A 72,089-nucleotide genomic window follows, 5' to 3' on the forward strand; every position below is an offset into this window, starting at 1 on the left:
CAAGACGCAGAATTCTACCGTTTACACGCCACCGGGGGACGCCGACACACACCTGACTGGACTCGAAAACATGGCCAACGGCGAGCGGTGGCCGAGGGTGAAGATGGAGGACGGGGGAGGGGGGGGGGGGGGAGGTTTGGGTGATCAGTGAATGTTGCTCTGATGAGTCGATTATTTGGTGAACGCCACAACGCTGATGATGATGATGATGATGATGATGATGATGATGGTGATGATGATGATGATGATGATGATACCTACATGATTTTTTTTGTTTTTGTTTGATTTTTGTTTTTATTTTTTTTTTTAGCGTGTGTGGCAAAGACACCTGCCGGCGGTCAGGTGGTCAGAAGGACACGCCCCCTCCCGCTCACCACTGTTTGTTTGTTACGAACACGCCAGCCGGCAGCAAACTCCAAACTCACAAACCACGTTCGATCCGTCCGCTCAGGACTTTTGTGCAGAGCATCTTCGGCTATAGAGCTGGTTGCCCCGGCAACCTTACAGCGGCTTAGCGCTGGTTGCCCTGGCAACCTCATAGTAACGGCAAGACTTCTGAAAGTCACTGCCCCCGGCGGTTGTTTGCTAAAAAAAATAAATTGTAGCATAAAACCTGCGGTGACTCCATAGCTGTTGCCATAACAACCTCCGCACTTGTGGGAGGGGCCTGTCAGAATGGGGGGGGCTTGTTAGACCCAATAGGAGCAGAACCGCCTTAAAAAGTTCCTCAAAGAAAGCAGTGTTTTCAGCCTCTGTAGGAGGGAAGAGCTTGTGAGTTGATGGGGGAGGAGCTTATCAGAATGGGAGGGGCCTATAAGTCACAGTAGGAGGAGCTTGTGAGCGATGATGGGAGCAGACGCGCCTTAAAAAAATATCCCAAAGCAAGAGGTCGAGTTTTCAGCCTTCTTTTACTCCACAGCTAGAGGTGTGACGGAGTCTACGCTGGGAGGAGGAGCTTGTGGGTCGTGGTGGGAGGAGCCTATGAGTCAGGGTGGGAGCTACGGGTGGAGCAGAAGCGCCTTAAAAAGTTCCTCAAAACAAAATGTCAACACCGAGTTTTCCTCAAAATACGACTCTGAAAGTAAGTTGAAACTGTCTGCAGGAGGTCACATGACGCTGCTCAGGTGTGACAGTTGAACGGGGTTGAGCGGGAATTTTTTTTTTTTTTTTTTTTTTTTGCTTGTTTTTGTTCGCTAATCTTGTCATTTTAGCAACAAGAACACGGCAAACAGTTTGGAGTTTGCTGCTAGAACACACAAACACACATAAATACACTCAGCGTCAGAGGGGCGGGGCGTCGTGCCAGATGGGCGGGGCTGATGTGGGGGGGGGGGGGTCCGCGTGTTTGTTTAAAGAAATTGGGGGGCGGGGTTTAACAGGAAAGGGGGGGGGTCTTTTTGTTTTCATTTGGGGGGGATGGGAGGGTCATTGTGGGCGGGGTCACAGAGGGGAGGGGCTTAAATGTTACGATTCTATTGTGTATATTGAAACCCCAGCTGTTCACATTGACTGCAATATGATTTATGTTAAATAAAATATGAACTTGAATGATTATAATTATTGTGACGTCCGTTTACCACAAAACACACCAAACTTCATCTGAGATTTAAACATAATAAAACTTTTGTATTCACATCATTTAATGTCGCAGTGACGCCAGTCAAGAAATGTCCTGAAGTCGTCCTCGCGGTGCCTCGTTTAACGTCTGCTGGACGACGACGTGTCAAGGTTAAGTTTAGAAAGTGAGTTTAGTTCAGTTTTAGGATTTTAGGTACAGTAATAAAATCAGTAGTTTACTTTTGTGATGAAGTGAGAACTGGCTAAAATAAATGACAAAACTAGAATTATTTATTAAAATATTAAGAATTAAATTTATAAAGGTTGAAAGGTGAACTTTCAAGGTAAGAAGATCTGGAGAACATCATCATAATTCGACTTCATATTGCGTAAATATGACTTTTTTTTTTTATCTAAATTTTGATTCACTATCTCATGATTTTTACTTAAGACAACATCATTTACTGTCTTATAACTTGACCCAGTCCAAAGGACCAGTGTGCAGGATTTAGTGGCATCTAGTGGTGAGATGCCACTAAATCCCCCCCAAGCATGAAACTCATGAAACTCATGAAAGTTCCTCTCTAGAGCCAGTGTTTGGTTCGTCCGTTCTGGGCTACTGTACAACATGGTGGCTCCGTGGAAGAGGACCTGCTACAGATATAATTCTAAGGTATCAAAAACACAACAATTCTGACTTTCAGGTGATTAAACACTAATTAAAACATACTTAGGAATATTATATTCCATTTCTGCGAAGTCTGTTCCACTAGATGCTGATAAATTCTACACACTGCACCTTTAAGTCATTACTGTTTTTTTTTTTTGTTTTTTTTAATCATTCCCAACAATCTTCCTGATGTTTCCTCCTCAGATATGAGACAGCAAGTCAACATTTTAACTACAAATTTTACAAACAAACTCCTAAATAATTTAAGTCAAATGTTTGACTTCATATCTCATATTTGTCACTTAGGAAGTTCAAATATTTACTCATGATGTCATGATTTGGTTTTTCTTTCTCAAAATTTGGACTGAAAAAGTTATTGTGCTGTTATATGTTTTAATTGTGACCTGCTGAAGGGACTGCAGATGAATATTAGGTATAAGGCAACTCTGGTGCAGTACATCAAATAGTAACATTTATGTTACACAATGTACATGGTCCTAATAAATATAAACTTAGCACAAAAACTAAGGAAATTTGTGTTTGGTAGATTATTTCTTTGTTGTAACGATGCTTCTTGGCAATAAATCTTATACTGTTGGAAAGAATGTTTATTTCCCTTTTAAATGGTGCCACATTTGTAAGGAACATGCATTTGTGGGATGAGCAGCAGAGCTGAGTATGTGGGTTGCGCCCATGAAAAATTTGCCAAATCTTCTCTGCCAATGCCAAACAGCTTATTCTGCCATTGACTCTTGTTTGGTGTTTGGTGGATTGGATGATTGAAGTTTGAAGAAACAAGACATATTGGCAATTTAACAATTGATTCATTTAACAAACAGGAGCCTCAGTAGCGTGTGGAAGAACCATACACAGCCACAACAGCTTGGCACCTCCTCCTCATGCTGGTCACCAGCCTGGTCACACTCTGCTGTGGGATGGCATCCCATTCTTCAACCAGCATTTGTTGCAAGTCAGCCAACGTGGTTGTGTTGGTCACTCTGGCACAAACAGCACGCCCAAGCTGATCCCACAAGTGTTCAATGGGGTTGAGGTCAGGACTGCTGGCAGGCCGTTCCATCCTCTCCACTCTGGAGGTAGTCTCTGATAAACCTGCTCTGTGGGGGCGAGTGTTGTCATCTTGGAGGGTAGAGTTTGGTCCCAGACTGTGGAGATATGAGATTGCCACTGGTTGCAGAATCTCATCTTGATATCTCTCTGCATTGAGATTGCCTCCAATGATGACAAGCCTCGTTTTTCCAGTGAGGGAGATGCCGCCCCACACCATCACACTGCCTCCACCAACAGATGTTACTCTATCGGTGCAGCAATCAGCATAGCGTTCTCTGTGTCCTCTCCACATTGTGACCCTACGATCCAACTGCCGTAGGCAGAATCTGGACTCATCGCCGAACATAACGTTCATCCACATGTTCAGGTTCCAGTGCACGTGTTGCCGACACCAGCGCAGACGGGCCTGACGGTGAAGGGCAGTCATGGCCGGCCTCCTGGCAGCCCTATGAGACCAGAGATTGGCTGCATGCAGTCTGTTCCGGATTGTCTGGGCAGGGAGCCGTCGGCCATATCGTCCTGCAAACCTTGACTGCAAATCTGTGGAAGACAGCCTACGGTACCTCAGTGCTGACAGGGTGAGGAAACGGTCTTCTTGGGGTGTCGTCTTCTTTGGACACCCACTTCGCGGCCTGTCACTGACATCCCGTTATATGGAACTTGGCCTTCACTTTGGAGATGGTACTAGGGCTCACTCCAAATAATGCTGCAACTTTTTTTTGGAACACCAGCTTGAAGTTGCCCTATCGCACGGGCCCTATCCAGATCAGTCAAACATGGCATGCTGATTCTTGGAACAGCCACCTACTGACCACTGTAGCAGGGCCCATGCTCACAGCACCTGGGGGTACCAGAAGCTCAAAACAAGAGTCAATAGCAACAGCAAAATAAACTGATCGGCAGAGAAGATTTGGCAAATTTTTCATGGGCACAACCCACATACTCAGCTCTGCCACTCATCCCACAAATGCATGTTCCTTACAAATGTGGCACCATTTAAAAGGGAAATAAACATTCTTTCCAACAGCATAAGATTTATTGCCAAGAAGCATCATTACAACAAAGAAATAATCTACCAAACACTAATTTCCTTACTTTTTGTGCTAAGTTTATAAATACGAAGCTCTACACTGAACAATCAATAGATTATTAAAGACAATAATGATGGAATAATATGACCTGTCCCTCAGTTTGATGAAACACAACTTTACAACAGATGAGCTAAATAGAAACTAAAACTATTAAACTATTCAAACAGAGTCCTTGTTCAAGATGGAGGATGTTGTCTGACCTGTCAGATGATGTACAGTAAACCTGTGTTCATGTAATATGTTTAAAAATGCTCAATTAACTTTATTCCTCTAATAATTTTGTGCTTTTTATTTATTCCCTCTGTTTTTACCGAGCAGTTACACATTCAACACGCTGGAGGCGCCACATTACAACCAGTAACCCTGAACTGAAGTGGGACAGAGTGACGAAAGCTGCTCTCAATCTCCATCTTTTAACTGTGATGACAGTTTTTACTGAAGTTGTCAGCGGTTCATTAACAGCAGCAGGTTTCACTGTGTGATTTATTTTATTTATTTTATTGTATGGTTTATGATGAGGGATGAGTACATTATCTCAGCCGCTATCAAAACTAAATAGAACTTTCAGAATTAAAACGGCATAAAAATAAAACAAATGTAAGCCAAATGTTTAAGTTTTTATTTAGACCTGTAAAAGGCATAAAGACCGTTTTAATTATAAAGTGTTGTTAGATTAATATAAATCTAATTAAACAGGTACATTAAAGGACGTGTTCACAATTTCAAGTGTGTCTGAAACCATCAGTCAGTCATCAAATGAACATGAAAGCTGTGTTTCTTGCTGTAATCATTCCTCCTGTTCATACTGACCATTAGAAGATCCCTTCATAATGACCTTACAATGGAAGTGATGGAGGACAAAACCCACAGTCCTCCTTCTGTGCAAAAATGTATTTCAAAGTTTATCTGAAGCTAATATGAAGCTTCAGCGTCCAAATGAGTCAAATCAAGTAGATATCTTTCAACGTTACAGTCTTTTTAGTGCCAAAGTTCCTCTTTTTGTTACTATACTTCCACCTGCAGCTCAACAGGGAAACACTGTCCGAGGAAACACAAAGAGGGAATTTGATGCTAAAAAGACTGTAAATGTGTCAGATATCCACTTGATATGACTAACTCAGACTGATGAAGCTGAATAGAAGCTTCACACAGACTTTTAAATGACTGTGTGGACACACTGTGGATTTTATCCTCCATCACTTCCATTGAAAGCACATTTGAAGGATCTTTTAATATCCAGTATGAACAGGAGGAATGATTACAGCGAGGAAAACCTCTTTCACTGTTACTATGGACACCTGACTGCTGGTTTAACTGGAAACACTGACAACCTCCTTTAATGTCTATGCTTTTTACAGTTTGGCGAACTAACTCACAAGTGTTGGAATTTGTGCACTCAAATATCTTTATGATTTTATGGAGGAATTATTATTGTGCACAACTCCAACATGAAATTAGTCATGCAGTGACATAACTCATATTAGAGTAGGTATAATAACAGGGAAATAGTCCTCCTTGTTGGACACACAAGAGAGATCTATTAGAATTATGATTGTTATTAATCTTAATTATAATTTTGCAAGGGTTTAGGTCTTTTAAGGTTAAGTGACTGAGATGCACAAGAAAACACAAACAAGTCCACTTTAGTTACATAAACATTTATTACTAATACTACAGATACAAGTACTAAACACTACAACATTTTTTATGTAAAGCACTTTGAATCTCCTTGTTGTTGGAATGTGCTGTACAAATAAACTTGTCTTATGTATGAAGAAAAAGGTTCTTTGTCTGTGCCGCACTGTAATTTCCTGTTTTTCTGTCGGTAGAATAACAGTAAATACGGTACGAAGTACTCAGATCCTTTACTTCAGTAAGACTAGAAATATCACAATATAAAATTACTCCATTACAAGTAAAAGTCCTGCATTTAAAGTCCTGTTTATGTAAAAGTATATAAGTATAAGCAGGAAAATTAACTTACAGTATTTAAAGTAAAAGTAGTTTTGCAAATCAGGCTGTGACTATATTAAATACATTTAATAAAGTACATTATTAATGATGAATTGGTGCATAAGCAGCAATTTATTGTTGTTATTAGAAGAAGATATTTTGTTATCTTCAGGACTTTATAAGAGTCACCAGATAAATCTGAACCAATGTGAGATGATTATTTGTGAAGGAAAGAAGAAAAAGTTCTGACACAAAAATTTGGATTAGTTTTACAAAACGTTTCTCTCATATTTACGTTTCTGTGAAATATTGGAGTTTTACTTCTTTGGGTTTATTTATTTGAAACAAAGTTTAGAGAAACTAGAGAGACATGATGACACACTGAGTTATGTGACGTTTGGGAACTGCTGGTTTAATCTTAAATAATTCAGTGAAATTTAAAAGTTTTTCTTATTTAATGTCAAATTTTAATCTGAAAAGTAAGTACAGCAGCCACCAAACAAACGGAAAATTTAAATATAAAGTTCAATATTGTACTTAAGTACAGTACTTGAGGAAATGTATCACCGCTGAGTAAATATATGTGTACGTAAATGAAGTGTAGCTATACTTTCACATGTATATGGGCATATATGTATATAATAACAAATCTACCTCTGTTTTCCTATTTAACATGTTTTTTCCTTTACTTTTCTCTTTGTTCATGTCTTTTCTGTTGATATTACAAGTCTTCCACATTATGAGATGTTGAAAACAAAGGCAGTGTTACAAAAAAGAAAATATATTGGGACCCGTTTATGAGGATTAAAACCAGCCTCTTGAGCGCCGCATCTCTCTCATCTTCTTCCTGCAAGAATCAAACAAATTAAGAGAAATGAGTCTTTAGGATTCAGTGATTCAGTGAATCTAGTGAGTGTAACAGACAAAGGAAACATGTTGATGATCATGTTGCTCTGTCTGCCGGCAGCTGGTTGCTAACATGTTAGCCACAGATACTTTATAAAAGAATATGTCAGATGTGTTAACAGCTTGTTGATTTCCTCCAAAAGTGGCCAAAAAGGTAGATTTAGTCACATAAACTCAACTGAAGGTGTTGTCAACCTATAATGGTGTTTTTTTAGGGGACCTGTGTGTTACTGTTAGTATACAAATTAAAAATATAAAGGACCAACAATAGAACCCTGTGGAACCTCACATGTCATTCCTGAAGCTGTTAATGTGATGATCGTGTTGTTGTCTGTTTGCAAGATGAGGAAATAAACAGCTGTTTGTTTTTAGTTATTTATATCTGTTATGATGCAGGATTTTAAAGTCCCCCTCCACTCAAAAATGTGTTTTGCTTCTTGTTCCCTCAGTTGAAGGTTTGAGCTTCTCTGTGCAGAATGATGTTTGTTTTCACATTCATCTGCTGAAAGTGGAAAGTTTCTCTGAGCCAACTGAAAATGCATTTTTAAGGGGTGGACCTACGAGCAGGATTTGTGACATCACAAAAGTTTGGAAGCCAATTCTGGCCCAATATTCAACTTAAACAAGTTGGACGTGTAAACTTGAAGCCTCCAGAGCACAAACACTGAGAATAAACTTTACAGTGAAGGAAACATCTGGTGTCCAGCAGGAAAACTGTAGAAATTAAATATATTTACATATTTCTAGATTCTGGAATTTTTAATGAGGGAGAAAAAACATGTCTGGATTGGATCTTTAAACATTAATGTGGCTGAATATCAATAAAAGACATTGCTTAAAATTTGCATCCCTAGTATATTGATTTCTTGTATATTAACTACAAAAAACAATATACTGTACTATGAATATTAGTGTGTACACATTAATTATGAACCCCTTAAAGGGGGCATATTCTGTTTTTAGTGATTTACTGTACTTTATATCCTGTTCTGTGGTTGGATGTTAAAGAGGACCTATTATGCTCATTTCCAGCTCTAAATTCTTATTTTGACTCCACCAGAGCAGCTTTGCATGATTTATAGTTAAAAAAAGACTCCTTATTTATCTTGTACTGGTCCTTTATGCAGCCCCTCAGTTCAGCCTCTGTCTGAAACAGGCAGTAAAGGGCCAGTAGAAGATAAATAAGGAGTTTTTTTTAAACTATGAATCATGCAAAGCTGCTCTAGTGGTGTAAGAATATGTGTCCTTCAAGTCATGTTCATAACAATCTGTGCATTTTATGTTCAACATGTCAGAGGGGAGAAAGACTTACTCAATTTCATTCAGCGCTTCTCTGAAATTTTGAGTCGACTTCTTCAGCTCATCAGCTGCTTTCTTCAGTTCTTTACTCGGTCCAGTTACTTTGTTATTTTCAATGGCCCTCTTGTAGTTGTCGATGGTATCCGGGAGTGTCAGTGCCACAGTGAAGATTCCTCCCCCAACCTGGGAAAAATAACAAGACTTTTCTAAAAAATCATTTACAGTTTGACTTAATGCTAAAAGTCATCTGAGGTGTTGAGGTGGTGTATTCTTCAGCCCAATATCAAGATGTGAAGCTGGTTCCTCTGATCCAGTTTCAACAGGGTAACAATTTATATTCTTACAAAATGATCAATTATCAATGATCAGACAACACCAAAAAGCTTCCGTTGGCGTTGTCTTTGGTAACTTACCCGTACTGCGCCTTTCCCAGCTAACATCAGGGCATCTAGAGTTTTCTCTCTGGCGAACCCTGCAGCCTTATCCCTGATCAAGGTTTCCAGGTTGAAGCCGCCCTGACTCGCCTGTCTCACACCTATGCTTATCATCAGGCTTTGGATGTAAGGCGCCAAATTTTTTGCTACCCCTATAACCTCCATCCATGGTATTCCATTTCGTTTTGCAATGGCCCGAAGGATGCACTCTATGACATCATTATCTGTCGCACATATATCTGAGCTGTTCCTGATTTCTCCTATCTGCTCTTTGATGCGTCTTTGGATTTTCTCTCCAAGCTTTTTATTGTCCTCAGAAACCTTCTTTGCTTTTTTCAGTGTGCCTCTTTCTAACCACCACTCAATTAGTTTTGATGTTAAAGTCACACTTGACCCGATTGCCGTGTACGCTCCTGCAAGTCCGAAGAGGGGAGCTGCGACTCCTGCACTTAAAAAGGTGGCAACACCTGCTCCTATCATCGTTATCCCACCCACTACTGTAACACTGTTTCCCGCCATACGGCCAGCGTTGCATTTCTCATTAACAGACTCAAGATCATTTGCTAATTCTCTCAGGTGACGACTAAAATCTTCTCGCTGATCCAACCAGGAAATGATGAGCTCGTACAGCTGATCGTCTGCTGACATGATGATGCACAAAGGTCACAAGGCCTGAAAAACAACAGACGAAGGTGGCCTAACTTTAAGGAAGTAAAACATTGACCACTGACAAAACATCATTATTGTTTAAGAGTGATGTGTGACAGTTTATAAAACACAGACAGATGATGTCGTCCTGCTGATGACTGCTGATAGAGACGCCAGATTAGAAAACGCTGCTACAGTGGTATGAAAAAGTTTCGGCACCCCTCTGAGGCTGCATAATAATGATCACATTGTCATGCCATTCATTTTCTAATAAAAGCTGAGTACTGGGGTATTTACCAGACAAAGATTTTTAGTGTAGCAATATTAAGTTGTATGAAATCAAATCAGATGTGAAAAATAGGCTGTGCAAAAAATTGGGCACCTTTGTCATTGTGTTGATTTGAACATCTGTAACTACTTAGAACTGATTAACCGGATCACAAAATTGGTTTGGTGAGATCATTAAGCCTTGAACTTCATAGCCAGGTGCATCAAATCATGAGAAAATGTGTTTAAGGTGGCCAATTGCAAGTTGTTCTTCTCTTTGACTCTCCTCTGAAGAGTAGCAACATGGGGCCTCAAAACAACTCTCAAATGACCTGAAAACAAAGATTGACTTATTTGGTCATAACACGGAGCGTTATGAATGGCGGCGAAAGAACACAGCATTCCAAGAAAAACACTTGCTACCCACAGTAAAATTTGGTGGAGGTTCCATCATGTTGTGGGGCTGTGTGGCCAGTGCCGGTACTGGGAATCTTGTTAAAGTTGAGGGTCGCATGGATTCCACAGTAGACATTCATGCAGAGGAACCAGTACAATGTTCTGGGATGGCCATCCCAGTCCCCAGACCTGAATATCATTGGATATCTGTGGGATGATTAGAAGCGCGCCGTCCATGCTCAGCAACCATCAAACCTCAGTGAACTGGAGATGTTTTGTAAGGAGGAATGGTCCAAAATACCTTCATCCAGAATCCAGACACTCATTAGAGGCTATAGGAAGCATCTACAGGCCGTTATTTTTGCAAAAGGAGGCTCGACTAAATATTGATGTGATTTTTCTGTTGGAGTGCCCGAATTTATGCACCTGTCTAATTTTGTTTTGATGCATATTGCAGATTTTCTGTTAATCCAATAAACCTCATTTCACTACTGAGATAATGCTGTGTCCATCAGTTGTTTGATTGATCAAAATGAAATTGCTGATCCAAACACTCAATGATTTATAAATGAAAATAATGGAAATTGTAAGGGGTTGCCTGTATGTGTCGTTCTGGAGTCACATGATCAAGCCACAGATCTGGAGGTTCATTCAGAGGACTGGTTGTTTCCAACATAACCTGAACCTTATCCCAACATTTACCGACGCCAGCCAGGGCTCCATCATGCATGTAGTCTTTGTCTGTCTCTCTCCTCAACACAAGTATAACACAGATGTACTGAGAAAGGCGTTGTGAAGATGGGAGCAGAGGTTGTCTGTGAGCTTGTGGCTGCATTCAGTGTCTGATTTACTAAGACTGCAGCTCATTATGCTGTCAGCTCCTGGACGGATCACACTGAGAGTGAAGGAGAGCATATAAACGCAGCTAAAACCAGATAAGACTGTATTTTTGGGCGTGTTCCTGTATGTATAGAAGACTGCTGATAAGACTGTAGTGCTGCTGTAAACTTGTGAGCAGATAAAGACAGTAAAAGTGTAGAACTATGTTAAAGTTCTGTCCAGGATTTTATCAATATGTCCCATAAACACAGAAGTTAAATTAGGCCGGAGCCCATCTCCTTCAGTAGTGAAGTTGAGCCCATCAAAGTCGCTGGAGTCTCTCTAAACTGAGTCATCTGACTGTGCAACCAGCGAAATACAGACAAGAGAAGATCTGAGTTGGTAAAAATGTTAACGAGCTCATCTGAGTCGTTCTCACAGCAACAATCTTAACGAGGGTTTAGCCCTGGGTTTTGTATCACAGGCGTATTTATTTTTAGTTATTTTTAATCTGCGTATTTTTTTAATCTACTCGCATCAATAATACAGTTTAGCAGTACAGTTTATTGCTCTTTGTAGTAAAAATGCAAATACTTTACCCCTAGCTGAAGTGTAGTAGTACTACACAGCATTAATATAGAAAGCACATGTAGTTTATATATTTGGGGTGTGGTCGTCACACAGCTTCACAGAGGTGAACATCTTTCCCCACAAATTAATTCAAAGGTCTCGTCACCAAATTACAAATAAATAAATCAAATAAAAATTAAAATGTTGTCTTCTGTGGCATATTTCTCTCTCTGAAATTTCACCCAATACAATGGAGGTGATAGTTTATGATTCATCATTTTAAAAAAATACATTTTTTAACAAGAAACTGGTAGAAATCCTCTCAGTTGTGCTGCTGAACTAAATGACTGAATCTTACCTGAAGTTAAATTTGTAGAGCAGATATTCCTCTCTGACCATGATGTGTTCAGTTTCTTCCTGTTCAGAGGAATTAAGTCTGCTGCTGTCCACTCCTCTCCTCTCTTATTGGCTGCTTCAGAGTCACATGATGTCAAAAGAGAAAGTGTTCCCAAAAAGTCTCTTGTGGAAATCACCCCGTAGTACACACAATAGACACAGTTATTTATGGTTTCTCCCTGTTTCAGGCTGAGTGCTCCGTGTGTGTGTGTGTGTGTGTGTGTGTGTGTGTGTGTGTGTTTATGTGTGTGTGAGTAGCAGAGGAGAGACAGTGAACCAGGCGGACTGGACGACAACTAACTACAGTTGTTGTGTTGCTGTAAGTGCAATAAAAGCTTTGTGAGTAAAAAGCCAGTAGAGTCATTTAATCCACCCCAACGATGGACTGAAGGGGTTAAATCACGGTGTTATGACGGTAGAGGCTCAGCGGTCGATGACTGATGGAAGATGACATCACCCCACTAAAGGTTGATGGTTTGATGGTTTGATGTCTGCGTGATATAAAATGAAGAGCAGCGTTTGTCCCTGTTCATGGTTTTATCTTTATTTGTTAATAAATGAACATTCATCATTATGATTCATATTATCAGTAGACTAGATAATATCAGATGTATGTTTATAACTATGGTGTTACTCACCAACATTATCATCTACTCTTTGACACATTTTCTCTTTCACAGGATCCATTTACCATCCTCAATGAAAATTAAACATTAAGTTGCAGTTGGAGATGAAGAAACTGCAGAACTGCAGCTTTACAAGAAGTCACATGACTTACAGACAGTGAAGAAACACAGAACCTGAACTCACAGAGTCGCTGCTTCTTTTCAGACTTTATTTAAACTCAACAGGATTAGTTATTAGTTATATTAGTTATTGTTATTTTCATCTTACATTTTCTTCTCATGCTGCAGATCTTTATGTAAAATATCTAAACTCTTAAAGGAATAGTTTCACATTATAGGAAATATACTTGTTCACTTTCTGAAAGGAGGAGAGTTCATTTAGCTGATCAATAAAAAAAACCTCAATATCTCCTTTGTTTAATCTAAACCGAGTTAGTCCTTTAACAAAACCAAGGCTGCAGCTAATGATCCATGTCATTACCGATTGATCTGCTGATTGATTAAACATTTTGTCTATAAAATCACAACTTTCTAAAGACCAGGAAGTCTTCAGTTTGCTGGTTTTGTGCGACAAACAGTCCAAAACCCAGAATATTCAGTTTACTGTCTTCCATATGGAAGCTTTTTCTGAGTCAGACTGCAGCAATAAATCATCACATCTAATGATTAAAACTCTTCAAATAACAATTCAACCATCAATTAATAAACGTCCATATCTAATCACAAAAAGCTGAACATCAATTAACAAATACTCAACTTGCAATTAATGAAAAGTTGACCATTATAAAAAAAACAGGTCAAAAATTAGGAGTCAGTCATTAAATTAATAAAAGATAATAATTAAAGTCGAGTCACAAACTGCTGCAGCAACAACAGGCGGACAGTAAAACAACATCTGGATCCAGAACGAGCAGAAAGATGAAGCTGACAATCAGCTGGACTTCATGTTCAATATTTATTATCCTACAATTCAACTTCAGATGTGCAGCCGAGTCTCTCTTTTGTTTTAACCATCAAATATCTTCGTCTTTGTATGGAAGCCTATTTGTGCTAGAAGAAGAAGAAAATAACTTTTATAAACCATAGTTACGAGACAGCAAATCAACATTTTAACTACAAATTTTACAAACTAACTCATAAATTTAAATCAAATGTTTGACTTTGTGTCCCCTATTTGTGACTTAGGAAGTGCACATTTTTAATTATGATGTCATGATTTTGTTTTACTATCTCAAAATTTGGACTTAAAAAGTGAGAATTTGGGCTTTAAGATAAATTTTGTATAGAAAGTCAAAACAATAAGACCGTACATTATACCATCTCTTTCTTAATATGTCATGATTTTGACTTATTATGGCTTTATTTTATGAGATACTATCTCAAAATATTGACTCATGTCATACATTTCACTTAATATCTCAAATTTGAGTTGTCTCATAATTTTGACATAGACAGCCATAATTTGGGCTTTGAGATGAATTGATATATTAAGGCAAAACCATCAAAAGTACATCATACTATGTGATTGTTTTACTTAATGTCATAAATATGACTAATCTAAATGGAGTCTCTCATGATTTTTACTTGAGACCTTAACTTTGAAGTAATATATCATTTTTGACTTAGTAAATTCATGTTTTGACTTAAAGTATTATCTTTTTTTTTCATCATTCCTAACATTTCATCTTTTTTTCACAGCAGTAATGGGCTTCCATACCAAAGCCAACTTCTCTCTACAAATGTAAACAAAGTCAGTACATTTTTTTTTTTTACATAAGTTCAGTGTTGGTGAAGAGATGTATTTAGAGGCACATTTGCTTGATTGACAGGTTGGTAACATTCAGCCACGTTGGTTGCTGCCTCCAAAAAATCTCAAAAAAAAAGTTCAGACTTCAAAACATCCATCTTATGAACCTGTGAGTGACATCACAGAGTCCAGAGACAGGTGTACATCTGGTCTGTAGTTTAGTGTGAACATGCTAATGCTAATGCTAACATTTACCAGAACAAACCTGCAGTGTATCGCTTCTATAACGACAGAATAAAAAAGTATGTTTTGTTTTAATTAATATCTTTATTCTTGTTATCATCTGCTCCTTTTTGTTGTTTTTAACTTTTGGTGGCAGTTTTGTGATTTATTATGTAATACATGAAACTTTTACTTTTCTCACTTTTTTGAATAAAGGTTTCAATCATTAAAAATTTCTTGTTATAACAGAAAAATATTCTTTTTTTAACAAATGCTTCTCATGTTACAACTTGATATTTTTCATGTTATATATATATTTTTCATTATCATATTTACAAATGTTTTGACAAGAAACTTTTCATGTTATAACACCATATCAATTTATTTTATGTCACAAAACCTTTGTAACAAAAAAATCCACAAATCTCATTAAAAGAAGACATCATTCGTTATGACAGGATGTGTTGACATGACAAGAAAAATATCTTGTTTTAACGCGAAAATCATTTTGTTAATTGATTTTTGTATATCAACAAACTGAGGACATATTTTTTCATCACGGTGGCTGCTGTATGTTTCCACTTGTGTTAAATGTGTGAACATCACGTCAACACAGATCATTAACGTCCTCTAACATGTCCCAGTGCTCCCCCTCTTCCCTCAGGTGAGCCCCTCAGTCTTTGCCCCGCCCCTCAGGCCAGGTGATGCTGTGAGGTCATGAGGACCAGCGGCACCTCTTTGTCCCCGGTGCCCAACAGGGGGAACATCCTCTCGGTGAACTCAGAGGATCCGGTGAAGCTGTAGATCTCTGAGCCCGACTTCACATTATAAAACGACACCTGACCCTCGTCCATGTCCAGGAACACGCCCACCTGACGCAGCTTCGGGGGATGTTTCACCTGTACGGACGACACACAGAGAAACGTAGTTAAAACGAGACGTAAAGAGGTGCAGCGAGGTTTTCTGATGCTGTTTAAGGTTTGTTTACATCAGTGATGTTTGCAGGAAAACAGTCCAATAAAAACAGGTTCCGTTATATTTAATTAATTATGAAAGATCATGTCTGCCTGGAAAAGGAAAAAAATTAAAGTCCAAGTTATGAATGAATGAATCATATGAATATACTTTTTAAATTTACTTTAGAAATTATTTTTTCCTTTTAATTCAAAATTATAAGATATAAAGTCATACATATAAATTGTATGTCAAAATTACAACTTTTTTTCATGACTGTTATTTTTGAAATATCAGACAAAGTAATAATTATTAATTTAGATTAAAAATATGATTTCAATTTATAATTATGATTTATACATTTATAATTTAAAAATGAGATAACTTTGAGACACAATGATTTCATTTCATTTAAAATACTGTAAGATACCACGTCATACATATAATTTTTGCATCAAAATTATTATTTAATTAGAAATTATGAAATTACACTTTACTTATTAATAATAATATAATTATAATTGTAATTATAATTATAATAATTACAATAATAATTATAATTATAACCATAATATATAATTATAATAATATAATTATTATTGTAATAATTATTATAATTATAATCATAATATATAATTATAATAATATAATTATTATTGTAATAATTATTACTTTTTAATTCTAAAGTATGACTGTTGTGTCAAATTTTTTACTTCTTAGGTCAAAATTATAGCTTAAATTTTAAAAAATATTAGACACAACAACTCATAATTTCAATTTTTAGGTCAAAAATAAGAGAAGTCAGAAATTACCTATGAAATCAGAATTTTTTTCCCCATTTATTCAAAAGTGTAAAGATGTTGTAAGTAAAGCATAATTTTTATGTCAAAATCATGACCTTTTAATTCAAAAATAAGATTTTGATTAATTCAGTTGGTTGCAATCTGCAACCTCACCACTAGATGCTACTAAATCCTTCACACGGGTCAAAACTTCACTTTAGAAGTCAATCATTTCCTTTTAGTTCAGAATTATAAAGATACAAAATAAAACATAATTTTTACATCAAAATCATGACTTTTTAATTCAATTAAGTTTTTATTTAATATTATGAAAAAAGTATTTAAATATATACTTAAAACTTTTAAAGTATATAAATAATTAACTTTCAATTCAAAATGACAACATTTTACCTCAAAATTGTCGAAATCAAAATGTTTACTTATTAAGTCAACATTTGTAAATGAAACATCAAAATAACTATCTGATAATGACTTAAGAAGTAAAAAATTATAATAATTCAAATTTCAATGTAGTTTTGAAGTATTTTTATTTCTTTAATCATACTTTTTATCTTTTTGTTTTTCTCCTGGCAGAAGTGAGCTGCATCAAGAATCCATAGTGTCATATTATCTAAATTTTAAAAAGCTGATAAAGAAGTGAACTACAGGGGAACCCGGTGATAAAGTTACTAATAATAAAGTAATAGAGTGTGAGTGGACCTTGGTGAGCGGTGGAGAGGTGAGCGCTCGCAGCTGGCTGCCGCTCCACCAGATGGCGTAGTATCCGTTAGAGGGACTCATGTCGAACAGACCTTTCTTCTGAGCCGACTCCCGGACCACACCCAGCTTCCAGTCTTTATTCTCCCCAACACACACCTGTACAGGTGGACGGAAACAGAGCCGCTGATGTCAAGCAAAAAAATGTATATTTTACACTGAAGTCTGGTTCAGCTGTGTGGCGTCTGACCTCCCAGTAGTGGCGTCCTGAGCTGAATCCCTCTTTGGCGATGACGCAGGACCAAACGTCGAATCGATGCTGACTGTTTCTGTAGAACTGCAGCTTCTCTCCTCGCTTCACCTGCTTCCTGTCCTCAGAGAGGATCAGGAACGGATACGCCGTCACTGGGTTCAATGTCACATCCTCTGGAAACAACAAGGACATACAAAGATAAATGTTGTCACTCTAACGCCCCCCTGAGTCTGAAATGATCATCACACTCAAGAACGATAAACTGCTGATGGATGATAACAGATCTTTACCAACACTGGGGTAAAAGTATAACGTTTGTCCTGAGAGTGGTGCCACAGGAAAGGCACCTGCTAACATTAGCATTCAGCTAAAACCACAGTTCATTTCTTACGTAATATTTTGTAATATTATCACAACATTTAAATTCACAGTTAAGACTTTTTGCTTATAACTTTTAAAAGGTATATAAATTATTTAAATTCAAAAATATATTTTAGTTCTAAATTATGAGAAACTGAGTCAAACTTTTTACATAATACATCAAAATTATGATTTCATAATGACTTAGGAAGTAAATATATGGACTAACTTTTTATTGAATCTTTTTATCTTTTTTGTGGCAGAAGTGAGCTTCCAAAGAAAATCTTTATTTACTTAGTTGTACTTAATAATAATAATAATAATAATAATAATAATAATAATGATAATAATAATTAAAGATGCAAGCAGCGTTGAACGGGCCCTCGCGCCACCGCACACGTCGGGCTGCGGCACAGTCGAAGGGCTTCTGTCACAGGCATGTAGATGTTTTCAGACCCGGCTGTTTTCAGACAGTGCAGGAAAGAAATAAACATCACTTCCTTTGTCCACTTATTATATTAAATCTCAATGGTGTGAGGATGAGAGTTTTCTGCAGGGTGAGACATGTCTGTCTCGCTCACACCTGTGTCATCAAAATCATGCAAGTTTTGGGTCCATTCACTTGAATTTCAATTAGTAAAATTCTTGATGAGTTTGTGTGTAAAACAAATTAATTTCCTAATTTTCATCAAGTCTATTTTTAGAAAAGTAAAGACTTTAAACCCACATGACCTGGTCAAAGTGTGATTGACATGTGTACTGTCAGGTGTGTAGAGACAATAAGTAACTGATACTCATATATTTGAATGGAGAGTGTGAGTGAACCGCTAGGTGCTCGGGTCCTAATGAAGGAAAAACTGCAGTACAGAGCTACAAATTTTAGTTTTGATTTTATTTTTCTGCAGCACTTTATCACTAAACTGTCACCCTCACTCCATTTTTTTTAGGTGTGAGTAAGACAGACATGTCTCACCCTGCAGAACATTCTCATCCTCACACCGTTGAGATTTGATGTTTCGCCATGACAGAGGAAGTTGCTATAACTTTATTGTAAATGCTCCACTCTGCATCAAACTTTACATGTTTGATAAGAGTCCCGGCCTGAACACATCTACATGACAATATTCCATCAGTGATGCAGACTGGCTGAATAGCGCCCCCCACGAAATTCCAGCAAAGCAGCCCCAGCAGCAGGCAAAATAGTGGACAAAGGAAGTGATGTTTATCTCCTTCTTGCACTGAAAACAGCCGGGTCTGAAAACATCTACATGCCCGTCACAGAAGCCCTTTGATTGTCCCACGGCCCAATGTGTGCGTAGGCGCGAGGGCCCGTTCAACGCTGCTTGCAGCTTTAATTAGAATAAAAAGATAATAAATAAAAAATATTGTAGTGTGTGTTATTCACCCATGTAGACTCGAGCTTTCTTGTGTCCTGAAACAAAACAAACAGATTTTACTGTGACAAACATCATAATGACGCCATGAATCAGAGCATTTACAGTCAATGATGGAAGAAGTACTGAGATCCATTACTGCAGTAACCAAGTACCAAAGCAGCAATGTAAAAATACTCCATTACGAGTAAAAGTCCTGCATGAAAAATCCTACTACAGTAAAAGTACATAAGTATTATGAGCTTGATGTAGTTAAAGTATTGCAGTAAAAGTACATAAGTATTATGAGCTTGATGTAGTTAAAGTATTGCAGTAAAAGTAGTGGTTTGGTCCCTCTGACTGATATATTATTATATATGACATCATTAGATTATTAATAGTGAAGCATCAGTGTTAGAGCAGCATGTTACTGTTGTAGCTGCTGGAGGTGGAGCTAGTTTACACTACTTTATATACAGTTAGCTAGTTTAGTCCAGTGGTTCCCAACCTAGGGGTCGGGCCCCTCCAAAGGGTCAGCAGATAAATCTGAGGGGTGGTGAGATGATTAATGGGAGAGGAAAGAAGAAAAAACAAAGTTCTGATACACAAATCTGTTTTCAGTTTTTGGACTTTTTCTCTAATCTTTGATTTTTGCTGAAATATTGGATCATTTGAACATTTATTGAAATGAAAGCATGTGAGAAGTTTAGAGGGAAAAATCACTATTTGGTGGAGCTGTTAACAACTCATAGACATGTGAAATGTGACCCCGACTACACACTGCTTTTTGTAAGACGTCAAAAGCCAAAAAGGTTGGAAACCACTGGTTTCATCTTTAACAATGTGTTGTATTTTAAAAGCTTGTTATATTATCCATTGTGTCAAATCTTCATCTGAAAAGTAACTAAAGCTGTCAAATAAATGTAGTGGAGTCGGTGTTTCCTCTATAATAGTACAGACCTGGTGGGCTGCCAGGCTGATGAGAACCCCCGCCGGGCCAAAAAATACTTTTTTAAATGTCAAAAATAACACCAAATATCCATTAATTTGCAATGCATTGTGGGTAATGCAGGTGTCATATTTTGACGAAGAAGAATGTGTGGAATAAAAATAACGATATCTTGACTTTCATCCTTTTTTACCTCACAATTGTACTTAAGTACAGTACTACAGTAAATGTACTTAGTTACTTTCCAGCACTGCTTACAGTTTAAAAGACACAAACATACCTGAGACCGGTTTGTGCTTCTTCAGATCTGAAAAGGGGGACAGGAAACCACATCAATGCTGCAGCAGAATTAAACTCTTTAAACATGTAATTCGATCATGTTGGGCATCTCTCACCTCTCAGAGACCAATGGCTCTTCCTCAAATTGGCGTTGCTTGCTCTCAGACTGAGCATGCTCTCAGCAGCCAGCATCACCTCGCCGGACGAGACTAGAACAGGGAACAGAGGGGGGCTCATCAGGGGGTCCGAAACCTCATGACCCGTATTTATCACGGAAATCAGTCTTAAACATTGTCAGAGTGTAACTCACAGGATCCTCTGGAGCTTCTGGAGCCTCTGGAGCGGACCTCTCCCATCCTGATGTCGTCCATCTTCTCCTTCACCTCGGTCAGAGCGCTCTTCACGTCCCCCAGCTGGAAGTGGAGCGAGAAACTCGAGTCCTCATCCACCTCGTCCTGCTGATCTTCAGCCAGAGGAGCTGTGGCCTCCTCGAAACTCTGCAGAGGAGAGAGGACACAAGACAAAGGGAAAAAATCATGTTTGTTCCCTCAGTTTGGACTGTGGACTACATTACCCATGAGTCTCAGCAGAGCCATAAAATAGGAGAGAAATCAGGAACAAAACTCACCACAACAACTACCACAGATGCTGAATTGATCCAGAATTGAACCAAAATACAAAAGTGAACTGATCCTGATCAAACTCTACTTTTATTTACTAGAGATAGATAGATAGATAGATAGATAGATAGATAGATAGATTCTAATCTTTCTATCTTATATAATTTATATGCTGACGACACACAACTTTACCCTCCAATAAAGACCTCGGAAGCTTTCTGATTGGAGGTTTTTCATTGACTTCTCTGCTAAAGATGTTGTGGAAACAGTCTGAGACAAACGTATTTTAGTGTCTCATACTTTGTGTTGATGTATTTAACTCCGCCCAGCATGGTGACATCACTTCCTGTGTGTTTGACGGATGTTCCGCTCACCTGCAGGAAGCCGATGTGATCCTGACTGATGGCCTGGACCTCCAGCGTGGCCCTCCTGTCCATCAGCTGGCTTAACTCCACCTCCAGACGGCTCACCAGCCCCTCCCCCTTCGACATCACGGCGTCCAGCTGGTTCTCGATCCCACCCACCACCTGAGAGCGGATCCTGTCCAGCGAGCTCGACAGCTCGTCCAGCAGGTGTTCGACCTCGCCTCGTTCCCCATCTGCGTAGTTCTGACACAAAAGACGCCATTTTCACTAAAATATTACTTTAATTCATACAAGATTGTACAATTACAGCTATGTACCACACAGGGATAATGACAAATCATATATATTATTATAATAATGAATTATGATAATTATCTCATTAACTAAAAAAAGTTCCCTGTAATAACGAGAAACTTTTCAAATTATATCAAGAACTTTTTCATGTTATTCTGGGATTTTCCTGTTATTAGTCTGCTTGTCTTGTAAAACAACAAATCACTGTATCTTGTTGTCTTGACATCTTACAAAAAGCAGTGTGTAGTCGGGGTCACATTTCACATGTCTATGAGTTGTTAACAGCTCCACCAAATAGTGATTTTTCCCTCTAAACTTCTCACATGCTTTCATTTCAATAAATGTTCAAATGATCCAATATTTCAGCAAAAATCAAAGATTAGAGAAAAAGTCCAAAAACTGAAAACAGATTTGTGTATCAGAACTTTGTTTTTTCTTCTTTCCTCTCCCATTAATCATCTCACCACCCCTCAGATTTATCTGCTGACCCTTTGGAGGGGCCCGACCCCTAGGTTGGGAACCACTGGACTAAACTAGCTAACTGTATATAAAGTAGTGTAAACTAGCTCCACCTCCAGCAGCTACAACAGTAACATGCTGCTCTAACACTGATGCTTCACTATTAATAATCTAATGATGTCATATATAATAATATATCAGTCAGAGGGACCAAACCACTACTTTTACTGCAATACTTTAACTACATCAAGCTCATAATACTTATGTACTTTTACTGCAATACTTTAACTACATCAAGCTCATAATACTTATGTACTTTTACTGCAATACTTTAACTACATCAAGCTCATAATACTTATGTACTTTTACTGCAATACTTTAACTACATCAAGCTCATAATACTTATGTACTTTTACTGCAATACTTTAACTACATCAAGCTCATAATACTTATGTACTTTTATTGTGGGAAGATTTTTCATGCAGGACTTTTACTTGTAATGCAGTTTTTTTACGTTGCTGTATTGGTATTTTTACCGCAGTAAAGGATCTGAATACTTCTTCCACCTCTGACTGTCAGCTGTTACTTTGCCCGTGAGCAAGGCACTCTAGCTCCAGGTGTATGGACAGAAGATTGTCTGGGAGGTTCACTCTCTTCACTAATGTTTTCAAAAAGAACAAGATGTCCGACCTTGACTCCCTGCAGTTTCCTCTTTAGCTCCGTCACATGAATCTCTTTCTCCTTGATGCGGTTCAGGATCTCCTGCTCCGTCCTCGCTACCTGTTTCTGAACACACACGTGACACAGAGTCTAGTTTGTTCATTTCATTTTTTAATTAATTTAATTCAAATTTTTTTAATCAATACAAGAATACAACATACAGACAAAAAAATAACAAAAGTAAACAAATTTTAAATGACAGATACATAATTCAAAGGGAAGAATAAGATGAATAAGGTTAAGAAGGTTATTGAAACGTTAGTGGTCACAATTTTAGATCAGAGGGAGGAAATATCTGTGTAAATGTTTAATTTGTAAAAAAGGAGTGAGAATTTCTAATGTGATGGGATTTTATTTCAAATTTTAGTGTATTTAGAGAAAAATGATCTTAAAGGTTAAAGCTATAAGTTATTATTAAATGCAGGTCTGGGTTTCAGTTCATGTATAACAGCTCTGGTTATTCTTAAGTCTTATGGAATTAAGTCTTGGCTAAATAGAACAAAGTAAAGAAGGTGATAATATAGTTGATAGTACAAATTCATACTGCTAAGTACTGTCTAATTATGAATATTTAATGATTCAGATTATGAAAACACTACACAATGATGTGTCTGAGGAGGAAGTTTAAAAGGAATTTATGAGCTCTATTGTAGAGTCGAGCTATTGGTTCAATACGTTCTGAGGTAGTGAGAGACCAAACTGGAAGACAGTACGGCATGAAGATATGTATTAGAGACCTGATCTGACTGTCAACATGTAGTTTCTTATTCAGCTTTTTCAGTAGTCTTTGAATATGCTCTTCAGATGTGAGGTGTTTAAAATCTTCCGCTATAGTGAGGCTCTGGTTGGCTAGAACTATGGGGTGAGACATAAACAAAGGTTTCTGGATTGTTTGTATACGAGGAGGAAACACTTCAGGATGTGTTGATGCAGAAGATATTTCTGTCCTCTACCTGTTTCCCTTGTCTCTCGGTCTGGACGGACACAGTCTTGTGAGTTCGATGTTCCTCCAGGACACAGATGGCGCAGATACAGCGCTGACATGTTCGACAGTACACCTGGGCAGGTAAACACATCAGCAGGTCATCAGCATGTTAAAGTGTGATTGGTGTCATCTGAATGCCAACAAAACTGATATTTGTCTGACTGCAGACATTTCTATGGAAGTGTTCAATATTAAATAAATGAAAAAAGACATAAAACAAATAATAAACTGTGTAAAATTTAAATTAACCAATAATTTCTGAAACTATTGAAAGAAATTATTCAAACTCAACTCAGCTTTTACCAGATATCATTTTTATTTCATTTATCGATATTTTTTCTATCATAATTACACTTTTATTTTAATATCAAGTTGTATTTCAAGCTAGCAAGCTCAACAAATGCTAGCTTCTAGATTTAGCCAGTTAGCTCCTGTTAGCGACATGAATGTAGAAAGAGAACTGTTAACAGTGTCGGAGGTGGAGCCCCGTTCAACCAAAAAAGCCAAAAAAGCCAAAAAAGTTCAACTTCTTCTGCATTGCGTCTACATCTGTGGGGCCCATAGAGCGAGCGAACTAGTGACTTTCACCAGCCAAGTCGGTTACTTCCGCTTTAGCCCTCCGGCTAACTTGAATGGGAATAAAACGATTCAATCGTGCGGCTTTTCTAGACTTTCTAAATGTAATCAGACCAAATGGATCAAATTATGATGGTGAAATGAGTCATTTCATGCGGGTTGTGACAGTCAAAAAAAATTATCCGCTGATTTAAAGATGTCTCTTTCACAATGTAAGTCTTTGGGAGAATTTTGGTAGCATCAGGTTTGGCCGCAATGTCAAAGCCCGGTGCTTTTCCTGTGTCCACATGTGGTTCTACATCCATGGGCTGGGCAGGTACCATTAGCAGCCTTCACATTATTTTCTCAATTAATTTATTTGTCATTACAGTATCAAACAATAGTGAAAACTGCCTGTTACATTTTGCCAGAACTCAAAGTGGCTTTTTCAAATGTTGACTTTTGTCCAACCAACAGTCCAAAACCTAAAAGATATTCAGTTTATGATGATATAAAACAGAGAAAAGCAGCAAAAGTCTGACATTTCTGCTCAAATAAGTGAGTTAAATGATTAATCAGTTATCAAAAATAGTAGATTAATTCTGTCTGTGGATCGATTGGTTGATTAATTGACTGTTTCTGCTCTAATTTTATAGAATGCTAACATGCTAACGTTAGTGTTCTAAAATAACATGACATCAAATTAACAAACATTATACACAATAAACTGTATATTAAATATTCATGTTACCACGTTAACATGCTAATGTTTCTGTGTAAACATGCTGAAACACTAAATATTACATTAACATTAGCTCAATGCTAACATTAGCATTCAGTTCAAAGCACAGCTGAACTCTGGACAGAATTTAAAAAATCCGGGTCAAAACATGTCAGTTGCTAATTTTATATGCTGATGACACTGTTATATACTACTGTGCATCAACTCTTATACAGGCCACTGAATACTTGCAAAATGCTTTTATTGTTGTCCAAAATGTCCTACTTCAGCTGAAACTCCTTAATGCAGATAAGACCAAACTTATGTTATTTACCAGCTGTAGGAATAGGCCACAAAATATCCCTTGAGTGGTCACTCTTGAGGGAAGTGAAATAGAGGTTGTTAACTCTTATAAATACCACATGTGCAGTAACTGGCGAAGAAGCTGAGGCTAAAACTGGATTTTTTAAATTTAAAAATAAGTTGTGTATTTCTTTTAATGTAAAAAAGCGAATTGTTGCTTCCTTTTTTTTTTTTACTTGTGTTGGACTATGGTGATCTTTTATATATGCGTACCCCAGCTCAGTGTCTTCATATGGTTGACACAACTCGCTTACTTGAGGTTCATTACCAATTGTAAAGCTTTGACTCACCACTGTGAGTTATACTCAGGGGTAGGATGGCCTGATCTGGCCACCCGTAGGCTCTTACAATGATACACCTTTATATATAAGGCAATTCTTTGGTCTACTCCTGTAATACCTATGTGTGTTTTTAATCACGCACAGAAGTGCCGGACAGTACTCTTTATATTTGCAGGACTTCTTTATGCTTTCAGTCCCAAATGCCTGTACGGAAATTGGAAAAAGGGCATTTGTGTATTCTGCACCCTCAGTATGGAATACATTACAGAATGACTTGAAACTCAATGACTTAACTCGTTAAATGCCTTTAAATCCAAAATGAAAGAATTAGAGGCAGATTCCTTAAGATGTCAATGTTTTTAATTTACCTGGTGAGTTCACTTTGCTTTTTGTGTTTTTATTCATGCTGCTGCCCGTCTAGGCCACGTCTCCCTTGAAAGAGAGATTTTTAATCTCTACAGTAATAGAATATTTAGATAATCGCATTGTTCCAGATGATATTTTAACCATCAGTAACAGCGGCTGTTTATTAATATCACTTTTATTACTCCCAAAAGTGTTTCAGTTATTTTCTTGTCTGGTTCAGTTGAGGAGGGCGAGTCAGCTGATACCTGTTGGTGTATTTTTAGGATTTATTATCCTATATTTATATATGTTTGTTTTTTTTAATCATCCTTATGAGTGACTGGAATTATATTTTTATATCACTTTAACCATAAAGATTTGTTTCCTCTTTAAAATGAACTGAACAATATTGATCCATCGATCATCACAAACAATAATAATGTGATAATAATAATAAGAAGAAGAAGAAGAAGAATCATGTGATTCCCCTCACCTCCAGCAGGCGGTGGTGTATGGCGCAGGTGCGGCCCCTGAGGGCCTCCTGAGGGTCCATCAGAGGGTGTTTGGCGTAGAATGGCGTGCTGTGATGCGGCCGCACATGCTCGGCGCAGTATGAGGCAGTGCAGGTGAGACAGGAGCTGATGGCCGGCTGTTTGACACCTGTACACACATCACACCACACCACCTCCTCACCTGACGCTGCCCCCGTCAGGAACGGGTTGGTGCTGCTTCCCTCCTTGTCCGTCACCATGGCGCCCGTCGGCATCCCATTCCCGACCGGCACCGGTAACCCGGCAGCGCCATAACGGGCTACTTTGTATTTGTCTGCGATGAGGGAGAAGACTCTGTTGACGCTGAGCCGAGGTCGCTCATCAAACTGACGCTTACACAGCGGACAGGTGCAGACCGGGCTGGACGCCCAGTAACCTCCAATACACGCCTGGAACGAAACAAGAGAAGAAGAAGAAGGTTCATACAATGATGTCAGCTGATTTATCTTAAAAATAAACATGTTTTACCCTCTTGCATCACAGTCTACAATGAAACTACTTCATTTTAAAGCTGCTGAACATTCAGGTGGAAACAGAATAAATCGTGATGCATCTTTAGACGCATTTGACTAAATCTGTAATGTTCAGATAATCTGATATTAACATATTAACAACGTCCAGTGACAGAAGTTCAAACTCTTCCTACTGTGATTGTTTTGGGGGTTTTTTTTATACATTTTTTAATGCAAACATTACTCTTTTAATGCTAGTATAACTTAAAAAAAATCCTAACATAACTTTTTAATGCTAGTATAACTTTTTAATGCTAACATGACTTTTTAAAATGCCAACATTACTTTTTTAATGTTAATGTAACTTTTTTATGGTTAAGTTACTTTCTAATGATAAAATTACTTTTCTTAATGCTAACCTTACTTTTTTAAATGCTAACATTATTTTCTCAATGCTAACGTCAATCCTGTCACTCTCATATTAATAACTGGTGTCGTAGATAAGATTTTAGAAATACCAAGGTACTACTACTACTACTAGAGTACTTGATCAACATTTTTAAAATGTTTTCATAGTTAGAAGTTCAACTATGTTTTATTTAAATTAAGAATTTCTTTCATGGAAACTTGAAATCAGCAACTGCTTATAAACTCAAATAACTGTCTCTGTTTCCACTGAAATTAGCACCAGATTACATATTTATTTTCCAGGAAACTTCTTGTAAAAGTTAATGACAGACAGAAACAGACAGTTTTAGTTTCATGACGGCCTGTTTGCTGGTTCAAAGCTTCTCCGCATGGTCAGGTAGAAAACACTGGATAGAAATGTAATCCTGGTATTTCAGTAACTACAGTTCTGCCTGAACTGATGAGTGTCGGTCTGAAGCCTTCAGGACAGACCTTCATCATGGACCCAGCTCTGTGTGAACCGGGCCTCAGGTGTTGTGGAGTGTGAATGTTACCTGGCAGAAGTTGTGTCCGCAGGGGGTTGAGACAGGTTCACTGAACAGGTCCAGACAGATGGAGCAGGTGAGCTCCTGCTCTGAGAACAGATCTGAGGTCGCCGCCTCCGCCATCATCATACTGCCGACCAGAGCACAGGTGAACGCCGCCGTTAGCTTCTTTCTACTACTTTTACTGTAGTAGGATTCTTCATGCAGGACTTTTACTTGTAATGGAGTATTTGTATATTGCTGTATTGGTACTTTTACTGCAGTAAAGTATCTCAGTACTTCTTTCCACACAGACATGAAAAACTGAAACTGCTGGGGAGAAAAGTGAATCTTGAAATCAAAAGTAACTTTAAGAAAGGTGAAAACTTCCTCTGTTGACACCTTTTCATTTACAGAGTTTTCAGATGAATCTACCTGAACGTTTAATTAAAGTTAAATTAAGGCCTTTACGAGACACCGACAGCTGCCGTCATGACTCGACACACTCGGCTGATCGTCACCAGTTAACAGGGACACTCGTTAATCCAAAACAACACCTGGTCAAACTACATTCCACCTGAAAACAGGTGAACTCCGACACACATACAGATTTAAGTCTGAATGAAGCCAAAAATAACAAACCAGCATCAGGTGAATGTTGGACAGGTGTGCTCTACCTGCTTCCTCTCTTCATGTGTTTGTGTCCCTGTCAGGCTGATAACCACCTGTCTCAACAGGTGTAAACAGGTGGAAAAGAGGGGCGGGGCCACCTCACCTGTGTGTGAGCTGCATTCAGTGTCAGTGGAAAAACAAGCTTATACATGGAGTATCAATACCAGGTAATATGTAAATTAGCAGCAGCAGATGTTTTTGGAGCTTCAAGAGAATTTAATTCCTGCCTGACTGAAAATACAGATTACAAGTTATTAGAATGTAGAGAAACATAAATGATCCACTACTATACTAGAGCTAAAACACTTCATAGATTAATCAGTTTATGTAAAAGTTATCTGCTTAATAACTTAATATCTTTATTTCTACTTATTTCTGGAAGGAAATGAGGTGAGAGAATGATAACATGCAACAATAAACAACTATTTTGATAACTGAATAATGGTTTAAATATATATTTTTTTAGCACAAATGACAAACATTATGATGCAAATGGGAAAAATCATATAAAACAAAAATAAAAAAGATTAATAAAATGGTGATAGTATTTGAAATTCAAAAGTAATACAATTATTTGTTCAATAAAAAATGTAAATGTTTAAAAATCAAACTTAAGATTGAAATTTAAACATAAGTAATAAATGTTAATTTTAAATTTTGAAAATAAAATACATAATAAATCAAAAATACAAAAACTATGACTAATAGAAATAAATAAGAATAAAAGAATAAATACATAATAAAAACTTACTAAGAGAATTATTTAAAGCAGAATACGAGTCTACATCCAAGTTCTCTCAGGATCTCGAATATTTGCTGTAAATTTCATGAAAATCTACAAAACAACAAAAATCAACCTCATGGTGGCGCTAGAGGAGTCAGACGGATTCATCCTCTGGAGAACATGAACGTGTGAACCAAGTTTCACAACAATACATCCAATAGTTGCTGAAATATTTGGATATAAACGTTATAATTCATGTGATTTCAGCCGCCTCAATGTTTTTAACGTTTATTAGCGGCCGTGTCGGGAACTTTTGTTTCAGTCTTTATTTGAAGCAACTTAATCCTGTAACTGTGTGAGTGTCTTACAGACTGTATATCAAGTGGTGGAAGAAGTACTCAGATCCTTTAGTGCAGTAAAAGTACCAATACAACGATGTAAAAATACTCCATTACAAGTAAAAGTTCTGTATTAGCAGCAAAATATACTTAAAGTATCAAAAGTAAAATTTAAAGTGTCATATTTACATACATGTATATTTACAGTATACGTGAATTGAATATTGAAAGTGATTAATTGATGTGTACATGGAAGAAGCATTTTAATGTTGTACTGTTGAATAGTCTAATCTATGATAATGCATTTATAACAAACTGATCACATGTTTTACATATAAAATATTGAAGTAACTAAAGCTGTCAAATAAATGTAGTGGAGTGGAAGTATAAAGTAGCATCAAGTGGAAATACTCAAGTCAAGTTCAAGTATCTCAAAACTGTACTGAAGTCCAGTAGTTGAGTAGATGTACTTAGTTACTTTCCACCACTGACAAATATCTGAGTTCAGTAGCATTTAGCATTGATTAGCATTTAGCATTTTATATCACTGCAGTCGTCTGTTCTGTTTAAACCTCTGAATCATCTGAAAAAACTTAATCTGCATCAGTCACATTATTATTATTATTCTGATTCTCTGCTGGTGTTTATTGACAGAAAACATTTGCATCGGTTCTCTACAGCTGAGTGGAAATTCACAGTTTACACAGACGACAACAGAAAAGCTTCATCACAGAAGGAAATATGTAAAATATGTGTGAGAACAGGAACAACAATCAGGAGCAGCAGCGGGGCGGCGTGTTTGTGATGGTGGCGATAACGTTTGTAACATTCAACATGGACTTCTTTATGTTTTGGTCAGTTTACTACAAATACTGTATTTTTTACAGTATTTATGTGAAAAGTTTAACGTATTCTGAGTGAATAAATGTGTAACGTTAAGCCAGATATAACTGTTGGTACTGAGATCCCTGAAGAATATATTATATTTGGTTTAGAAATAACAAGTGACCTTTGCAAAACTTTACTGGTTGTCTGTAAAAAGGCCAGATTTTCCAGGAATAATGATGTGTTCAGACCAAGCGCACGGCCAGTTTTTCTTGTGGTGCTATTACAAACATCGGCGCATCTGTGAGAGTTGAAAATATTGAGTGAAACTTGAGTCAGAAATCTGAGCGTATCGCAGCACTTTATGATCGTACAGAGAGGAGAGGCGGGAAAGAAGAGAGACTGGAGGGAAACAACAGAAACAACCAGAGTCTCTGTTACTAGCTAGCTTACAGCTGATGTACACTTATGTATTTTGTCTGTTTGGGTCAAACTTGCATAAGTAACAGTGATTCCTGACTGGACGTGATGTTAATGAGAAAACAGACTGTTTCAGTTTTTCCAGATGAAGATGTGCAAATCTGCTCCGTGCGTCAGCGAACAGGCTGAGCAACGTGTCGCTTGTTTAAAAAACTGCCGCCGCCGCTCTATTTCTGTAAAGTTTCGCACACTTGCTCCACCTCCAACCGATGACATGACGTCCCTGACGTTTCCGTCCAGTCAGCAGTCAACGCGGATGAAGAAAGACTAATGACGACACATCTTGTATGATCCTTTTATATTCTTTTATGGGTTTATAGTTTGTTTTAGGGTTAAAGCTGCGTTCAGACCAGATCCGGCAGCACAGACCGAACAGGACTCAGCAAAAAAAACGCATCAGCCATCCGGCAAAAAGGTTAACCGGAATCAACCTTAGCTGGATCACATTGCGGTCGGTGGCCAATCACACACATACAACAACACACTGCTGGTAGTTTACTTTGTAACATGAAGCCATATTTGACTGTTTACTTCGTCTCACTGGTGCCTCAAATATTTGGTCTGAATGCAGCATAAAAATATGAATAATTTGAGTTTTGGGTCAGATTAAGCTGCTAGGAGATATATTTTAGAGTTTATTTTAGGGTTAAGACTGTGAATACTTTTCGGTTACGCTGCTATGAAGGGTTATGATCATAAAGCAGTTTAATCTTATGACTTTGTGTCAACAGCGAGCTGAGGGGACGTTTGGGATTTGGGGCCAAAATCAATGAGCAATTTTATGGAGTTTACATAAAATCTGCAGAAGAACAAATAACCACAGATGTGTTAAAATGGAAAACACAACATCAAGAGATGAAACTAGAACCAAAATGTGCACAATAAACAAACAACAAACATCATAATGATGATCTAACTAAGACAGGTGTGGATATAAATGATCACTGATCAGTTCTGTGAGAAACACACCAGCTTTTAAATCTACACTGCAAATAAATCTCACAGTAACAAGCTGCTGAATCACATTCACTTCAAAGGTTTTTATAAAATAAGATGTGAGTTACTTCCAGCTGCTGTCGTGTTAGTTTCTGTGTTTCTGGATCAGATCGTCAATCACAAAGAAGCAGATCTCTCAACTACAATCAAGATTATTTTAGCATGTAAATACTGAGGTTCACTTTCCAGATCAACACGTTATCTCCACAAATAACTGAAGTCTGTGATCAAACAAAATCAAAATTAAAGTTTTTTTTCTTCTGTGTTTTAAATAAAAGTAGTTTAATGTTCCTGCAGTTAGTTGTGGTTTTAAAAGCTCAAACAGCAGCACTTTCTTACCTTTCTGTCAACAAGTCGACTTGTGTCTGTCAGGAAGCCTGAAAGTCAGGTTACTGCCAGGCTGTGATGTCATCGGTGGGCGGAGATTCACTCATGAATGACAGCAGGTACAGAAAGTGGTCAGGTGAGTTTAGAGGGTGGAGATGTTTGTTCCTGCAGGTTGTTATGATCGATGTTTGCTTCTCATTTCTTACATCTCAACATTCTGTTGTGTCATTATATATAAATATATGTATTTTATATGATATGATTATTATATATAAGATATGTATATTGAGCAAACTGTGTTTTACTTTTTTTTAATCAATGTTTTTATTCATTTATTCATTCGTACTTCATGACCTGCTCACAGTGATGTAGCCGAGACATCAGGCACTTTATGACATTTTCACATTCTAATAATTTTCAAAATTTCTTTTTTCACTTAATTGTGCAAATACACTGTAAACTTTATTTTATCTCTTTTTATTACATTAAATATATTTTTTAGTTGATTTTTTTTTACATACTATAAAAGCAGTAATTATATAATCAATATATCACATTTTCACATCACATGTTGAGATACTGAGACTTCCTGTCGAAAGAACCACTGAAAACAATAATGTCATGAATACAAATGTTGTGTATTTTATTTTTAATTTGACTCATTTTAGACTGATATATAAAATAAGTTAAAAAAAAATATACAATAAATAAATGATCAAAAAATAAGTGTTTTTATAATGTATTTATTTGGAACTAAATAAAGATATGATACAATAAAAATATTAAATAAATATGAAGTGAAAATAACATAAATCCAATATAAATAACTAAATATGAATAAATAAAATAATAAAACATAAATAAAATCCGGGTAAGGAAATGTTCATGAGGATAAGTCCTGACAGCATCATTTGTAACTAAGATTAAAATATAATAAAATAATAATAGCATAAAATATTAAAATATGTACAATTTAAAAAAAACAAGTACAAAATTAATCAATTTAAAACTTTTAGAAAGTTTGTTTTTATTGTCATTTGTTTCTGGGCTATTTAGTATTTCCAGAAATCCGTCGGGTTCCTGCGTAACAATAATAAATAATGATGAGAGTGAAAATAAACTGACAGCAACAAACAATTTACTGAGAGTGAAACTGAACTGATCTGTTGGCGGCTGATCAGAGCTGTGTGAGGTTGATGCCTTGCTCACGGGCATCATTTTGAGTGTCATGTGACAGTTAATGTAACCTGCTGTCAGGTAGATCAGACGCTGTTTGCTGCCGCAGAGAGACGCATGTTTCTCACGATTCCACCTGTGGACGGACAGGACGGAGGACATTCCTCTGAAGGTGTGAGGTGGCGATAAGTGTTAGGCGGTTGGTCTTCCTGGCATGTGATTGGCTGATTGTCTGCCTGTGTTACATAACTCTGTTCTGCATTTTAACTCTGTTCTGTTGTTGTGTAAAGTAAATGGTAAATGGACTGAAACATTCATACAATGATGGAAGAGGTTTCCATGCAGGATGCCAGCCTGCTCATCAGGAGCGATACAGTGCTTCCCGTCTGAAGGGCCCCAAAATGTTTCTATGTATGTTCACCCACCCACCCACACACACACACACACACACACACACACACACACACAGAGCACATCTGGGGTTCAGCCTCTTACCCGAGGACGTGCAGACTGGAGGACCTGCTCTGCCTCCCGTCCCTCTCTAATCTAACAAAAACCTGCGTTTTTAACAGTTAAAGCTGCACCACTCTTAAAGGAACAGTACGATATTGAAGTTCATCTATGTGTATCCAGGAGGTGGTTAGCCTAGCTTAGCATAAAGATGGAAGCAGGGGGAAACTGCTAATGTAACTCCATCATGATTTATTCAATTAATTATTTGAGATTGATAAACTCAGCAAGTATGTCTCAATGCTCTTCTTTTAAAGCAGCAACTATTAAAACAGCTTCAAAATCATTTTGACGGCACACTGACTTCTAACATGGAGAGTGGTGCTTCTTTCATTCCCACTCTGCACCCTGAACGCCTGATCTTGCACTATGTGCAACTTGGGTTGAGCAGTTACCACTCCACAAGTGTGTAACACTTTGGTGGATTAAATGGAGAAAAAATTGGTGAAAATTATGTAAAATAAATCATCAGGTTAGATTATGAATAGTGGATTTCTTTCTCTACATATCTTATTATAGGGTCTGTCAGGGCTGTTTGCTATAACAGAAACATTAGCTATAAACTGGATAAATAAGAGTCAAAAATGTATGCTGACTGTTTTTGTCACAGAATATAGACTTTTATCTTTCTCAAATTTAATCCTAAAATTTTGATTTTTTTTTTCCATGTCACCTGGGCCAAAAACAAATTTTAATAAATGTTCTGACAGTTTCCTGTTTCCAGTGATTGTGCTACGCTAAGCTAACAGTTTCTCCTGCTTCCAGGCTTTGTGCTAAGCTAGGCTAACAGTTTCACCTGCTTTCAGGGTTTGTGCTAAGCTAGGCTAACAGTTTCTCCTGCTTCCAGGCTTTGTGCTAAGCTAGGCTAACAGTTTCTCCTGCTTCCAGGCTTTGTGCTAAGCTAGGCTAACAGTTTCACCTGCTTCCAGGCTTTGTGCTAAGCTAGGCTAACAGTTTCTCCTGCTTCCAGGCTTTGTGTTGAATATTTCAGGTTGTTGGTGAAAAGAGACAAAAACATTTAACTGTTTGGTTTCTTTATACAATAACTTCATACAAACAATAAAAAACAAAAGCAGACAGGTATGGTGGTCTCTCAGGTGTCTCAGCTGGATTTGATGTTTTTCTCCTGGTTTCACAGATTAAATGTTTCCATCCAGCTGCCAAACACTCGTCTACAAACTCTCAGTCCATCAGTTCATCCGTGTTCAGTCTGTTGGTCGCTGTGGTTTGTGTCTGTGCCAAACTGCATCATGATTTCCCATCTTTCAGCTGCAACAACTACAACTCGTTTACTTTCTGTTCCTGTTGATCATTTTCATTATCCATCAAGTTTTAAGCTTTAGTCCCTTCCAGGCAGCCAGTCATGACATAATATTACTTTGACAGAAAATAGCAGAAAAATGACCAGAATACAAAAGTATTTACAGTGAAACGGCAGCTAAAACATTAAAGAAACAGCAGTGTGGTCCTTTAGACCTCAGCCAGAAAGACTTTCAGATTTCCTGTTCAATGCTTCATCATCTGGAGTTCCTCCTCAGAAGTTTTTGTAATGCAGCAACCTAAACAAACAAACAAACAAACAAACAAACAAACAAACAGACAGAGTTCTCGTTAACTCTGGTTCATGTTTGAATTTTTTTAAAAATAATTTCAAAACCAGTTCCAGTCAAAATGGTGTCAAAACTACAATGTTTGGTTAAGACATACAAATACAACACATTGTTAAAGATGAAACCAGTGGTTTCCAACCTTTTTGGCTTTTGACGTCTTACAAAAAGCAGTGTGTAGTCGGGGTCACATTTCACATGTCTATGAGTTGTTAACAGCTCCACCAAATAGTGATTTTTCCCTCTAAACTTCTCACATACTTTCATTTCAATAAATGTTCAAATGATCCAATATTTCAGCAAAAATCAAAGATTAAAGAAAAAGTCCAAAAACTGAAAACAGATTTGTGTATCAGAACTTTGCTTTTTCTTCTTTCCTCTCCCATTAATCATCTCACCACCCCTCAGATTTATCTGCTGACCCTTTGGAGGGGCCCGACCCCTAGGTTGGGAACCACTGGACTAAACTAGCTAACTGTATATAAAGTAGTGTAAACTAGCTCCACCTCCAGCAGCTACAACAGTAACATGCTGCTCTAACACTGATGCTTCACTATTAATAATCTAATGATGTCATATATAATAATATATCAGTCAGAGGGACCAAACCACTACTTTTACTGCAATACTTTAACTACATCAAGCTCATAATACTTATGTACTTTTACTGCAATACTTTAACTACATCAAGCTCATAATACTTATGTACTTTTACTGCAATACTTTAACTACATCAAGCTCATAATACTTATGTACTTTTACTGCAATACTTTAACTACATCAAGCTCATAATACTTATGTACTTTTACTCTAGTTGAGTATTTTTACATTGCTGTACTGGTACTTTTACTGCAGTAAAGGATCTCAGTACTTCTTCCACCACTGTAACAAAAGTGCAGATGCATTCTGATTGGCTGTCTGACCTGAACAGGGGGGCGTGTCCTTTGTTGTTAGCCAATGCGAAGAAGCCGCTGTGTGGGGAGAAGTCGAGGCAGCTGGCTCGATAAATGATCTTCCTCTTAGAGACGGGGAAGTTTGAGAAGACGGTGAGGCTGGGCAGGTGGAGCTGACGGGACAGAGAGAGAGATGACATCATCACCACCATCATCATCACCATAATCATCATCACCACCATAACCATCATCATGTCTCACCAGTCGCATGGCCTCGTCCTCGGCTCGGGAGGCGATGGCGAGGATCTCGGAGGTGGGGTTAAAGGTCAGGGAGGTGGCAGAGGTCAGCAGGTTCATCACTGCCTTCAGAGGCTTGGGATTGGCTGAGTTTAGACACGCCTCCTGGGAGTAGACGTTGACCACGCCCGACTGAGAGCTGAAACACACACAGATGGGTTAGAGATGATGTGAACGGACAGCTGTCAGCCAATCAGAGCGCTGGATGATGTGTGGGGGGGCGTGTCTTACCCGCAGGCGAGGTACCGTCCGTTAGGTGACGCAGCGATGGACGTTCCCTTCACACAGCCGTCATCTGTAAACCTGTTAACACACCGACTGCTGCGCATGTCCCACACATACACCTCCCCCTCCTCTGCATGCACACACACACGCACACACACACACACACACACACACACAGGTCACGTGACTGACAGGAAGTTGATTCGTGACATCACACACTCATTGTGTGGTGGACTCACCTGAGTTGGTGAAGACTTTGCTGCCGTCGTGAGAGAAAGCGACGCCGCTGACGTTACCGTTTATCTTCATACTGCGAACCACCTCCTTAGTCTGCACACGCACACACACGCGCACACACACGCACGCATACACACACACACACACACACGCACACACACACGCACACACACACGCACGAACACACACACACACACACACACACGCACACACACACACGCACACACACACACACACACACACACACGCACACACACACGCACACACACACGCACGAACACACACGCACACACACACGCACGAACACACACGCACATACACACACGCACGCACGCACATACACACACGCACGCATACACACGCACACACACACGCATACACACACACACACACACACACACACGCACACACACACACGCACACACACACACACACACACACGCACACACACACACGCACACACACACACACACACACACACACGCACACACACACGCACACACACACGCACGAACACACACACACAAACACACGCACATACACACACGCACGCACGCACATACACACACGCACGCATACACACGCACACACACACGCATACACACACACACACACACACACACACACACACACACACACACACACACACGCACATACACACACGCACGCACGCACATACACACACACACGCATACACACACACACACATACACACACACACACACACGCACACGCACACATACACACATACACACACACACAGTATATTGAGTACTTTTAATTTTATTGAAGACATTTTAAAATGAGAAAACATTGTGCGGCTGCTTTCAGGAGTTTAAGTTGTTTTCGGTTCTTGTTGACTGAAGACGGTGAAAAAGGTTTCAGACGTAACAACATTCAGCAGTAAAAACCTTCAGGGAGGAACTTCAACACAATGTTTCAGACCGACTGACTACGTTTACATGCACTAAATATTCCTGTTTATGTCCTCCAATAATCCTACTAAGCTGTTTACATGGCTAATAAATATTACACTCATATTCTTGTTTACGCCCAGGCGTACTCCGTTTATCACGTCAAAATATGGAAAAGTGGAACAGCTGACCTCTTGTGTCGGACTTGTTCTACCGTATGAACGCAGCCTCCATCTTTCATTCCTTCAACCACCTTATTGAAAAGGTTGTGTTGTGATATTTATTTATAAAACCTGCTGATACCCAAATCAAAATCTATAAAAGTAGGTGTGTTTCTCATTCCGACCAGAGATGTGGACTTTTCTTTTGGGCATCTCTACTCCAGTCAGTTTGTTTATAACACACAGAGCTGACTGAACAGGTAACTGAACTGCAGTAAAAACCTCGACTGAGATGCATATTCTGAATGTGCTGCATCCAAAGAACGCTCCTAAAACCTGAATAATATCAGCACACGTCTTAATCAGGAAAAACTACAACTGGAATAAAACCTAATATACTGGAATATCCCAACAGAATATATGACCCGTAACATATTCAGAATAATAGTGGATTATTAGTGTGCATGTAAACGTAGTCGCTGATTCTACCTGGAAAAAAACCCAGTCCAGGTTAGTGTGAAGGGATCTGTTTCCATGGTAACTAAAGTCAGACTTATTTAAACCTACAGAATGAAACTGGGAATAATCCTGACTCACTGAAGTAAACCAGGTTGAACTGGTTCAATGATCTGCTTTATGAAACGCACCTTGAGTGTGAGCATGTGCAGGTATCCGTTGGTCCCAGTGAGCAGCAGAGCGCCTCCGTCAGGACACACAGAGAACTCCTTCACTCTGGCTTCATTCAGACCTGGACGCACACACAAAAACCTCCATAAATCCACTTAGAAACCAGAGAAACACGAGGCTGCAGAACATTTCAATTTCTTCAGCGTCACATTGATCAGTGAGAGTTTCTGTACATCACGTTACACTGCAGACAGCTGCTGCTAACAGCTGATTCACACGACTTTAATGGAGAGTATTTGACTAAAAGTGAACAAATCTGGTATAAAAACAAACATGGCTCAAGTTCTAACTCACTGTATCCATGGCAACGTTACACTTCCTGTTTACAACCTCCACAGGGATTAAATTTAGCTCCAGGTGTCAAAAACAGTCCCTGCTCTGGGTGGAGTTCGCAGGTGTGAACAGGTGTGACACTGACCTCTGACATAGTGAACAGGTGTGACACTGACCTCTGACATAGTGAACAGGTGTGACACTGACCTCTGACTTAGTGAACAGGTGTGACACTGACCTCTGACGGTGTGAACAGGTGTGACAGGTGTGACACTGACCTCTGACGGTGTGAACAGGTGTGAATAGGTGTGACACTGACCTCTGATGGTGTGAACAGGTGTGACACTGACCTATGACGGTGTGAACAGGTGTGACAGGTGTGACACTGACCTCTGACGGTGTGAACAGGTGTGACACTGACCTCTGACGGTGTGAACAGGTGTGAATAGGTGTGACACTGACCTCTGACGGTGTGAACAGGTGTGAATAGGTGTGAAATGACCTCTGACGGTGTGAACAGGTGTGAAATGACCTCTGACGGTGTGAACAGGTGTCACAGGTGTGACACTGACCTCTGACGGTGTGAACAGGTGTGACAGGTGTGACACTAACCTCTGACGGTGTGAACAGGTGTGAACAGGTGTGACACTGACCTCTGACGGTGTGAACAGGTGTGACACTGACCTCTGACGGTGTGAACAGGTGTGACACTGACCTCTGACGGTGTGAACAGGTGTGAATAGGTGTGAAATGACCTCTGACGGTGTGAACAGGTGTGAAATGACCTCTGACGGTGTGAACAGGTGTCACAGGTGTGACACTGACCTCTGACGGTGTGAACAGGTGTGACAGGTGTGACACTGACCTCTGACAGTGTGAACAGGTGTGAACAGGTGTGACACTGACCTCTGACGGTGTGAACAGGTGTGACACTGACCTCTGACGGTGTGAACAGGTGTGACAGGTGTGACACTGACCTCTGACGGTGTGAACAGGTGTGACAGGTGTGACACTGACCTATGACGGTGTGAACAGGTGTGACAGGTGTGACACTGACCTCTGACGGTGTGAACAGGTGTGATAGGTGTGACACTGACCTATGACGGTGTGAACAGGTGTGACAGGTGTGACACTGACCTCTGACGGTGTGAACAGGTGTGATAGGTGTGACACTGACCTCTGACGGTGTGAACAGGTGTGACACTGACCTCTGACGGTGTGAACAGGTGTGACACTGACCTCTGACGGTGTGAACAGGTGTGACTCGGCCCTCCATCATGTCGTACAGGTAGAACATCTTGTTCTTCAGGCTGGTGGCGATCACCGTCTCTCCGTCCAGGCTGAACTGGGCTCTGTGGACGGGGAATCTCTCCAGGTGGATGCTCTGGATCTTCGGGTTCGTCTTCCCGTCCACCTGCAGGAGGAAACAGGTGATTTTTAACTGCTTCCTTATTGTGATGTGGTTTGTTAAATACCGTTGGAGGGAGCTGATTGGCTATGTGTACCTGGAAGAGGGAGATGGATTGGTCGAGGCCGGCCGTCATGACGACCTGAGCGGAGGGGTGAAACTGGACGGTGGTCAGTCGGTCCTCTGACGGACGAGCGCTGTTGGCGTTGAGACACTTCTTCATCTGAGACGGAACGACAAGATGTCAACAAACGTTCTGGACGAGACTTTAGAACAACTGTCATGTTGAAGCAGAAAAGCATCAAATTCTCACATGTGAGAAGCTGACGGCTTGATATTTGATAAATGACTGAACCTCAATTATTCAATTATCAATATAGTTGCCCATTAATTTTCTGGCAATCAACTAATCGATTGAACGGCTAATCAATGAATCAGCTCTAGATGAGACAACATGATAAACAAATCAATCCTCATTTTACAGGTTTTCTACATTTTCCTTTTTCAGGATTTCATGTCAAATCTTCCTGCTGTGATCTGAACTAACGAAGCGTCATGTGATGTTACGTTACGTGACGCTACATGATGTGATGTCATGTGATGTTATGGGATGTTATGGAATATTATGTGATGTTATGGAATATTATGGGATGTTACGGAATATTATGGGATGTTATGGGATGTGAGCGTCATTAGTTCTGCAGGTATTTGGTCATATACCGCAGTACTTCTGACGATAGTTTCTGTGTGACTGAAACTGAACTGAATGTCTGATTGGCTGTTAGGAGATCAGCTGACCCTCAGGATGCCACCGGGCAGACTGTCTGAAGACGCCACAAAGTTTCCCGTCCTCCTCATCAGGTCGTCACCCTCCTCTTCTTCATCTTCATCTTCATCATCATCATCAGCTGCAAACCGGCAGAAGTTTTTTTAATTTATGAACTATTTTATTCCATAAATTAATTGTTTCCTTTTCAGAATGAAGATTGAAGATGTTTCTACCTGATGTTGTTTTCTTCTTCTTCTTCTTCTTCTTCTCAGCGCTGCTCTCGGCCCACGACGGAGTTCCTCCCATCGACTTCTGAAACCTGAAACACACCACAGACTGTACGGTGAGTGTGTGTCTCTGTGTGTTTCTGTGTGTGTGTGTGTGTTTCTGTGTGTGTGTGTGTGCGTGTGTTTGTGTGTGTGTGTGTGTGTGTGTGAGTGTGTGTATGTCTGTGTGTATGTGTGTGTGTGTGTGTGTGTGTTTCTGTGTGTGTGTGTGTTTCTGTGTGTGTTTATGTGTTTCTATGTGTGTGTGTTTCTGTGTGTGTGTGTTTATGTGTTTCTGTGTGTGTGTGTGTGTGTTTCTGTGTGTGTTTCTGTGTGTGTGTGTTTATGTGTTTCTGTGTGTGTGTGTGTGTGTGTTTCTGTGTGTGTTTATGTGTTTCTGTGTGTGTGTGTTTCTGTGTGTGTGTGTGTGTGTGTTTCTGTGTGTGTTTCTGTGTGTGTGTGTGTGTTTCTGTGTGTGTTTCTGTGTGTGTGTGTGTGTGTGTTTCTGTGTGTGTGTGTGTGTGTTTCTGTGTGTGTGTGTGTGTGTGTGTATGTGTATGTGTTTCTGTGTGTGTGTGTGTGTATGTGTGTGTGTGTGTATGTGTGTATGTGTGTATGTGTGTATGTGTGTGTGTGTATGTGTGTGTGTGTGTATGTGTGTGTGTGTGTGTATGTATGTGTGTGTGTGTGTGTGTGTGTGTGTATGTGTGTGTGTGTGTGTGTGTGTGTGTGTGTGTGTGTGTATGTATGTGTGTGTGCGTGTGTTTCTGTGTGTGTGTGTGTGTTTCTGTGTGTGTGTGTGTGTATGTGTATGTGTTTCTGTGTGTGTGTGTGTGTGTGTGTGTATGTGTGTATGTGTATGTGTATGTGTTTCTGTGTGTGTGTGTGTGTGTGTATGTGTATGTGTTTCTGTGTGTGTGTGTGTGTGTGTGTGTATGTGTGTGTGTGTTTCTGTGTGTGTGTGTGTATGTGTGTGTGTGTATGTGTATGTGTTTCTGTGTGTGTGTGTGTGTGTGTGTGTGTATGTGTGTATGTGTATGTGTATGTGTTTCTGTGTGTGTGTGTGTGTGTGTGTGTGTGTGTATGTGTATGTGTTTCTGTGTGTGTGTGTGTGTGTGTGTGTATGTGTGTGTGTGTTTCTGTGTGTGTGTGTGTATGTGTGTGTGTGTGTGTGTGTGTGTATGTATGTGTGTGTGTGTGTGTGTGTGTGTGTGTGTATGTATGTGTGTGTGTGTGTGTGTGTGTGTGTGTGTGTGTATGTGTGTGTGTGTGTGTGTGTGTGTGTGTGTGTATGTATGTGTGTGCGTGTGTGTTTCTGTGTGTGTGTTTCTATGTGTGTGTTTCTGTGTGTGTGTTTCTGTGTGTGTGTGTGTTTCTGTGTGTGTGTGTGTACTCACTGCTCCCTCATCCTCTGCTGTAGTTTCTGTTTGGACATGGTGGACTCGGCGTCTCCTTTCATCAGGTCTCTACGGTAACGATGCTTCATGTCGACGCTGAAAACAAAACAAAACTGAAATATTGAAAAGTGAAAATACTAAAAGTCGTATTTTATTCTGAAACTCGTTCACTCAGCAACATTTGAAATAAAGTCTGGTGACGTGAAGCAAACTTTAGTCTTGTAGAAAACTACAACATCCAGTATCATAAGTTATCATAAGAGTCCTGATGTAAAACACTGTGCAGGTGCACTATGGGAAATGTAGGATCCAGTGTTTTCGGAGGTTGACCCACACTAGAGTCTAATCTGTCTTTAATGTTTCTCACATGTCCAACTGAACCAGTTCAGATTTATGTTTCAAATATCAGAATAAAGACTGATATAAATACTGATATTTATTGATTGATTGATTGATGATTTGATATAAATACTGATATTTATTGATTGATTGATTGATGATTTGATATAAATACTGATATTTATTGATTGATTGATTGATGATTTGATATAAATACTGACAGAGTCGGAGGTTAAATTCCAGCTCAGGACTTGAGTTTTGTCTTATTTTGAATCAAACTTCTGGTCCTGGACTCGCTGCTGTGCTTACTCTTCCTCCAGCTCGTCATCCTCATCCACCCAGGCGGCCTTCCTGGTCGGCTGGACCTGCTGACGAGCCTCGTTCTCCGCCTCCGATTCACCCGACTCTTCATCGCCGTCTTCAGCCAACAGCGTTCCGGTCTGCTCCTCGTCCTCCTGCTCAACCACAGGAAGTGATGTCACTGATGCACAAAGTGTCGTTAACACACTCGTCAGATAAATGTGAAGTTTTACAAACTACAAAGACCGACAGACCTGATTCAATTCATTAGACTTTGGAGGGAAAATTCTACAAATATTAATTTAAAAATGTAAAATATTTTGTGTTTGAATGATCTCACGACACTGAACGATGATTTTAAAAAGAAGAAAAAATGGAAACAGAAGAATTTATCAAAGACGGAGCTGATTCATGATGTTCACTGATAAACAGATTCTCTGTTAAAGAACCAAACATTAAAAAGAAAACATGTTTTTATTGATCAGTAATTATGATTAGATGCTGCATGACTCATAAAGACAAAACGCTTCAAACTGAAATAAAAAGGTTTTCAGTTACATGTTCAGTAACTGGTTATGAACCAGAAAAGGCCTGAAACTATCTGAGAGTTACGATATTTTGTTCTCAAACTTAATTATGTTAATGAGGTCTGGTAACGAGCAGCTTAAACATTTAGATCAATATCTCCTTTACATTATTAATATTTATTATCTTCTACTGCTTCTCCAACATACACGCTGTTTTTACTTTATATTGGTGTAATTATTATTATGTTTATTTATTGTATTATTAACTTTTTTCTTATAATTATTATTTTTAATTGTCGTCTTTTTGGTTCATATTCATGATCTGATTGGATTTTTTAAAAATCTAAACTGAATAACTAATGGTCACAAAAATATAATTGACTGTTTATTGCTAACGAGCAGGAGAATATTAATTAGTAAACTTTGAACAGAGTCTGAAGTAAACTGCTTTAAGAGAAATCTGATGGAGCTGAAAGACATTTGAACAACATGTAAGTTGTCATTTAATTAAAGTTTGTTAGTAGAGTTTATCAAAATGACACGATGACATCATTAAGAGTTATTCCGTTTTTGTTCTATATAGAAAATATATATAAATGTTTATTATTCTGTTACAGATGTTGAACTCTAACATGCATCGTGTTAACATCCTGCTGCAGGATTATTCTCCTGCTTTTATAAGCTGCAGCACTTTTTAAATGGATGTTACTGGTCTTATTGTGGTGTTTGTTTGTTTGTTTGTTTGTTGGTTTAAAGTATGTTTCTAAGTATTTGGAGCTGAATGTTTTAAAAGGACAGTAAAGTTCATCTTATCTCACATAAATCAGCTGTTTGTTGAATGAAGTTTGGTTGGAAAACAGCTGAAAGAAACACGTTGAACTAAACTAGTTCAGGCTGACATGTTAGTGAGGAGAAGAGTTACTAGCAGACAACTAGTCAACCACAAATAACTGATGATGATGATGATGATGAAGAGTTTGTTATGCTCTGAGTATAGGTAATACGCTGCAGGTTTACGTCTCATATAAGTGACGTTTCAGTCATATTTATCTCCAGAATCTGGAGTAAAAGTTCACCTCCACCAGCCGGTGCAGCAGCTCGTCCTCCGCCCCGAACAGCAGCTCCTCCAGCAGCTTCACCGAGCTGTCGGCCTCTCCCAGCGCCGCCAGCCGCTGCACGTTCCTCTGCCGCCTCTTCGCTTCTTTCCCCGGGTTTAACTTCGGGGCTCGCGGCCTCTTCTTAGCCGCTCCTCGCTCCTCCGTCACCGGCAGCTTGATGACGTTACTGTCCTCCATGTTCAATAAACACACATGTGAAATACAACAAATTATAACGTGTTTCTGCTTCTCACAGCGGCTGTTTTCATGCACACGCGGAGACCTGTGTGTGTGAGAGATCACGTGCTTCCGGAAAGTTGACCTCTGAACCCGGAAATAAAAGTCTGCCCCCTACAGCCATGGATGTATTCTACTATATAACACATTATAAAATATAATTATTAGACGTAATACAGCCATGGTTTACAGACAGAAACAAAAACATCCGCTTTGTTTTGATTATGTAATAAAATATAATAAATTAGATTCTTATTGCTGCCTGTAAAAGTATGTATTTCTGTTTCCAGCACTCGAAACTAACATAACGTAACATAAGTTCATTTACTCATGCACTGTATTTAAGTACAGTTTAGAGGTACTTGTACTGTACTTGAGTATTTCCATGTGATGCTACTTTCTACATTTCAGAGGGAAATATTGTACTTTCTACTCCACTACAATTAGACTGTATTGGTATTTATATAGAGATTTGTTTTCTTCTTTGTTTTGCTTTTTAAATTCCTGTTTTTGATTAGCTGTAATTAACAGTCACATGTGGATGATGTGACTGTTATATCATTAAGATAAACTTCTTCCTCTGGGGACTTTGTGATATTTGTGTGTTTTTTATGAATAATGTGTCGGTAAAAATAATACTTAAAAAAAATAAAGTTGATTGGTCAGTGGTCAGGGTGTTGACAGTTAACCTGCTCCAGAGCAGGTTAACTGCAAAAAATTTATTTAAAAGTTTATCTGAAGCTAATATGAAGCTTCAGCGTCCAAACGAGTCAAATCAAGTAGATATCTTTCAACGTTACAGTCTTTTTAGTGCCAAAGTTCCTCTTTTTGTTACTATACTTCCACCTGCAGCTCAACAGAAGGAGGACTGTGGATTTTGTCCTCCATCACTTCCATTGTAAGGTCATTATGAAGGGATCTTCTAATGGTCAGTATGAACAGGAGGAATGATTACAGCAAGAAACACAGCTTTAATGTTCATTTGATGACTGACTGTTGTTTTCAGACACACATGAAAAATTGTGATCCTGTCCTGTAGAAATCTACTTATTCAGTCAGATGGGAAACAGGAGTCTACAGCCACACTAGCAGCTATAAACTAGATATAAATGAGCTTATTCCAGATAAATCACGACTGACAAGCTTGTTTTTACACTGTAAAATGTCCTAAACACTACTGTACATATCCTGATTATTTGATAACTAATTTTCAGGAATCCTTATGAAAGATGTTTCTGTGTGTTATCAGATAAACAGTGACAGCAGGAAATAAATCCAGTATCAGTCAGGATACAAAGTTCAGCTGAGGCTGATGGAGACGTCTTCAGTTCTGCAGGTATTTGATCATAAACCAAAAGCATCACAAACAGATAAAAAGGAGAAAAAAGCTTTAAATGTTATTATAATGTTATTCAAACATTATGAAAAACACAGAACAATTTCTTGTCTCATGAGAGTTGAGGACGGCTGCCCTGAAACTCAAAGTGCAGCTGTTTAATGAAACGCTGCCATCTGGTGGTGACAGGAGAGATTACACCATTCATTTCTTAAAGGCTGGTGGACCTGGATGTACGTATGTGATGATAGGAATCAGTTTCTATTGATCATAAGGTTCCCTTCAGTTGGTGAAAAATGAATTTGTTATGTATTTCAGACATGAATGAGTTGCAGAGTGAGTGTGAGGAGTCGCTGGTTCCTGAAGTGTTTTTCCTCGTTCTGTTTTCTAATTTAAATGTTTTTTTTAATCGATGAGACTGAACACAGAAACTCTGGACTCTGATGATGTAACAATCCTACAGGTTTACAGGACACTAGTTTACATTATTTACACTTTGTTTCTGTCTGTGAGAATACTACAGTACCCATGAGCCTCTGCTGCTGTTGCTATGGAGAAGAAGCCAGTCAGAGGTGTGGCTACATTGTCATGGTTACTGAATCCACTCAAAGTGACCCAGAAATTAAAAGTAAACTGATTTAATCGACGAATAGGAGGAAGACCACCTCAGTGAGTCATTTCAGCTCGATGTAACTTTAAAGTGACATCTAACGCTGCATTTCATACACTGATAAAAGTTCAAAGTGAGATTAACGTAGAAAACCTGAAATATCTTGTAAATTTAACTGGATTTTCTCTCAGTCTACATACCAATATGCTTTAAGTTTAACCAAAGAAGTAAAGGTTGCTAGCAACTTTCTTTTTTCACCTGTAAGTTTTACTCAGACTACCTTTGTATTGATTAATAATAATACTTTACTAACTCTGATATTGATATAATATTGATATTGGAGCAGCACAGAAAAAGGCCCCTCATGTTCAGATCTTTGTTGTTGTTTAAGCCAGTTTCACTTGTGTATTGAAAATGAGTTTTTAGTTCAGATGGTGCGGCGTTCCATATCTGTGAGCCTTTTACTGAAAAAGATGGCTGACCAAGAGTTGTTCTGCGCCTCGACTTGCAGAATTAGTCCCAAACAAAAAGACTGGACGTCTCTGTCTAAAGCCCTGAAAAAACATCAATCTTTGAGAAGTGAGGAAGTTTCACTGAGCTGTTACAGCCTTTAAGTTTCTGTAATGCTGACAAAAATCTAAAATATCACCTAAAACAATAAAATGAAATATGGTTAAAAGCCAAAAACTTACAGAAAGTAAAAATCTTTATCTCAGCCTCGCTTTAGAGAAGTGACTCTGTTTTTCTTTACTTCTTTCCTTTTCCTTCTTAAACTGATCTGAAAACAGAATCATCATCAACTCAGGATAAACATGAGAGACTTTGATCCACCAGCAGCTCTAAACTCCTCTTCTTCACTATCACCTGGTGTTTTGTTGTGTATTTTTACTGTTGATACTAGTTTATGTGAATATAAATCTGCATTTATCAAGCGTCTATATAAACACTGAATCTAACAACTGTTAATGTGACGTCGTTTTCTGTTATTTAAAAAAAAAAACAGCCGTGACTTAAAATTTGATATTTTTATTAATTTTAGCAAATCACAAAGTCAGAACAGAAGCAAAGCAAGAAAAGCATCTCATTGGTTTAAACTCCATCCAATCAGATCACATGGTCAGGCAGGAGGTCATTATGACATCACAACAGGTCATACAGGAAGTTATGACATCAATAAAAATCAAACAGGAAGTCAGTCAAAATTACTTCAAATTTAACATTTTTCTCATCGTTTCTTCACACAGTTGTAATAAAGTTTGTATTTAGTGTTTCTATTTTCCAGTGACTGATTCTTCTGAAACAAACCATTCACTGATCTAAAAGTGAAGCTTCACATCAGAAAGTATCAAATACGTGACTTACACACTCTCATCTATGTGCACGACATACAAAATATAGTCTACAAAGCTGACATGTTAACACTAGGGGTGCAATGGATCACAAAACTCACAGTTCAGATCGTATCACGTATTTGAGTCACGGATCAGATCATTATTAGGATCAGTGGAAAAAAAGGTGGAGACAAATAAAACTTTGTTTTCTATTTATTCTGTAACACATTTACAGCAAGAAACAGCAATGAACTTTTGCCCATGGTCTTAAATGAAAACATTCAAGACAAACAACATTTAAGATGTCCAATGTTTAAATAAAATATATGAAATATTCAATGCTCAATTATTACAATATGAGGCCTGATACCTTCCACTTTTAAACACGGTAGTGAATGAAACAGCCTCTGTCCAGCACATTAAACAGGTAAACATACCTGCAGATGTCACTTCAGACCCGTTAGTTGTTGGTTTGAATGTCGCTCTTCAAAATCCCTGTTAGCAGCACGCTGTCTGTCCATGACTTGTACTTACAGCAGTTTGTTTACTTTGTCTTAAATGAGACATTAAATTTTGCAATTAATCCGCAGTTCATATGTATATCCATTCTGGTCCAGATTTTTCTTTATATGTTTTCTGGAGTTTAAAGCAGCTTGTTGTGGTCGTTCACACAGTTATGCTGCGATTTAATCATTTAAAATGTCAACAGAAATTGCAATATCTGGCCTCAATTAGACTGTATTGGTATTTATATAGAGATTTGTTTTCTTCTTTGTTTTGCTTTTTAAATTCCTGTTTTTGATTAGCTGTAATTAACAGTCACATGTGGATGATGTGACTGTTATATCATTAAGATAAACTTCTTCCTCTGGGGACTTTGTGATATTTGTGTGTTTTTTATGAATAATGTGTCGGTAAAAATAATACTTAAAAAAAATAAAGTTGATTGGTCAGTGGTCAGGGTGTTGACAGTTAACCTGCTCCGGAGCAGGTTAACTGCTCCGGAGCAGGTTAACTGCAAAAAATTTATTTAAAAGTTTATCTGAAGCTAATATGAAGCTTCAGCGTCCAAACGAGTCAAATCAAGTAGATATCTTTCAACGTTACAGTCTTTTTAGTGCCAAAGTCCCTCTTTTTGTTACTATACTTCCACCTGCAGCTCAACAGAAGGAGGACTGTGGATTTTGTCCTCCATCACTTCCATTGTAAGGTCATTATGAAGGGATCTTCTAATGGTCAGTATGAACAGGAGGAATGATTACAGCAAGAAAAACAGCTTTAATGTTCATTTGATGACTGACTGTTGTTTTCAGACACACATGAAAAATTGTGATCCTGTCCTGTAGAAATCTACTTATTCAGTCAGATGGGAAACAGGAGTCTACAGCCACACTAGCAGCTATAAACTAGATATAAATGAGCTTATTCCAGATAAATCACGACTGACAAGTTTGTTTTTATACTGTAAAATGTCCTAAACACTACTGTACATATCCTGATTATTTGATAACTAATTTTCAGGAATCCTTATGAAAGATGTTTCTGTGTGTTATCAGATAAACAGTGACAGCAGGAAATAAATCCAGTATCAGTCAGGATACAAAGTTCAGCTGAGGCTGATGGAGACGTCTTCAGTTCTGCAGGTATTTGATCATAAACCAAAAGCATCACAAACAGATAAAAAGGAGAAAAAAGCTTTAAATGTTATTATAATGTTATTCAAACATTATGAAAAACACAGAACAATTTCTTGTCTCATGAGAGTTGAGGACGGCTGCCCTGAAACTCAAAGTGCAGCTGTTTAATGAAACGCTGCCATCTGGTGGTGACAGGAGAGATTACACCATTCATTTCTTAAAGGCTGGTGGACCTGGATGTACGTATGTGATGATAGGAATCAGTTTCTATTGATCATAAGGTTCCCTTCAGTTGGTGAAAAATGAATTTGTTATGTATTTCAGACATGAATGAGTTGCAGAGTGAGTGTGAGGAGTCGCTGGTTCCTGAAGTGTTTTTCCTCGTTCTGTTTTCTAATTTAAATGTTTTTTTTAATCGATGAGACTGAACACAGAAACTCTGGACTCTGATGATGTAACAATCCTACAGGTTTACAGGACACTAGTTTACATTATTTACACTTTGTTTCTGTCTGTGAGAATACTACAGTACCCATGAGCCTCTGCTGCTGTTGCTATGGAGAAGAAGCCAGTCAGAGGTGTGGCTACATTGTCATGGTTACTGAATCCACTCAAAGTGACCCAGAAATTAAAAGTAAACTGATTTAATCGACGAATAGGAGGAAGACCACCTCAGTGAGTCATTTCAGCTCGATGTCACTTTAAAGTGACATCTAACGCTGCATTTCATACACTGATAAAAGTTCAAAGTGAGATTAACGTAGAAAACCTGAAATATCTTGTAAATTTAACTGGATTTTCTCTCAGTCTACATACCAATATGCTTTAAGTTTAACCAAAGAAGTAAAGGTTGCTAGCAACTTTCTTTTTTCACCTGTAAGTTTTACTCAGACTACCTTTGTATTGATTAATAATAATACTTTACTAACTCTGATATTGATATAATATTGATATTGGAGCAGCACAGAAAAAGGCCCCTCATGTTCAGATCTTTGTTGTTGTTTAAGCCAGTTTCACTTGTGTATTGAAAATGAGTTTTTAGTTCAGATGGTGCGGCGTTCCATATCTGTAAGCCTTTTACTGAAAAAGATGGCTGACCAAGAGTTGTTCTGCGCCTCGACTTGCAGAATTAGTCCCAAACAAAAAGACTGGACGTCTCTGTCTAAAGCCCTGAAAAAACATCAATCTTTGAGAAGTGAGGAAGTTTCACTGAGCTGTTACAGCCTTTAAGTTTCTGTAATGCTGACAAAAATCTAAAATATCACCTAAAACAATAAAATGAAATATGGTTAAAAGCCAAAAACTTACAGAAAGTAAAAATCTTTATCTCAGCCTCGCTTTAGAGAAGTGACTCTGTTTTTCTTTACTTCTTTCCTTTTCCTTCTTAAACTGATCTGAAAACAGAATCATCATCAACTCAGGATAAACATGAGAGACTTTGATCCACCAGCAGCTCTAAACTCCTCTTCTTCACTATCACCTGGTGTTTTGTTGTGTATTTTTACTGTTGATACTAGTTTATGTGAATATAAATCTGCATTTATCAAGCGTCTATATAAACACTGAATCTAACAACTGTTAATGTGACGTCGTTTTCTGTTATTTAAAAAAAAAAACAGCCGTGACTTAAAATTTGATATTTTTATTAATTTTAGCAAATCACAAAGTCAGAACAGAAGCAAAGCAAGAAAAGCATCTCATTGGTTTAAACTCCATCCAATCAGATCACATGGTCAGGCAGGAGGTCATTATGACATCACAACAGGTCATACAGGAAGTTATGACATCAATAAAAATCAAACAGGAAGTCAGTCAAAATTACTTCAAATTTAACATTTTTCTCATCGTTTCTTCACACAGTTGTAATAAAGTTTGTATTTAGTGTTTCTATTTTCCAGTGACTGATTCTTCTGAAACAAACCATTCACTGATCTAAAAGTGAAGCTTCACATCAGAAAGTATCAAATACGTGACTTACACACTCTCATCTATGTGCACGACATACAAAATATAGTCTACAAAGCTGACATGTTAACACTAGGGGTGCAATGGATCACAAAACTCACAGTTCAGATCGTATCACGTATTTGAGTCACGGATCAGATCATTATTAGGATCAGTGGAAAAAAAGGTGGAGACAAATAAAACTTTGTTTTCTATTTATTCTGTAACACATTTACAGCAAGAAACAGCAATGAACTTTTGCCCATGGTCTTAAATGAAAACATTCAAGACAAACAACATTTAAGATGTCCAATGTTTAAATAAAATATATGAAATATTCAATGCTCAATTATTACAATATGAGGCCTGATACCTTCCACTTTTAAACACGGTAGTGAATGAAACAGCCTCTGTCCAGCACATTAAACAGGTAAACATACCTGCAGATGTCACTTCAGACCCGTTAGTTGTTGGTTTGAATGTCGCTCTTCAAAATCCCTGTTAGCAGCACGCTGTCTGTCCATGACTTGTACTTACAGCAGTTTGTTTACTTTGTCTTAAATGAGACATTAAATTTTGCAATTAATCCGCAGTTCATATGTATATCCATTCTGGTCCAGATTTTTCTTTATATGTTTTCTGGAGTTTAAAGCAGCTTGTTGTGGTCGTTCACACAGTTATGCTGCGATTTAATCATTTAAAATGTCAACAGAAATTGCAATATCTGGCCTCAATTAGACTGTATTGGTATTTATATAGAGATTTGTTTTCTTCTTTGTTTTGCTTTTTAAATTCCTGTTTTTGATTAGCTGTAATTAACAGTCACATGTGGATGATGTGACTGTTATATCATTAAGATAAACTTCTTCCTCTGGGGACTTTGTGATATTTGTGTGTTTTTTATGAATAATGTGTCGGTAAAAATAATACTTAAAAAAAATAAAGTTGATTGGTCAGTGGTCAGGGTGTTGACAGTTAACCTGCTCCGGAGCAGGTTAACTGCTCCGGAGCAGGTTAACTGCAAAAAATTTATTTAAAAGTTTATCTGAAGCTAATATGAAGCTTCAGCGTCCAAACGAGTCAAATCAAGTAGATATCTTTCAACGTTACAGTCTTTTTAGTGCCAAAGTCCCTCTTTTTGTTACTATACTTCCACCTGCAGCTCAACAGAAGGAGGACTGTGGATTTTGTCCTCCATCACTTCCATTGTAAGGTCATTATGAAGGGATCTTCTAATGGTCAGTATGAACAGGAGGAATGATTACAGCAAGAAAAACAGCTTTAATGTTCATTTGATGACTGACTGTTGTTTTCAGACACACATGAAAAATTGTGATCCTGTCCTGTAGAAATCTACTTATTCAGTCAGATGGGAAACAGGAGTCTACAGCCACACTAGCAGCTATAAACTAGATATAAATGAGCTTATTCCAGATAAATCACGACTGACAAGTTTGTTTTTATACTGTAAAATGTCCTAAACACTACTGTACATATCCTGATTATTTGATAACTAATTTTCAGGAATCCTTATGAAAGATGTTTCTGTGTGTTATCAGATAAACAGTGACAGCAGGAAATAAATCCAGTATCAGTCAGGATACAAAGTTCAGCTGAGGCTGATGGAGACGTCTTCAGTTCTGCAGGTATTTGATCATAAACCAAAAGCATCACAAACAGATAAAAAGGAGAAAAAAGCTTTAAATGTTATTATAATGTTATTCAAACATTATGAAAAACACAGAACAATTTCTTGTCTCATGAGAGTTGAGGACGGCTGCCCTGAAACTCAAAGTGCAGCTGTTTAATGAAACGCTGCCATCTGGTGGTGACAGGAGAGATTACACCATTCATTTCTTAAAGGCTGGTGGACCTGGATGTACGTATGTGATGATAGGAATCAGTTTCTATTGATCATAAGGTTCCCTTCAGTTGGTGAAAAATGAATTTGTTATGTATTTCAGACATGAATGAGTTGCAGAGTGAGTGTGAGGAGTCGCTGGTTCCTGAAGTGTTTTTCCTCGTTCTGTTTTCTAATTTAAATGTTTTTTTTAATCGATGAGACTGAACACAGAAACTCTGGACTCTGATGATGTAACAATCCTACAGGTTTACAGGACACTAGTTTACATTATTTACACTTTGTTTCTGTCTGTGAGAATACTACAGTACCCATGAGCCTCTGCTGCTGTTGCTATGGAGAAGAAGCCAGTCAGAGGTGTGGCTACATTGTCATGGATACTGAATCCACTCAAAGTGACCCAGAAATTAAAAGTAAACTGATTTAATCGACGAAGAGGAGGAAGACCACCTCAGTGAGTCATTTCAGCTCGATGTCACTTTAAAGTGACATCTAACGCTGCATTTCATACACTGATAAAAGTTCAAAGTGAGATTAACGTAGAAAACCTGAAATATCTTGTAAATTTAACTGGAAGTTGTCTCAGTCTACATACCAATATGCTTTAAGTTTAACCAAAGAAGTAAAGGTTGCTAGCAACTTTCTTTTTTCACCTGTAAGTTTTACTCAGACTACCTTTGTATTGATTAATCATAATACTTTACTAACTCTGATATTGATATAATATTGATATTGGAGCAGCACAGAAAAAGGCCCCTCATGTTCAGATCTTTGTTGTTGTTTAAGCCAGTTTCACTTGTGTATTGAAAATGAGTTTTTAGTTCAGATGGTGCGGCGTTCCATATCTGTGAGCCTTTTACTGAAAAAGATGGCTGACCAAGAGTTGTTCTGCGCCTCGACTTGCAGAATTAGTCCCAAACAAAAAGACTGGACGTCTCTGTCTAAAGCCCTGAAAAAACATCAATCTTTGAGAAGTGAGGAAGTTTCACTGAGCTGTTACAGCCTTTAAGTTTCTGTAATGCTGACAAAAATCTAAAATATCACCTAAAACAATAAAATGAAATATGGTTAAAAGCCAAAAACTTACAGAAAGTAAAAATCTTTATCTCAGCCTCGCTTTAGAGAAGTGACTCTGTTTTTCTTTACTTCTTTCCTTTTCCTTCTTAAACTGATCTGAAAACAGAATCATCATCAACTCAGGATAAACATGAGAGACTTTGATCCACCAGCAGCTCTAAACTCCTCTTCTTCACTATCACCTGGTGTTTTGTTGTGTATTTTTACTGTTGATACTAGTTTATGTGAATATAAATCTGCATTTATCAAGCGTCTATATAAACACTGAATCTAACAACTGTTAATGTGACGTTGTTTTCTGTTATTTAAAAAAAAAACAGCCGTGACTTAAAATTTTATATTTTTATTAATTTTAGCAAATCACAAAGTCAGAACAGAAGCAAAGCAAGAAAAGCATCTCATTGGTTTAAACTCCATCCATTCAGATCACATGGTCAGGCAGGAGGTCATTATGACATCACAACAGGTCATACAGGAAGTTATGACATCAATAAAAATCAAACAGGAAGTCAGTCAAAATTACTTCAAATTTAACATTTTTCTCATCGTTTCTTCACACAGTTGTAATAAAGTTTGTATTTAGTGTTTCTATTTTCCAGTGACTGATTCTTCTGAAACAAACCAGTCTTCTGACAGAAACCAGTTCATCTGAATCCAGTCTGATGTCTCCTGTCTGTGGACGGAGGCGCTCTTTACTTAGCATTTTGCGTTACAGCTGAACTCTGCCTAGCAACTGATGATGCATTAACTGACAGCCCATAACATGAAACTGTTATTAAATATAAGTCTGAAAAACTGCAATAACCATCTTTATGAATGATATTTTATATATAATTAGGGCTGGGTGTGGTTTGATACCAGTCCAACCATTAAACATTTTCCAATAACAAACCAATTTTCTACCAAATAAACTTCTTTCTGTAAATATTGTGACCCCAGCTGGTCAGATGCAGCTCTGTATGAGGCATCGAGGAGCATTTTATGTTGTTCTGCAGTTTATACATCATCAGTCACATTTTAACACCCAGAGGAAGCAAAACCACCAACATCTCATGAAATGAATCTGAACTCTGACACTCAGGTCAGATGAGGTTCCTCCATCAGTAAACCAGGAAGTCACATGGTTTTTAAGGTCAGGTTGGGGCGGAGTCTACGTGCTCCACAATGTTTCATGTATATTTTTAATGTATAATAATAAAAATGTATTTCATGTTTGGACAGTTAAGAGCAAAGTTTTTTGTCAGATGGGCTCCAGCAGGAGGAGAACTTGCTGTGATGCAGTTATCTAACAGTTTAACTGGGAAACCTCTAATCATTAAAATGTTTTTAATAAACAGACTCATTTCATGAAATTCTGTCACACCAGGCTGCATCATTTTTCAGGCATTTTTTCATTCATAGCTTTCTTGTAATCATCTAAGCTTTCCTCACAGTCCTCGCCATAGTACGGCCTCTCACAGTCACACACTGCTATTGCATTGTCCAAAAGAACACATTTGCCTCTTTTGTCACCACCGCATGTCTTTCCATGGCAGGGATCTTTCTCCTCTATCTCGTTATCACTTTTAATCAAAACAATGAACTTTCCTGTCTTTATACCTGGAGATTTTGCACACTTTCCTTTATAAAAGAAAGGAGTCTGAGCTGCAGGGCTCTCAGGGGAAATGCCTTCATATGATTCCTTTGCATCTGTTGCACTGGTGCTATCATGACTTTCACTAATAAATGCATGAACTGCTGTGTAAGCCTTAGTTTCTTCACATCCATTGAGTGTTTTTGGTACATCTTTACACAGATCTGAGTCTTTAACACAGTTTTCAATTGCCTCTGAAACCTTATTTGCTTTGGTGTGAGTCCCTTTCACCTGTCGGGCTACAGCCACGGTAAGTTCCCCTTTTTTCACCTCACGGAATCCTGACAAGGTGTGTTTGTTCCGTATTGTAAAAAATGTATGTTCGGAATTTTTAGATAGAAATACAACAACCATCCAGTCATACCTGTTATAAGTGTTTTCTAAGAAAACCCTGATTTTCTTTGCTAGTTCGGTCTTTTTGGTGTCATCAATAAGCTCCTTCACATCCATTTCAACATAATCCATACTACTGTTAATGCAGTACATGTGGGTTTTGAACATAACTGATGCAACGTCATAAAAGTTATCAGCTATCTCTTCTGCTTCGTCCAACCCCTTGAGACGGTAATAGAAAAGATTCATTATGCTGCCATGATAGATAAGTTCATAAATAAGCTGAGTATATGTTCTGATATCATCTTCATGACATCTAACATTATCAGCAAGTAGTTTTCCAAAGTCAGTCAAGAAAACGCCTTTTTTACCTTTTTTCAGTGAGTTTGCTAAGAGGTCAGTTACATCAGATTTGAAATTGCTTTGAAATAATTCTATGTGTTTCTTCTTTTCATCATCGCTGTTATCGTTTTGAAGAAATTGCGCTAGTTTTTGAAATTTTTTCCAGGCTACATCAATTTTATTCTCGTATTTGTGGTACTGACTTGCCCAGATGTTCCATGTCAGCTCTTTCTGATTTTTGTCAATCTTCATATTTAGATTTTCAAATTCCTTCATAAGATCTAGATTTGGATTTTTTTCAACGTTGCCTGTCAATGACAATAGCACTCCTGCCAAATTTATAAAGGCACTTATGTGCGGGCCGGGAAATGGTATGAGTCCGATAAAAGGAGCAGCAGCAGTTAAAATCCTCTCAGTGTATTTTACAGCAGTTAGAGCAACCTTTTTTGCATCGGTTCTTTTCTGTAGAGCGAGGTTTTCCTGCTGGTTGGAAGACGAAGGAGCACTCAGGCTGGAGAGAATAAGGGAGGACGACACCAGCAGCAGCAACAGCAGGCCAGCAGACGCCATGACTGCAACACACACAACATGACGTCAACACTCACATCACTACATCATTTAAGATATGATTAGATAACTCGGTGCTCTCGCTGGGCAGAAGCACCAGGCTATGACTCTTTTTGTCTACTTTCTTTGGATCTTCAAATTAAAAAACAGAGACAGGATTAGTTTTCATTACACCCGGCACAAGACCAAACTATTGGTAGTGACCTGAAACCCCAACAGAGCTTAAACAAAATCCTTCTCTGCCCCCATGTGTCCTGTTGTGATCCCTGCTGGTCCAGATGGACCTGCAGATCCTCTATCTGGACTCAGAACATCCCCTCACAACCATGTAAACAAAATAAACTTAAAGTAGCAAAAGTAAAAGTTCTCCTTATGAAGCAGAATGACCCGTCAGTGTAAAATAATTCATATTATATTATTGTATTATTATTACTGATGCATATAAGAAGCATTTTAATGTTGTAGCTGGTCAAGATATATTTTAACTACTATACTGTTTAATCTGTAACACTTCATCATATTTTATAAACTGATATATTAAAATATTCATCTGTAAAGTTATTACTGCTGTCAAATAAATGCAGTGGATTAAAAAGTACAATATTTCCCTCTGAAATATGGTGGAGTAAAAGTATAAAGTAGCAGAAAATGGAAATATTCAAGTAAAGTAACAGTACTTCAAAATGTACTTAAAATACTTAAATAGAAGTAAATGTACTGAGTGATATTCCACCACTGGATTTATCATAGTAAAGTTATTATATTGTGCAAACACCAGAACTTATTATTAAATCTGCTTTTGGGTGAAGCTAGAAGACAAAAAGTCAAACTAGCACATTGAATGTTTCAGTAGTATAAAGTGAAACATGTGTAACAGCAGCAGTGGAGTTTTATTACAACAACATGCTGAGACTTTGTGTTTGTCTCTGAACAAACCACCAAACTGGCTGATTATTCCAAAGCTTTAAAGAATATGAATCATTAATAAAGGCTTAAATGATTCACACTTTCTGATGAGTCATCGGGTCTGCAGTTATATTTAATAAGGCATTCATGAAAATAAGTTATAAATGTTCATAAATTGTTAATAAATGTATTTTCTTTCTTCCTGTATGTGCGAGAGCAGCAGGAATTTCATTGTGTGACATTCTGCAGTGAAAATCAAACTTGATTATCTGAGTTCTCAGTTATATGGAGGCTGTTTGCATCTGCAGGCTGCATGTTAGACATTCATATGAATTTAGAGTAAATTATCTTGTGCACACAATAATATAATAAATATAATAAAAATAATATTAAATAGTAACTTGCTTGCACAAGATAAAGAATCACCTTTCAGGACTTTAGGGGCTCCGTAGGAAACACAGCTTTTCAGTATAAATATAATCTGTTGTTCTTTGCATAGTAATAATACTAATTTGCTGTAATACTAATTGTAAGACAGAAGCCCAGTTGTTGTATTTTTAATACTATTAACAATGAACTGTTGCACAAGTTCAGACTAAAGTCTTTCTAATAATTTAATAAACAAATGATTAAACACATTAAACACTTGCAGAGTCGCTCCGAGTGGAAATGAAGGACAAAGTATTTATGTGTTAGTAGTTAGAAGTAATAAATATATAAAAACAGTGAATCAACAGTTCATTGTTAATGTCTTTTAACAGTCAGTATTAAAACGTGGCACCACAACAACTACAATAACAGGCTCCATGTCTCTGGTCTCAGTTTAACAAACAATTAACATTGAGTTGGTAAAAAGATGAATAAAGCAGGTGGAGGCTGCAGACCTGGAAAGATGCTGGGAGACCTGGAGACCTGGAAAGATGCTGGGAGAGCTGGAGACCTGGAAAGATGCTGGGAGACCTGGAGACCTGGAAAGATGCTGGGAGAGCTGCAGACCTGGAAAGATGCCGGGAGAGCTGCAGACCTGGAAAGATGCTGGGAGACCTGGAGACCTGGAAAGATGCTGGGAGAGCTGGAGACCTGGAAAGATGCTGGGAGAGCTGCAGAGGGTCTGTGTAGTCCGGCTAGTCAGCAGGCTGGTTGTTGGTTGATGTGATCGAGGTCAACGAAGTCAACCTGGAGGCTGTTTCTCAGAGGAAGAGAGGGTCACTCTTATTGGGAGCTGACTGGCCACACCTCCATTAATTTGTTTTTTTTAGGTAGGCTGAGCTGGCACACCTGCTGGCAGGGGGGTGTGGGGGGTGTGTGTGTGTGTGTGTGTGTGTGTGTGTGTGTGTGGGGGGGGGGGGGGGGGGGGGGGGTGGGGGGGGGATAGGTGGGTGGGGGGGGGGGGGGTGGACTCTGGTCTACATGAACCAGCAGCTCAATAGTTTTTTTTTTAACTCTCTGAATCCAAGAAAATATTCTGGATTCACTAAGGTCATACTTCCTGTTTTAGTTATTTAGAAAATGTCCTGTTTGTTTTTGTGAGATATGTGATGTGGTTCATAAATAATGGATGGCTGATGTCAGTCAACCTGTTTTAAAGCAGATGACGGAGAGTGCAGCCAGTTTGTGATAAAAGTATCTAAAAAGTGTGTTTGTAAGTTCCTGCAGTTTAATGACAACACAAACAGCGAGGACACTGCTCTTCATATCATCCTCAGAGTCGATCTATCATCTGCACAAACTCATCCTCATAATATTCAGAGCTACAGTCTGACGTGAAAAAATATGTAGTTATTTTTGAAATATAAATTATTTTTAATCCTGAATTTATTCTTTTTTTTAAATGAAACAGAAGCTGCAGTCACGAGAACAGAGGAAGTGCAGCTGATATGATCTGATGTGAGAGTTACCAAACTGATGACATTAATAAAATAAAATTAATTTTATGTAATAATAATGATAATGATTACATAAAACACAGTCATTGTGTTTCTTTTTCCTAATGACAGATAGTTGACTTCATGAACAAAAATAATAAATGTTAGTGTTGAGTTTTGACTTTCACGTGTTTCACTGTTCGTTGACACTGGATGTTACCAACGTATTCTCACCCCCAACTTCCCTGTCTCACCTAGTCACCCAACCGGTATTTTATCAAACCACCTGTTCAACAAGTATTAACATGTAGAAAGCGATATTTTCAACTGCTTTGCCTGCAGTGTCTCATGTGAAAGAAAGTTGAATAGTAGTTTATCATTTTATAAATCTTTTGTATAGATGTTATAAATGTTTTCAAACTAAGGAGTCAATGTTTGTTATCAACTGAATGTGATGTAATGTCATTGTCATTTTGGGGACACATGAAATCCTGCTCCTAGTCTAGTTGAACTCTTGAACCTGTTTCTATCTGAGGGTTGCTTGCTGACCTCTGGGGTTAACTAGAGATATCTTTGTCTTAAGCCTGCTGTTCTAGAGACCATACTTGTTTGTAAGAAGGTGTAACGGTTTGTGGAAGTGTCCATTTAGGGACCAGACTGTTTTTAGCTTTGCTTCTGGAGACGTATAAAGCTGTCTAGTTTGGGTTCACAATCTTTAGGGAAAGGGCCGGCTGAACAACATGCTTTCTCTCCAAAAATACAACATATTTTTGTTTGTGTTTGGACATTTGTATAATTGTTACTGATGATGTGATGGATTGTACAGTGTTAACAACTGCTTCAACAAGTAACAATGTTTAATGCTTTCTTTATGTCTCCATGTGCCTCTTTCTGAAAGAAAATTTCCACAACACTCATCCACTGTCGCTATGTTTTACACACTGAGAATAAACACTCATATCATTTCTATCACCATGAAATCGGGACATTAATGGGAGAAAAGGATAAATAAAGGCAGAGAAAATCCAGCGTGTTGGCAGGTATGAGCAGGGCAGATAGTCTCTACTTTTTATAGTCAAATGAGAAAATGAGGAGGAAAAGCTGATAACATCCTGTGTGTAAACTCAATTTGAATCCCTGAACAAAAAGGGAGTTTTATGGAAGATCCTTTCCTCCTCTGCACCAACATCCCAGAAACTGACAATTCACTGTAGGTTCATCACAACAAGCTACAACCAACACATTACACACTGACTGTGTAATCAGACTGACAGAAATATATGTTATTATAGAAATATATGTTATAGATGCTCGAAGATGTTTTGTTTTGCAGTGTCACACTGAATTGTGGGATAAACTTTATAATGGAAACTTGGAAGATAATAATGGAGAAACTTTTGCTGGCTTACAGCCCTCTCACGTTAGTTTATTTAGAAACGGCTCCAAAGACTAATAACAGATTTAATAACAGATTATTCTCCAGAGAGCATTTCCTGTGATGCATTCTGGGTTTTTACATGAAGGAGGAGGAGATGATGTTTTAAGGTTTTAAATTGAGCTAATAGAACTTTTTGTGGAAAAAACACAACTTATTTTTCAAAGTATAGTAGTAAGTAGTAAGTAAACTGATCTGATGAATAAACTGAAGAACAGTCTTTCAGTCGTCTCTGGCCTTCTTTGTCCTGCAGAGTTGATCTGATCAATAATAAAGAACACTCACAATTGCATTTTATGACACATTTGAATAGGCAGCTGTAACAGTAAGTCCAGGGTGAACAATGACTTAACTGACATTTTATGATTTAAGATAAATTTCTCACGTAGACTGTTAAGTTTTAAAATTTGCATCTTGAGAGGTACAGTTCATCAGAACATAAAGTTATATTCAACAGAGCTCCTTATAATACTACTACTGATTCTCCTTCTCTTACTACAGTTACTAATACTGCTGCTAAGGGTGAGCATTTGAAATAAAAATTTAAAAAAAAACATATAAAAACCAAAGAAAACTCATAAGAGATGCATTTCAGAAGTTCCTTAAAGAATGGAACAAAGAGTGAGAGAGTGAAAATACATATTTTCATCCAGTTTTCTGTGTAAACATACATGAAATATGATATGGTAATGAAATTACAATTGCAAGAAACTGATAGCACCATCATACTGAGGAATTGTGGGTTACAATAATGAAATAATGTTGTTTGACATTGTGGATTGATGGCAGTAATATACTGAAGTAGCTCATCATCATCAGAAAGAACCTTTCCTAAATAAAACATGGTAAGTACAATAATTTAAAAATCTCTGTTCTGAAAAGGAGATAATAGAAATATTATCATTTTTTAAATAACACAGTAAACAGTTGAATGGGAGGAAAAGCTCCCAACTGACAGATGGAGAACAGGCCAACTTCAAACAGGAGACTGCCTTCCTGCTATTTATTTTTAGTTATTTTATTTAAACTTTAATCAGGTAGTCTCAATAAGATTGAGATCCTTTTTCTTAATCAGACAACCACACAATCAGCATACAGAAGCAATATAAATAAGGCCAGAAAACCTCAGTCAACAAAGAATCAATAAAAACAGCTAAAAAAAAGCTATAAAATCCTCAAGTGGAATGAAAGAATCTGGGTTAGGAGAATTAAAAGGTGCACAGTATCTGAAACCAGCTCTGCCGAGATCAGTGTGTACATGAGAGATATCTAACGTTAGGTATGGATATGTACTGTAGTTACAACATTTAAATGAGAAAGGCTTTCACTGAACACATTCGTTTATCAAAAGCAAGCATAACAGCTGTATTTCTTCTCTCCACTCATATCATATGTCAGTTTTTTCTGACAGCGCTTGAACACATCAGCAGACCAGATTGAATCAGAAGAAAGAACCAATCAGAGCAGCTGCTGATCCAGAGCAACACACGTCAGTGGGTCAGACTTCAGGGCGTGTCTGAGAGCTTTGCTCCTATTGGTGGAAAGAACAGCAGCAGTTTACATTCAGTCTGTTAGAGCACATTCTGGCTTTCAATGAAACATAAACAGGTTACACATTACACTTCATGAACATAGAAATAACTGAATCACCACTGATAACACACTACAACGAAGGGTAAAATTGGATTACATATCAATTAGCAGTACTTTACAGCCATCTGTAAATTGCATTAAACCAAAGTTTAATTGCTGGGATTTATTATTATGTTAATGTATTGAATTCACAGTATTATGGCTGAAAACAAGCCACAAATCTTTGGCTACATACCTAATATTAACAGTTACAATTCAGTCCTGTTGCACTACACAGAATGTAACCAGCTTTTATTAACTTGTTTAACAGTTGTAGTTTAAAAGGTCAGTTTACCCAAATTGTAACACAGTGTATTTACATACTTACTGCTGGTGGTATCTTGACATGTAGATTTTGGTTTTGAGATATACTGTATGTCTCTGAGACTTCTGTTTCCATCTCAATATGATGGAAGTTTAGCTGATGGTGCTCACAGCCACTGGTGTCCCCCGAGGAAAAACAAAATAATGCGAATGTGCCCTCTAAGGTGCCCCCACAGTGTGATAAAATAGTAAGTATATAAAGTTTATTTATATGGCACCTTTCACAAACACCAGTCACAAAGTGCTTCACAGTCAAAGATATACACTCAAATGCATAAAAAATATATATATATATATATATACAAGGAGAGAACACATAAAATAGACAAATTAAGAGATAGAATAGCACAAACTATCCAAATGCTTGTCTGAACAGATGAGTTTTTAGCTGCTTTTTAAAAGAGTCAACAGTTTCCAAGGCCCTTAAGCTAGTTGGAAGACTGTTCCAAAGCTTAGGGGCTGCCGACTGGAAAGCATGATCACCCTCTAAGATGCCCCCACAGTATGATAAAATACCCTCTAAGGTGTCCCAACAGTACGATAAAATACCCTCTAAGGTGCCCCGACAGTACGATAAAATACCCTCTAAGGTGCCCCCACAGTATGATAAGATACCCTCTAAGGTGTCCCAACAGTACGATAAAATACCCTCTAAGATGCCCCCACAGTATGATAAGATACCCTCTAAGGTGTCCCAACAGTACGATAAAATACCCTCTAAGGTGCCCCCACAGTATGATAAGATACCCTCTAAGGTGTCCCAACAGTACGATAAAATACCCTCTAAGATGCCCCCACAGTATGATAAGATACCCTCTAAGGTGCCCCGACAGAACGATAAAATACCCTCTAAGGTGCCCCCACAGTATGATAAGATACCCTCTAAGGTGTCCCAACAGTACGATAAAATACCCTCTAAGATGCCCCCACAGTACGATAAAATACCCTCTAAGGTGCCCCCAAGGTACGATAAAATACCCTCTAAGGTGCCCCGACAGTACGATAAAATACCCTCTAAGGTGCCCCCACAGTATGATAAGATACCCTCTAAGGTGTCCCAACAGTACGATAAAATACCCTCTAAGATGCCCCCACAGTATGATAAGATACCCTCTAAGGTGCCCCGACAGTACGATAAAATACCCTCTAAGGTGCCCCCAAGGTACGATAAAAGGCCCTCTAAGGTGCCCCCACAGTATGATAAAATACCCTTTAAGGTGCCCCCACAGTATGATGAAATGCCCTTTAAGATGCCCCCACAGTATGATAAAGTGCCCTCTAAGGTGCCCCCACAGTGTGATAAAGTACCCCCAAGGTACAATAAAATGCCCTCTAAGGTGCCCCCACAGTATAATTAAATGCCCTTTAAGGTGCCCCCACAGTATGATAAAGTGCCCTCTAAGATGCCCCCACAGTGTGATAAAATACCCTCTAAGATGCCCCCACAGTATGATAAAGTGCCCTCTAAGGTGCCCCCACAGTGTGATAAAATACCCTCTAAGATGCCCCCACAGTATGATAAAGTGCCCTCTAAGGTGCCCCCACAGTATAATTAAATGCCCTTTAAGGTGCCCCCACAGTATGATAAAGTGCCCTCTAAGATGCCCCCACAGTGTGATAAAATACCCTCTAAGATGCCCCCACAGTATGATAAAGTGCCCTCTAAGGTGCCCCCACAGTGTGATAAAATACCCTCTAAGATGCCCCCACAGTATGATAAAGTGCCCTCTAAGGTGCCCCCAAGGTACGATAAAATGCCCTCTAAGGTGCCCCCACAGTATGATAAAGTGCCCCCTAAGGTGCCCCCACAATGTGGTAAAATGCCCTCTAAGGTGCCCCCACAGAACGATAAAGTTCTTCCTAAAGTGCCCCCACAGTACAATAAAATGCCCTCTAAGGTGCCCCCACAGTATGATAAAAGTTCTTCCTAAAGTGCCCCCACAGTACGATAAACTGCACTCTAAGGTGCCCTCACAGTGTGATATAGTGCTCTCTACGGTGCCCCCACAGTATGATAAAGTGCCCTCTAATGTACCCCCACAATGTGGTAAAATACCCTCTAAAATGCCCCCACAGTACAATAAAATACCCTCTAAGGTGCCCTCACAGTGTGATAAAGTGCCCTCTAAGGTGCCCCCACAATGTGGTAAATATCCTCTAAGATGCCCCCACAGTACAATAAAATACCCTCTAAGGTGCCCTCACAGTGTGATAAAGTGCCCTCTAAGGTGCCCCCACAGTATGATAAAGTGCCCTCTAATGTACCCCCACAATGTGGTAAATACCCTCTAAGATGCCCCCACAGTACAATAAAATACTCTCTAAGGTGCCCTCACAGTGTGATAAAGTGCCCTCTAAGGTGCCCCCACAGTACGATAAAGTTCTTCCTAAAGTGCCCCTACATTACGATAAAATGCCCCCTGAGGTGCCCCCACAGTATGATAAAGTGCCCTCTAATGTACCCCCACAGTACAATAAAGTTCTTCCTAAAGTGCCCCCACAATACGATAAAATGCCCTCTCAGGTGCCCCCTCAGTATGACAAAGTGCCCTCTAATGTACCCCCACAATGTGGTAAAATGCCCTCTAAGGTGCCCCCACAGAACGATAAAGTTCTTCCTAAAGTGCCCCTACATTACGATAAAATGCCCCCTGAGGTGCCCCCACAGTACAATAAAATGCCCTCTAAGGTGCCCCCACAGTATGACAAAGTGCCCTCTAATGTACCCCCACAATGTGGTAAAATGCCCTCTAAGGTGCCCCCACAGAACGATAAAGTTCTTCCTAAAGTGCCCCCACATTACGATAAACTGCACTCTAAGGTGCCCCCACAGTATGATAAAGTTCTTCCTAAAGTGCCCCCACAGTACAATAAACTGCACTCTAAGGTGCCCCCACAGTATGATAAAGTTCTTCCTAAAGTGCCCCCACAGTACGATAAACTGCACTCTAAGGTGCCCTCACAGTGTGATATAGTGCTCTCTACGGTGCCCCCACAGTATGATAAAGTGCCCTCTAATGTACCCCCACAGTACAATAAAGTTCTTCCTAAAGTGCCCCCACAATACGATAAAATGCCCTCTCAGGTGCCCCCACAGTATGACAAAGTGCCCTCTAATGTACCCCCACAATGTGGTAAAATGCCCTCTAAGGTGCCCCCACAGAACGATAAAGTTCTTCCTAAAGTGCCCCCACATTACGATAAACTGCACTCTAAGGTGCCCCCACAGTATGATAAAGTTCTTCCTAAAGTGCCCCCACAGTACAATAAACTGCACTCTAAGGTGCCCCCACAGTATGATAAAGTTCTTCCTAAAGTGCCCCCACAGTACGATAAACTGCACTCTAAGGTGCCCTCACAGTGTGATATAGTGCTCTCTACGGTGCCCCCACAGTATGATAAAGTGCCCTCTAATGTACCCCCACAGTACAATAAAGTTCTTCCTAAAGTGCCCCCACAATACGATAAAATGCCCTCTCAGGTGCCCCCACAGTATGACAAAGTGCCCTCTAATGTACCCCCACAATGTGGTAAAATGCCCTCTAAGGTGCCCCCACAGAACGATAAAGTTCTTCCTAAAGTGCCCCTACATTACGATAAAATGCCCCCTGAGGTGCCCCCACAGTACAATAAAATGCCCTCTAAGGTGCCCCCACAGTATGATAAAGTGCCCTCTAATGTACCCCCACAGTACAATAAAGTTCTTCCTAAAGTGCCCCCACAATACGATAAAATGCCCTCTCAGGTGCCCCCACAGTATGACAAAGTGCCCTCTAATGTACCCCCACAATGTGGTAAAATGCCCTCTAAGGTGCCCCCACAGAACGATAAAGTTCTTCCTAAAGTGCCCCCACATTACGATAAAATGCCCCCTAAGGTGCCCCCACAGTACAATAAAATGCCCTCTAAGGTGCCCCCACAGTATGATAAAAGTTCTTCCTAAAGTACCCCCACAGTACAATAAACTGCACTCTAAGGTGCCCCCACAGTATGATAAAGTTCTTCCTAAAGTGCCCCCACAGTACGATAAACTGCACTCTAAGGTGCCCTCACAGTGTGATATAGTGCTCTCTACGGTGCCCCCACAGTATGATAAAGTGCCCTCTAATGTACCCCCACAATGTGGTAAAATACCCTCTAAAATGCCCCCACAGTACAATAAAATACCCTCTAAGGTGCCCCCACAGTACGATAAAGTTCTTCCTAAAGTGCCCCTACATTACGATAAAATGCCCCCTGAGGTGCCCCCACAGTATGATAAAATGCCCTCAAGGTGCCCCCGCAGTGTGATAAAATACCCTCTAAGGTGCCCCCACAGTACAATAAAATGCCCTCTAAGGTGCCCCCACAGTATGATAAAGTGCCCTCTAATGTACCCCCACAATGTGGTAAAATACCCTCTAAGATGCCCCCACATTACGATAAAATGCCCCCTAAGGTGCAATAAAATGCCCTCTAAGGTGCCCCCAGAGTGTGATAAAATGCCCTCTAAGGTGCAGGGGCATCTTAGATAAATTGCCCCCTAAAATGCTCCTATAAAGGAGAAGAAAACAAAGTTCTGTAATCACTCTCTAGTTATCAGTAAATTAGGATGAAATGCCCTATAGAACTTCTATATATGACAATCTGGAATGAAGTGTCCGCATGGTGACCTTTTAGTGGAAGAAAATCTGATAGTGCCTGTAAAGAACCCCAAATACGAGAAACTATGATATGCCCCTTAAATGAAGAGGATGTACTGCAGTCAATTTAGGGTTCCCTAAGTCTATCATACTGAAGTGCACACTTGGGTACCCTTTTAATGAAAAAGGTGCCCTATAGGGTGCACTGTATGGGAGAAAAACATTGTGAAGTTTGCTCTCATTGAATGTATCAGCTGCCCTTTATATTTTCACCCCTGAGACAGCCTGAGTCCATCACTGTTCACAACAACAGCAACATCTCTGTCCATCAGTCATAGGGACTATTTCTTTGGTAGAAAGTAGTTCAAATGAAAAGTAAGGTTCATCTGGAGTAACTGTGTCTCAAAACCTTTGCAAATACGTGCATATGCATCGCTGTGTACTATTAGAGGAAAGTAAGAAGAGAAAGCAAAGTGAATTTAACCTAACTTGTTTCTCTAAAACAGCAATGAAGAAGACAGAAATATATCATTAAACATTTTGTTCTCTTGTGTCTCCTGATACGTGCCCGCTCTTCTTCTCTCTGCAAACACATCCATCTCCTTCCTCGCCCATCTATGGAAATCACAAAACGTCTTAACAGGCCAATTATTCAAACTGCAGCAGGCGGAGCGTCCCAGTAGCTGAATGGTTACTGTTCATGTTACATGACCGCAATGTCTCTGGTTTGATTCCAGCCAGGTATCTTTGTTGCATGTCATTCCCAGTTCTCTTAACACCAGACCAGTAATAACACCTCATACCATTTTCCTCGTTAATTTGGCCTCCTTTGTTCTTCAGAGAAACTACTTCTTTTTTAACGACATACGATACCTCCAGACCTCTGGAACTGCAATGGGCACTAAAATGGCAACTAGTTTTGCCTGTTTTTTTGTTGCTCACCTGGAAGAACAAATGCTGTATAAACCTCAAAAAAACCTCCTTCCCTTTGATTCTTTCTTGAAAACCTTATATTGATGATGTGTTTTACTTTGGAAAGGACCAATGCCCAAAAACCTCAAGTCTTTTAATCATCCTACCAATGGAAAGACCATTAATATTAAGGACTTTATTTCCTGTAAAACAAAAAGTGTTGTCTGCATGATACAGTGTTCATGTGGTCAAATATATAAAAGTGAGACTTTCACTGAACGTATGAGCTCCATTAAGAGAAATTATGTCACCAATCCCGTTATAAGACATTTCAATGAAAAGCAACTTCACATTTCATCTCTATTTTTTATAGGTCTAGAAGTGATTAAGTCCAGCAGCCAAAGAGAGAAGCATTTTGGATTTTCTATTCCCAAAGTTTATCTCCAGGAGTCATGAATGAGGATTTATCAGTTAATGAGTTTCTATAGTTAAATATCTCTCATTTACGTGGTTTTATAGTGGTTTTTATGATGTATTATTTTATATTGTTTTATGATATATTTTTTAGCTCTTCCTACTCTTTCTATACACAGCACTTTATAAAGTTATTTATTTATATTATTATTATCTTTAATTAAAGTGCTTTTAAAGTATGCCATATCAAATTGGCACATTTTAGATTAAGTTCCCCAAACGAGCCAAACACACTCCGACAAACAAACCTTCAAACTGACAGGAGGGAAACGGACAACAAATAAGGAAAATAACACCAAGTCTCTGCCTGGAAGCAGGTGAGACAACAAGCAGGAGCCCCGGTTTGAACTAATATCACAGACAGCGAGCAGGAGTCGAGGAAAGAAGCTCCGCGTGTCACCGACTCTCCGCGCTGGAGTTTCCCGCCAGAGAGGCTCCCTGCCCCTCCCTCGCGTGAGATGCGGGTTGCGTGGCTGCTCTAAACCTGTTAACCAGGCGTTACAGCTTTCACTATGGTTTCAATTGTTATATATGTAGAATATGTCACAGAAATAAAGTGTCAACACTGCGGGTCAGCCTGTGCGATGCAGCCGGGGCAGGAGGCCTCTCTCCGGGGCTCCTGCCTGTTGTCTCACCTGCTTCCAGGCAGAGACTTGGTGTTATTTTCCTTATTTGTTGTCCGTTTCCCTCCTGTCAGTTTGAAGGTTTGTTTGTCGGAGTGTGTTTGGCTCGTTTGGGGAACTTGGTGTCGTCTGGAGGGATTTTCTTCACTTGGAGCGGTGACAGCAGGGTTTAACTGGCGGAATGATTAATATAATCAATAAAAACCCGTCCTGTGTGAGGAGTGTATGTGTCTGACACAGAAGTATCTCCAACCAGACCTCACCATGCACGTCACAAAGAGCTCCTTGCACCTCACGTTTATTTATTTTTAACAATTGAGCACAATCTTTTTCTGTCTAAACTAAATATAAATTAAATTTATGATTAAATGACATGATACACGTGTCAAAGCCAAACTCCATGTAGGAAGATAAAGCTGCGACACACTGCTGAGGTTCAGGCAGGCTGTGTGTCCCAGTTTATCTGAGGTCAACATGGAACTGAATGAAATGTTTGCTGCTTTATCTCAGTGTTGGTTTACTACATTTATTCAAGTATGAATTATATTTTAGAAATGTTCTTGTTGATTTTCAGTTCCAGGTTTTAATTGTTTCTTGGTAGGAATGGTAGTTTTAAAAACAGCCAAAACAGATATTTTGTGTATTTTTACAACAGAAAACACTAATTTATAATTCCAACGGTACGTCATAAATTCTTTTGTGCAAATTTTACACTTAATACTAATACATCCTCATCTATGTTGGCATTTGGGACCCTTTGAAATGATGCCATTTTAACTCTAAACACAATTAAAACATAGAGAGAGAAAATATTTAGACTAAAAAGAAGTTGAAAGATCACCTGACATGTTACGATCAGCAGGTGACTCAGCCTTCAAGGTGAAATGCTGCCTCCCTGTGGCACACAGAGGTCATGGCTTCTTCGACCAAAACAGTCTAACAAAAGAATCAAAGACACAAAATT

General features: G+C 38.6%; 4 protein-coding genes across 6 annotated transcripts in view; 1 reads left to right on the forward strand and 3 right to left on the reverse strand.

Annotated features, from left to right (window-relative positions):
- The window catches only part of ube2m (ubiquitin conjugating enzyme E2 M), a 15,282-nt gene extending 13,975 nt beyond the window's left edge, over window positions 1-1,307 (forward strand). The window contains exon 6 of the mRNA XM_042394078.1: window positions 1-1,307. This exon is cut by the window's left edge and continues 405 nt beyond it. The gene's annotated coding sequence lies outside the window, so the exon portion shown is untranslated.
- A 5,527-nt stretch (window positions 1,308-6,834) lies between these two features.
- On the reverse strand, window positions 6,835-12,113 carry LOC121884942. Its single transcript, XM_042394065.1, has 4 exons — window positions 12,037-12,113; window positions 8,958-9,650; window positions 8,558-8,727; window positions 6,835-7,186 (listed from the first exon to the last, which is right to left on the reverse strand). The coding sequence occupies exons 2-4, from the start codon at window positions 9,624-9,626 to the stop codon at window positions 7,144-7,146; spliced, it is 882 nt and encodes a 293-aa protein (XP_042249999.1). The 5' UTR covers window positions 9,627-9,650; window positions 12,037-12,113; the 3' UTR covers window positions 6,835-7,143.
- Window positions 12,114-12,891: 778 nt separating this feature from the next.
- LOC121884939 (E3 ubiquitin-protein ligase TRIM21) lies at window positions 12,892-28,728 on the reverse strand. Of its 3 annotated transcripts, none has more exons than XM_042394057.1 (13): window positions 28,657-28,728; window positions 28,010-28,130; window positions 26,538-26,984; window positions 23,748-23,852; window positions 22,765-22,860; window positions 21,331-21,564; window positions 20,647-20,833; window positions 20,453-20,545; window positions 20,338-20,364; window positions 19,141-19,167; window positions 17,373-17,548; window positions 17,126-17,281; window positions 12,892-15,568 (listed from the first exon to the last, which is right to left on the reverse strand). In XM_042394057.1, exons 1-13 carry the CDS (start codon window positions 28,671-28,673, stop codon window positions 15,362-15,364), a joined length of 1,893 nt encoding a protein of 630 aa, XP_042249991.1. In that variant the 5' UTR covers window positions 28,674-28,728; the 3' UTR covers window positions 12,892-15,361. The 3 variants fall into 3 exon arrangements, with proteins under 3 accessions (XP_042249991.1, XP_042249992.1, XP_042249990.1); XM_042394058.1 differs by having other exon boundaries at window positions 28,622-28,722; XM_042394056.1 differs by lacking the exon at window positions 28,657-28,728 and having other exon boundaries at window positions 28,010-28,587.
- A 6,316-nt stretch (window positions 28,729-35,044) lies between these two features.
- utp18 (UTP18 small subunit processome component) lies at window positions 35,045-45,753 on the reverse strand. Its single transcript, XM_042394064.1, has 13 exons — window positions 45,404-45,753; window positions 43,810-43,955; window positions 43,162-43,257; window positions 41,732-41,817; window positions 41,528-41,637; window positions 40,827-40,952; window positions 40,561-40,735; window positions 39,009-39,109; window positions 37,289-37,379; window positions 37,056-37,179; window positions 36,789-36,963; window positions 36,558-36,700; window positions 35,045-35,586 (listed from the first exon to the last, which is right to left on the reverse strand). The coding sequence occupies exons 1-13, from the start codon at window positions 45,620-45,622 to the stop codon at window positions 35,562-35,564; spliced, it is 1,617 nt and encodes a 538-aa protein (XP_042249998.1). The 5' UTR covers window positions 45,623-45,753; the 3' UTR covers window positions 35,045-35,561.
- Window positions 45,754-72,089: the final 26,336 nt, after the last annotated feature.

Source organism: Thunnus maccoyii, chromosome 18 (genome assembly GCF_910596095.1).
Source record: "Thunnus maccoyii chromosome 18, fThuMac1.1, whole genome shotgun sequence".
Classification (NCBI taxonomy): domain Eukaryota; kingdom Metazoa; phylum Chordata; class Actinopteri; order Scombriformes; family Scombridae; genus Thunnus; species Thunnus maccoyii.

Bases quoted from the DNA above. Each gene is read 5' to 3' on its own strand.
- LOC121884942 (XM_042394065.1), bottom strand. From the start codon at position 9,626: ATGTCAGCAGACGATCAGCTGTACGAGCTCATCATTTCCTGGTTGGAT. The intron at 8,728-8,957 runs GTAAGTTACCAA...TATTTTTCCCAG, and splicing joins CTGGGAAAGGCGCAGTACGG to GTTGGGGGAGGAATCTTCAC. The intron at 7,187-8,557 runs GTAAGTCTTTCT...TGATTCTTGCAG, and splicing joins GAAGCGCTGAATGAAATTGA to GAAGAAGATGAGAGAGATGC.
- LOC121884939 (XM_042394056.1), bottom strand. From the start codon at position 28,297: ATGTCTGTGTGGAAAGAAGTACTGAGATACTTTACTGCAGTAAAAGTA. The intron at 21,565-22,764 runs GTCGGACATCTT...CTTTTGTGTCAG, and splicing joins GGAAACTGCAGGGAGTCAAG to AACTACGCAGATGGGGAACG. The intron at 20,834-21,330 runs GTGAGCGGAACA...TCTCCTCTGCAG, and splicing joins ATCACATCGGCTTCCTGCAG to AGTTTCGAGGAGGCCACAGC.
- utp18 (XM_042394064.1), bottom strand. From the start codon at position 45,622: ATGGAGGACAGTAACGTCATCAAGCTGCCGGTGACGGAGGAGCGAGGA. The intron at 40,953-41,527 runs GTCAGCTGATCT...GTTCCGTCTCAG, and splicing joins TGCCCGGTGGCATCCTGAGG to ATGAAGAAGTGTCTCAACGC. The intron at 37,380-39,008 runs GTGCGTTTCATA...GTGCGTGTGCAG, and splicing joins TGCACATGCTCACACTCAAG to ACTAAGGAGGTGGTTCGCAG.